At 40.7% G+C, this 72,089-nt stretch overlaps 1 protein-coding gene across 3 annotated transcripts; it reads right to left on the bottom strand.

Moving 5' to 3' along the window:
* Positions 1-55,821: 55,821 nt before the first annotated feature.
* Positions 55,822-69,864, bottom strand: tfap2a (transcription factor AP-2 alpha). 3 transcript variants are annotated; one of them, XM_072271543.1, is made up of 8 exons: positions 68,433-68,810; positions 67,736-67,810; positions 67,078-67,509; positions 64,552-64,603; positions 62,286-62,517; positions 61,504-61,622; positions 59,057-59,198; positions 55,822-57,342 (listed from the first exon to the last, which is right to left on the bottom strand). In XM_072271543.1, the coding sequence occupies exons 1-8, from the start codon at positions 68,592-68,594 to the stop codon at positions 57,051-57,053; spliced, it is 1,506 nt and encodes a 501-aa protein (XP_072127644.1). In that variant the 5' UTR covers positions 68,595-68,810; the 3' UTR covers positions 55,822-57,050. The 3 variants fall into 3 exon arrangements, with proteins under 3 accessions (XP_072127644.1, XP_072127822.1, XP_072127729.1); XM_072271721.1 differs by lacking the exons at positions 67,736-67,810; positions 68,433-68,810 and adding an exon at positions 69,805-69,864; XM_072271628.1 differs by lacking the exon at positions 67,736-67,810.
* Positions 69,865-72,089: the final 2,225 nt, after the last annotated feature.

Genomic DNA, 72,089 nt, shown 5'->3' with positions numbered 1-72,089 from the left:
AGGCAACATCCCTTGTAAATCTACTCTACACCCTTTGCATCCTTCCTGTAGTGAGGTGAACAGAACTGAGCACAGTACTCCAAGTGGCTCTCCTAATTTCATTCTTAAGCTCCTTCCTGCTAGCCATATAATCTTGTAGATCTCTATCATTCCTTAGTTTTTTGAACCTTCCCATCTTGCGGCTTGGATTATAAGTAGCCTTGGGGTTGAGTGTGGGCTGCTGGTTTCTCTTGTCAGGATTGCCTGGGAGCAACCTGCCCGTGGAAGGCTAGAGCGGCCTCTTGCCATCTTTAGGCCATGTTGAAGAACCGTTGCTTCATGGAGCCTTGCTGTTGGTAGTCGGAGTTGTCTCTGCGGTATGGATTCGGCTGTTTCCCAGGCCAGCTGAGTGGCTGCCAGCCACTCTGAGCTAGGTAGGGATCCGGCTGTTTCTGTAGCCAGCTGAGGTTGCTGGCCGTAACTGCGACTCAGAGCAACCCCAATGCAGAGATGGAACTGTCTGTCATTCTTCGGTGTTTGTCTTGTCTTATCCTTGCCTCTGTGGGGTAAGTCAGGCTGTTCTGCAGTTGTCCTGCGGGGAATCTGTCTTGTCTTGCCCTCACCTCCATGGGGTAAGTCAGGCCGTCCTGCTGTTGTCCTGCGGGGAATCTGTCTTGTCTTGCCCTCACCTCCATGGGGTAAGTCAGGCCGTTCTGCTGTTGCCCTGTTGGGGAATCTGTCTTGTCTTGTCCTCGCCTCCATTTGGTAAGTCAGGCCGTTCTGCCGTTGCCCTGCGGGGGGGCGGGGGGGTCCTGACCTGTCTTGTCTTGTCTTTGTCTCTGTTGGGTAAGTCCGGCCGTTCTGCCATTACCGGATGGATAGTCCTGTCCCAACTTGGTGTGGAGTTAAAGTTGAGTCCCGGTTTGTCCAAGTATAAGTCTTGGCTCTATGTTTATGTACTGTCCAGTCTTGTGTTAGTGTTGTATTAAAGAGTCCTGACTTTTCGAAAGATAAGTCCCAGCTCTATGTTGATGGACAGTTCCCAGTCTCCGAGCTCCAGCCTCCGAGTTATCAGCCTCAAGCCTCAAGAGCCAAGACTCCAGCCACGTCCTGTCCTGTAGCCATGTCATGTCCTTACCTAGTTCTGGGGTCCAAGCCCAAGGCAAGACCCAGGTCCTGGGTCCTTGTCCAGTCTTTGGCTCAGAGTCCAAGCCCAGGCTCCTAGTTCATAGTTCCTTGTCTGGGATCAAAGGGTATGGGGTGAATGCAGCAGAGTGGGGATGACTGGAAGAATTGGATCAGCCCATGATTGTCACGGGGAGCGGGGAGGGGCGTTAATGGCGGACCCAAATGCAAGACACAGACACTGAAGTACTGGGAACAGAACTTGACTAGAGTAGGGACGTAACAGGATACAGACAAGGAGCAGGAACAAGAACGCAGACTGGGCTGGTTTTCCTCATCCACTTTCATGTTAAAATCCCCAACGATTATCATGACATTGCCTTTCTGACATGCCCTTTCTATCTCCTGCTGTAATTTGTAATCAACATCCCGGCTGCTGTTTGGAGGCCTGTATACAACTGCCATTAGGGTCCTTTTACCCTTGCCATTTCTTAACTCAACCCATACAGACTCTACACCTTCCAATCCTATGTCATCTCTTTCCAATGATTTAATATTATTTCTTGTACACAGAGCCACACCAGCCCCTCTGTCTACTAACCTATCGTTCCGGTATACCGTATATCCTTGGGCATTCAGCTCCCAATGGCAGCCATCCTTTAGCTAAATTTCAGAGAATGCCAGAAGGTCATATTTACCAATCTGTTGCTGAATTTCAAGATTGTCCATTTTATTCCTTATGCTGCGTGCATTCAAATACAACACTCTCAGTCCAGTATCTGTTGCTTTCTGTTTTAACTGCACCATGCCTCTGTTGTCCTGTATCCACTGCCCTGCCACTAGCTTTGATTAAGCTTCATCTCCTGCCTATCCTTTCCATAATCCCTGTTGCATGCTGTCTTTTATTTAGTTCTGTCTTCCCCTTCCTCAGCCCTATCACTCCAGTTCCCATCCCCCTGCCAAATTAGTTTAAACCCTCCCTAACAGGTCTATTAAATGTGCCCACGAGGATATTGGACCCCTTTGGGCTCAGGTCATTCCCCTCAACCGCATCCAAAACGAGATAACGATTACTGAGGGGGATGGCCACAGGGGTGCCCTCTACTATCTGAGCTCTTTCCCTCGCTTCCCTGACAGTCACCCACTTATCGAACTCCTGCAGCGTCGGGATGTCTAACTCCCTGTAGCTCCTCGCTATCTCCTGTTCACTCTCCCTAATAAGCTGTAGGTCATCGAGCTGCAGCTCCAGATCCCTAACATGGTCCCTCAGAAACTGCATCTTGGTGCACTTGGCGCAGATGTGGCCATCTGGGAGACTGGAAGATTCCCAGGATTCCCACATCTGACACCCAGAGCAAATACTAACCCTACCAACATGCTTGCTATTCCTCAAAAAAAATATGCGAAGAAAAACCAAAAATGAAGTCAACTTACCCACTTACCTCGACGAAGCCTGAATGGGCAAAAGCCTCTCGGCACTGGCTTACTCCAGACAATGGCCACTCCGCTTATCCCTTCTGTACTTTTATTTAGTTCGTCGAGCTCAGTTGCTGCTGCTGATAGGCCCACACAATGGACTAACAGCCACGAAGCTCTCGTTTTTAATCACCTGAACATTTGCCATATTTCTGCCGTACATTTCCCTGAGAACATCTATTCCCAATTAATGCTTCCAAGTTGCTGCCTGATAGCTTCATATTTCCCCTTACTCCAATTAAACGCTTTCCTAGCATGTCTGTTCCTATCCCTCTCCAATTTTATGGTAAAGGAGGTAGAATTGTGATCTCTAGCTCCAAAATGTTCTACCACTGAGAGATCTGCCACCTGACCAGGTTCACTTCCCAATACCAGATCAAGTACAGCCTCTCCTCTTGTAGGCTTACCTACATATTGTGTCAGGAAACCTTCCTGAACACACCTAACAAACTCCAACCCATCTAAACCCCTGGTTCTAGGGAGATGCCAATCAATACTTAGGAAATTAAAATCTCCCACCACGACAACCCTGTTATTATTACACCTTTCCAGAATCTGTCTCCCTGTCCGCTCATTGATGCCCTGTTACTATTGGGTGGTCTATAAAAAACACCCAGTAGAGTTATTGACCCCTTCCTGTTCCTAACTTCCATCCACAGAGACTCAGTAGACAATCCCTCCATGACTTCCTTCTTTTCTGCAGCCGTGACACTATCTCTGATCAGCAGTGCCACGCCCCCACCTCGTTTGCCTCCCTCGCTGTCTTTTCTGAAACATCTAAAACCCGGCACTCTATAACCATTCCTGCCCCTGAGCCATCCAAGTCTCTGTAATGGCCACAACATCATAGCTCCAAGTACTGACCCACGCTCTAAGCTCATCCACTTTGTTCATGGTGCTTCTTGCATTTTCATACAATGTATTAAGAAAACCCATGTATTTCCAAAGAGCTGCAGCACAATCTCATTGTGTTATGCTACATAAAGCAACAAAGAAGACTCAAAATCCATTGATATCTCATTTATATTGACAGAGCAATAAATCAATGTAAAGGCTTTGATGAAAACCAGAAGGTTTTCTCTTTGTTACTGATCAAAAATCATTTTGAATTTGTTACATTTCTTGTTTGCTCTTTCCTCTCACCAATCTTTGCAAGGTAGCCATGAGCCAAATACAACAACATTCTGGTTGTTGACACCTGAAATCTTAACCTTTCCATCAAAAAATCTGGAACACTGAGGGAGTTCCATCTCCTCAGTGACAGTCAGGCTCTCCTGGTTATAAGAGCCCTCTTTCACTCCGAGGAATCCTTCAACTAACTTCTGAAAGGAAATGTCAGCTACCCATGGAAAATGATTCTTGGTTGCATGTAATGTGTATCTTATCATCATTCAACAGGAGATTCACAATGCTAGCAAATCAATACAGATCTGATATAAACGTACATGAGGATCTGATCACAGATCCCTTCAGGTCTGGGAATTACATTTATGATTCTGATTTTACACCCAAGATCTGTACAATAACCTTTACTACAGCATGTGTACTTTCCACGTCATCTATCTCAGTTACATAACTGCAGTGATGAAAGCCAATTTAACCAATATTTTGATTCATTTCATTCTTTGGGCTTCCAACCTCCATTCAGCATGTTGGATCTAAGCGTAATTATTTTGGTTTTTTTATGTTGTTCCCCTATTACTGAGGAGGGTTTTTCTTGGGGGAATGTCTTGCACATGTCCCTTGGGTTTTTAATCCCTTGAGTTAAATGGCTACCACAGTCTGAAATGCCTATTGTGTAGTCCATTGAGACAGTGCAGCAGGATATTTGATGACCTCAAGTACACGGAGTTGACTGAAGGAGGCCAGACAGGGGTGTATTGGAATAGTTGAGTCTTGAGGTTAGAAGAAAGCATGTGTGAGGACATTGACTGAGGACAGGACTAGAACTGGGTGACGTAACCAAGGCAAAAATAGACAGTCTTAGTGATATGTGGTCGGGCACTCACTTTGAGATCAGAAAATGTGCTAAGATTGTAAGTAGTCTAGTTAGTTTTTCACGGAGGTGTTACATTTCTTAACGTAGCCTGGGTTTGGCCAGCTGTCTTGCTCCAGCTGCCAAAGAGAACTTAAAATACCAGGAACCTAATTTACACCATTTGATAGTCATAGTCATAGTCATACTTTATTGATCACGGGTGAAATTGGTTTTCGTTACAGTTGCACCATAAATAATAAATAGTAATAGAACCATAAATAGTTAAAATATTGGCATAAGTATCAGTCTTCTCAATGGGATTGAAATGAACCTCATCACAGATATTTACTTTATGGATTAAGCAGCATAAATGCTATAATTCCTTGCCCTTCCAAACCCTTCGACCACTGTGCCCTGTGATATCATGGTAGACTTTGCACCTCGGACATACATGTATGTTTCTCTCTTCCCCTCTTCTGTCCCAAACACTTCACGTAAAAATACCCGGAATGAAGTGTTGACTGCACATAGCACTCTACTTCCAATACTGAGGAAAAATCCATAAGTAAATAAAGAGAAATGGTTTCCATTGGCTGATGCAGGGGTATGGTAACATAGTGGTTAAGTTATTGGCTTAGTAAAGAGTCCTGGATTAATGAATCAGAGTTCATATCCCAGCATGGAGTCTGGGAACTTGAATTCAAGTAATTAAATAAAGATGGAATTTTCTCTTTTTTAAAAATGTTTACCCCACCAGCAGTAACAATGAAACCAGATTTTAGTAGCAACCCATCTGGCTTACTCATGTGCATTCTGGAAGGAAATCAGCCTCCTGTACCCTGGTTGGCATAAATGTGGCTCCAAAGATCACTCAAACATATATAGAACATAGAACAGGAAAACTCAGTTCAGAACCTCCAGCCTACGATATTGTGCAGGCCATTTAACCTACCCTGAGATCAATCTAATACTTCCCTCACACATGTCCCTCCATTTTTTCATGCATGTGTTTATCTAAGAATCCCTTAAATGTCACTGATGTATCTGCCTCTACTATCACCCCTGGAAGAGTCTTCTATACATCCACCACTCTCTGTGTAAAAAACCCACCTCTTGACATCTCCCTAAATTTTCCTTCAATCACCTTAAAATAATGCACTCTCAAATTATTTATTTGCACCCAGTCTATCAATGCCTCTTATCATCTTATACACTTCTATCAAGTCACCTCTCATCTTACTTCAGTCCAAAGAGAAAAGTCTCATAAGGCACACTCTCTAATCCAGGCAACATCTTGGTAAATCTCCTCTGCACCATCCATAAAGCTTCACAAGAGTCCTATGATGAAGCAATCAGAAATGAACACAATGCTCCAAGTGTAGTCTAACCATAGTTTTACATAGCTGCAACATTACCTCATGGTTCTTGAACTTATATCCCCCAACTAATGAAGGCCAGTATATCATACACCTTCTTAATAACCTTATCAGTTTGAGGATGAATGGATGTGGACTCCAATATCCCTCTGTTCCTCCACACTACTAAGACTCCTGTTTTTAACCCTGTATTTTGCCTTCATTTTCGACCTTCAAATTTGTATCCCTTTACACTTCTCCAGATTGAACTCCATCTTCCACTTCTCAGCCCAGCTCTGCATCCTAAGAATGCCCCGCTGTAACCTGCAACAACCTTCTATACTAACCACAGCATCACCAACCTTTGCATCATCTGCAAACTTACTCACCTACAGTACCGTTCCATTTTCTCGTCCACGTCATCTATAAAAATCACAAAGAGGATCAGTCTCAGAACAGATTCTTGTGGAACACAACTAGTCACTAATCTCTGGGTAGAATAAACTCCATGTTCAACCAAACTCTGCCTTCTATGGCAGGCCAGTTCTGAATCCATGCAGCAAAATTTCCCTGGATTCCATGCCTCCTAAATTTCTCTACAAGCGTACCATGGAGAACTTTGTCAAATGCCTTACTAAAATCCATATCCACTCTCTCCCCTCATCAGTATGTTTTCTCTCTTCCTTGAAGAATTCAATCAAGCTCATGAGGTACAATCTGCCTATCGCAAAGCCATGTTGACCAACCCTAATTAGTGTACGCTTCTCCAAACGTTTGTAAATCTTGTCTCTAGGAATCCTTTCCAATAGCTTGCTCACCTCTGATGTAAGACTCACTGCTCTCGAATTCCAGGATTATCCCTATTACCTTTCTTGAACAACGGAATAACATTTGCAACCCTCCAATCTTCTGGTACTATACCTGACGAGAGAGAATGCAAAGATCATCACCAAAAATCTCTTCCTTTGCTATCCGTGGTAATCTGGGGAAATTCCCATCAAGCCCTGGGGACTTATCTATCCTAACGTTTTTTTAAAGTTCCAACACATCCTCTTTCTTAATATTGACATGTTCCAGCACATTAGCCTGCTCTACACGGTCCTCATATTCTTCAAGATCCCTCTCATTAGTGAATTCTGAAACAAAGCATTCATCAGGACCACCCTACCTCCTCTGCCTCTGAGCGTATATCTTCGACCTGAAATATTAACTCCCTATTTCCTTCCACAGATGCTGCCTGACCTGCTGAATATTTCCAACAAATTTTGCTTTTATTCAATGCCGCCAATGTGGTTGACTCTAAATTGCCATCTTAGGTGGGGCAGTTGGAGTTTGACAATTGGGAAAAATGTTCATAACCAGGGGGACTAAAATTCCAATGTCTGGTGAAGTAATTAACATGAAGAAAAGATTATCTTGACAATGAGGGTGGACTGAAATTCAATTGTAGACTTCAAGTCAAGTCAAGTCACTTTTTATTGTCACTTCAACCATAACTGCCGGTACAGTACACAGTAAAAACGAGACAACATTTTTCAGGACTATGGTGCTACATGAAACAATACAAAAACTACACTGAACTATGTAAAAACAACACAAAAACTACGCTAGACTACAGACCTACCCAGGACTGCATAAAGTGCACAAAACAGTGCAGGCATTACGATAAATAATAAACAAGACAATCAGCACAGTAGAGGGCAGTAGGTTGGTGTCAATCCAGACTCTGGGTATTGAGGAGTCTGATAGCTTGGGGGAAGAAGCTGGTACATAATCTGGTTGTGTGAGCCTGAATGCTTCAGTGCCTTTTGCCAGATGGCAGGAGGGAGAAGAGTTTGTATGAGAGGTATGTGGGTTCCTTCATAATCCTATTTGCTTTACGGATGCAGCGTGTGGTGTAAATGGCTGTAATGGCGGGAAGAGAGACCCTGATGATCTTCTCAGCTGACCTCACTATCCGCTGCAGGGTCTTGCGACCTAAGATGGTGCAATTTCCGAACCAGCCAGTGATGCAGCTGCTCAGGATGCTCTCAGTACAACCTCTGTAGAATGTGCTGAGGATGGGGGGTGGGAAATGGACTTTTCTCAGCCTTCGCAGAAAGTAGCGACACTGCTGGGCTTTCTTTGTTAGGGAGATGGTGTTGAGGGACCAGGTGAGATTCTCCGCCAGGTGAACACCAAGAAATTTGGTGCTCTTAACGATCTCTACGGAGGAGTCGTTGATGTTCAGTGGAGAGTGGTCGCTCTGTGTCCTCCCAAAGTTAACAACCATCTCTTTTGTTTTGTTCACATTCAGAGACAGGTTGTTGGCTCTGCACCAGTCCGTTAGCCACTGCACCTCCTCTCTGTATGCTGACTCATTGTTCTTGCTGATGAGACCCACCACCGTCGTGTCATCGGCGAACTTGATGATGTGGTTCGAGCTGTGTGTTGCAGCACAGTCGTGGGTCAGCAGAGTGAACAGCAGTGGACTGAGCACACAGCCCTGGGGGGGACCCCATGCTCAGTGTGATGGTGTTGGAGATGCTGCTTCCAATCCGGACTGACTGAGGTCTCCCAGTCAGGAAGTCTAGGATCCAGTTGCAGAGGGAGGTGTTCAGGCCCAGTAGGCTCAGCTTTCCAATCAGTTTCTGAGGAATGATTGTGTTGAATGCTGAAGTGAAGTCTATGAACGGCATTCGAACTTACGTGTCTTTTTTGTCCAGGTGGATTAGGGCTAGGAGGAGGGTGACGGCAATGGCATCATCTGTTGAACGGTTGGGACAGGATGCGAACTGCTGGGGGTCCAGTGAGGGGGGCAGCAGGGTCTTGATGTGCCTCGTGATGAGCCTCTCGAAACACTTCATGATGATAGATGTGAGTGCGACAGGACGGTAGTCGTTGAGGCAGGACACTGAAGACTTCTTCAGAAGAGAATAGAGAAACAGGTGAAGCATACAACATTCCACAGATCTGAGGTAAGAGTGGAGAAGAAAGACTACCTGGATTGTTCACTAAAGAAAGAATGGTGACTCTTTTTCTCTCAACTTGACATGCTAAATGTTTCCAGCGCTTTCTGTGTTTTTTATTATTCTTTGCAGGAGCTGGTTCAAACTCAACATGCTGGGATGGCTTGATCTTGGGCTGTGAAAGAAAAAATCAGACTTACATATGTAGGGTCTTTCTCAGCCTTGGGATGTGCCAAAGAGTTCACAGCCAAGGAATTGCCTTACATATTGCAGCCAGTGTTGGAGATCAAATATACCTAGCAACATCTCTCAATCAATAATCAGGTGAACAACCCGATTAACCCTTTCTGGGTCAGCACACCTCAAGATCTTTTCACTTCCTCGAAAGTGCTATGCAGCTTACTTGAGTGGTAAACACATCTTGGTTAATGTCTCTTTGGAAAAAAAACACAAAATTAGGCCCTCATAACCAATAGGTATTATCCACTCGGAATTTTTTTTAACAACATAGCATTAATTTAGTCTATTTTATTTCCAAAGAGATAGCAATTACTTCTTTGTATTTTGTATATTCTCCTTGCTGGTATCTATTGGTTTTACAAATCCCTGTTACTGCATCATTGCTCAGATTTACATCCGAAAATAATGAGGTATAGAATGGCATCGGTGGCATCCGTTAGTCTCACGAGACCATGGATCTGCGCCTGGAAAGTCTTCCTTCTCCTCTCCAGGGCACAAGCCTGGGCAAGGTTGTATGGAAGACCAGCAGTTGCCCATGCAGCAAGTCTCCCCTCTCCACGACATCCATGTTGTCCAAGGGAAGGGCAAGCGCCAATACAGCTTGGCACCAGTGTCGGCGCAGGAGTTGCCAGAACGAGGTTGAAGACAACACCGGACTGCCTTAGGGACTCCAGCTCCGGATTTGTCCTCAGGGTTTACTCCCAAAGCCTTTCCCGTGAGTGGGTATGGCCACAAGGCAGCAGAGGTTTGAAATCAAAGTTTTCCCTCTCTTAGACGGACTGCCTTCCCAGGCTGATGAGCTCCATCTACCCAAAAGAATGGCATAAGATATTAGTTAAAACATTTCAGTAATGTAAAATAATTTTAAAGTGAGGTGATTAATGATTAGCATCTCAAAGTTGCACAAAATCATGGCAGTTTATCACTTAAGAGAAAATGCAGTTGCATTTCACCAGTGCTATATCATAAGCACTAACCTTATGGAAGCTTCAGAGTGAATATAGTTCTTAACTTCTGTCAGAAATCAGTCTTTCATCCCATTCAGGCAATGTTTGATTGCAGGTATGTTGAGCTGAAAGGACAACATTTTTGAGCAACTTCCAGGGTAACCAGGAAACTATTGTGACAGTCTGTGACATCAAACACACTTCTTGAACCTGTTCTACTATGGATTTGGCATCACTGTGTTTGACTTAAATCCCCCTTTAGAACTCCTTTGCTGTCAGATGGGAAGATGCTGTGAGTGCTGTTGGCATTCCCTCTCAAGTGAGGGAGCTCTGAAGTGTTCTGTATTGAGTATTTAAATAATATTTGAGTACTATTGCAAATATATTGTTTGATTAAGCATTCTTTATTGTTTACATTATTCCTAATGAGTTATATGTACGAAGTATGTGAATGGCTTATGTATGCCATCCATCATCTGGCCATCATGTCATAAGTGCGCGCCTCACTACAAGTAAAAACTAAGAGTACATAAGTATCCCTGGTCCTGTTTTTCTTTCAATTAGTTTTATGTTTTGGAGTTACTCACCATAACAGTGGTGAAGAGTAAATTTTAAAACAAACCCAAGATAACTACCTACCTGTTGATGCACAGCGAGATATTCAAGTTAAAAAAAAAACACAGTATGTGGTTTCTTTGGAAAAGGAGAAAGGCAATGAGTTCAGAAAACTGGCAGGAAACAGCCAAAATTAATGGCTTCATAAACAGTGAGTACTAGGTGTTAATAAAAATGAATTTTTAAGAAGTAGATATGGCTGCCTATATTGGAAGATAAACACATTCAATTCCACAAGAAATAACTGGCTGAAGTATATTGAAGGAATTGAGCATTATTTTGAAGCAAATGAAATAGCCAATGAGAAATGAGCACCAGTTTTGCTGAGTGTAATAGGTGGAAAGACATACAATTTGCTGAGAAGTTTAACTACTCCAAGCAATCCAGCCGAAGTGAGCTTTGCTGATATTGTGAAAGTAATGCACAAACATTTGGAACCAAAACCATTGTTGATTGTAGAATGCTCTAGGTTTCATAAACAGAATCAAAGGAAGGAAAGTCCATTTTAGCTTACATGGCTAAATTGAAGAAATTGTCCGAGCATTGTCAGTTCAGTGATAGGCTTAATGATGCACTGAGAGATCATTTAGTTTGTGGAATCATACAAGAAAACATTCAAAAACAGCTCCTAGCTGAAACACAACTCACATTTAAAAGAGCAGTTGAATTTACTGTATCAATGGAAACAGCAGACAGAGACACAAGTGAGTGCCAGTCAAGAATGAAAGTGAGCATGAACAAAATTGCAACATCTAAAACAGAAGCCGGTCTGAATGAATAAATGGTATTACCATTGTGACAGGGGCTCACATACACCAAACCAAAGCAGATTTAAAGGTGAAGCTTGCAGAAAATGCAACAAAGGAGGAAACATACAAAGAGCACGTCAGGCAGACAAAAATAAATAGTGTGCACAGGGAAGAGGAAAAGATAAAAGTCAAGCTGCAGTTTCAAAAACAGCACTATTCTGCACACTGTTAATGAAAAAATTTGATAATGATGAGCGTCACACAGGACTGAATCACCTTGAGATTTACAATGTGAAAACAAACAAGAGACATTCAATGTGGTTTACACCAGAAATGAATGGCAAATTAATTAAAATAGAAATGGACACCAACTCAGCTGTTTCAGTCATTTCACAAAATGGGTTTGAATAGGATTTCAAAGAAAATTAATGTAAGCCTGCAGATATCCAACTAAGAACTTATACTGGAGAAAAGTAATTGGGAAGAGAAGATGGCGGTGCGACACAGCTCTCAGCGGCCACTCCGGTGGTAATGTCCGTTATTTATCAAGTAGGGTGCCATGCACAATCCTGATTTGATGGAGACGGATGTGAGATCACAGTGGAACATCTGGTGAAACTTCTGAAATGCCTACTTCGCTGCCGTTGCTACTGTGTGATCCAGAATCTCCGGAGGAGAAGGTCCTGAGTCCTTGGCTTTGCTTGTTTCTCGGTGGCTGGGGTGGGGTTGAAGCGCTCGGCAGAGGAAGGTGCTCAGAGAGGCTGTGTCAGAGGGGCTGGTTGGAAGCTCGAAGTTTTCAGACGGACTCAGAGTCCGCTGCGGTCAGGTGCTTCCAATGGTGCTGCATCGGCAAGTTGGCAGCGCTTAGAGGTTCATGGCGGGGAGAGTTCCTCCCTTCTGCCGCCTGCGTGAGATGATGAGTCTATCGGGACTTTGAGACTTTTTTTTACCATGCCCATGGTCTGCTCTTTATCAAATTATGGTATTGCTCTGCACTGTTGTAACTATATGTTATAATTATGTGGTTTTGTCAGTTTTAGTCTTGATTTGTCCAGTGTTTTCTTGTGATATCATTCTGGAGGAACGTTGTATCATTTTTTAATGCATGCAATTCTAAATGACAATAAACGAGGACTGAGTGTCCTCATAATCTAAAAAAAAATAACTGAAATACAACAGCCAACAAGTCACACTGGGCTTGCTTGTGGTAAAAGCACAAGGGCCAACATTGTGCGGATGTGATTGGCTGAGACTACAACTTAATTTGGGATCCATCCACTATTTGCATGCCACACTCCTCGCAATAGAGTCAACTGAAAGCAAATTTAAAAAGATACTGGATGATGCCACAGTGGTGTTCAAGGATGGCACTGGAAAACTCAAACATATCAAGGGTAAAATAGTGTAAATTAATGAAAATTCCACACCCAAGTTTTACAAAGCCCATTCAGTTCCACATACCATCCGTGATAAAGCAGCCAGTAAGCTAAATTGCCTAAGTGCTGAAGGAATTCTTTCCAAAACTGAGTGGAACCCATGGGCAAAGAAATGGTCCCAGTAATCAAGAAGAATGGGTTAGTCAGGATCTGTGGTGATTTTAAGGTCACCATCAACCCAGTACTGAAAGTAGATGGAAACACTTTGCCGAGGATAAAAGATATCTTTGCAAACTTTTCTGGAGGGAAACACTTCAGCAGAGTGGACTTGGCTGAGGCCTACCTATAGATGGAAATGGAAGAAGAGGAGGTGGTGGCTAAGTCCGTGTGTATATTTAAGGTCGAAGTTGACAGTTTCCTGATGAGTCAAGGCTTCGATGGATACGGTGAGAAGCGGCTGTGTGAGGTTGAGTGAGATCCAGGATCAGCCATGATGGAATAGCGGAGAAGACTTGATGGGTGGAATAGCCTAGTTCTTCTCCTATGTCTTATGCTCTTATGGTTTAAGAGTCCAAAGTGTTCTCACCAAAAGACACACAAAGGGCTTTATCACTATAATAGGCCTATTTTTGGAGTAGCATCTGCAGCTGCAATCTGACAGAAAGCTATGGACCAGGAGCTACAAGGCTGTTCAGGCACTCAGTGTTACCTAGATGACAGTGATGATGACAAGGAGTATCTCCAAAAATTCAAGACAGTGCTAAAAAGATTAGAAGGTTATTGTCTCAGAGCACAAAACAACATGTGTGAGTTCATTGAAAGAAGCATCATGTACTTTGGTCACACTATTGACGCACACAATTTACAAAAGTGTGCTGAGAAGATTCAAGCATTCGTGGATGTCCCAAGGCTAAAGCACGTGTCACACTGCAGTCCTTTTTAAGGTTTGTCAATTACTATAACAGTTTCAATAGACAATAGACAATAGGTGCAGGAGTAGGCCATTCGGCCCTTCGAGCCAGCACCACCATTCACTGTGATCATGGCTGATCATCCACAATCAGTATCCAGTTCCTGCCTTATCCCCAAAACCTTTAATTCCGCTATCTTTAAGAGCTCTATCCATCTCTTTCTTGAATGCATCCGGAGACTTGGTCTCCACAGCCTTCTGGGACAGAGCATTCCATATATCCACCACTCTCTGGGTGAAAAAGTTTTTCCTCAACTCCGTTCTAAATGGCCTACCCCTTATTCTTAAACTGTGGCCTCTGGTTCTGGACTCACCCATCAGCGGGAACATGCTTCCTGCCTGCAGCGTGTCCAATCCCTTAATAATCTTATATGTTTCAATAAGATCCCCTCTCAGCCTTCTAAATTCCAGTGTATACAAACCCAGTTGCTCCAATCTTTCAACATATGACAGTCCTGCCATCCCGGGAATTAACCTTGTGAACCTACTCTGCACTCCCTCAATACCAAGAATGTCCTTCCTCAAATTTGGAGACCAAAACTGCACACAGTACTCAAGGTGTGGTCTCACCAGGGCCCTGTACAGCTGCAGAAGGACCTCTTTGCTCTTATACTCAATTCCCCTTGTTATGAAGGCCAGCATGCCATTAGCTTTCTTCACTGCCTGCTGTACTTGCATGCTTGCTTTCAGTGACTGATGTACAAGAACACCTAGATCTTGTTGTACTTCCCCTATGGCCCTTGTGGCTACGGGGGGTCAGGGGGTATGGAGGGAAGGCTGGGGCAGGGTTCTGAGTTGGATGATCAGCCATGATCATAATAAATGGCGGTGCAGGCTCGAAGGGCCGAATGGCCTACTCCTGCACCTATTTTCTATGTTTCTATGTTTCTATGTTTTCCTAACTTGACTCCATTTAGATAATAATCTGCCTTCCTGTTCTTACCACCAAAGTGGATAACCTCACATTTATCCACATTAAACTGCATCTGCCCACTCACCCAGCTTGTCCAAGTCACCCTGCATTCTCATAACATCCTCTTTACATTTCACACTGTCACCCAGCTTTGTGTCATCGGCAAATTTCCTAATGTTACTTTTAATTCCCTCATCTAAATCATTTATATTGTAAACAGCTGCGGTCCCAGCACTGAACCCTGTGATACTCCACTGGTCACCACCTGCCATTCCAAAAGGGACCCGTTAGTCGCTACTGTCCGTTTTCTGTCAGCCAGCCAATTTTCAATCCATGTCCGTACTCTGTCCCCAATACCACGTGCCCTAATTTTGCCCACTAATCTCCTATCTGGGACTTTATCAAAGGCTTTCTGAAAGTCCAGGTACACTACATCTACTGGCTCGCCCCTCCCTTGTCCATTTTCATAGTTACATCCTCAAAAAATTCCAGAGATTAGTCGATTTCCCCTTCGCAAATCCATGCTGACTCGGACCGATCCTGTTACTGCTATCCAGATGTGTCATAATTTCATCTTTGATAATTGACTCCAGCATCTTTCCTACCAAACCTGGCTACTGTGATCTACCCATTGAATTCATTATTACAGATCAGGAAGAAATGGAAAAGAACGAAGCAGTGTAAGGTAGCTTTCCAAAAGGGAAAGGACATTCTCCAGACTGGATTATGATCCAGTGAAGCCTTGCCTGTAACACCTCACTTAATGGTATGATCATGCAGTCATGTCTGTTCTTCCTTTGATTAGTTCTTTTGATTTGCAGATGACACCAAGAATCGGGTGTAGTAGACAGTGAGGAAGGCTATCATGGCTTGCAGAGAGATCTGCATCAGCTAGGAAAATGGGCTGAAAAATTGCAGACGGAATTTAATGCAACCAAGTGCAAAGTTTTGCACTTTGGAGGGCCAACCGGGGTAGGTCTTACACAGTGAATGGTAGAGCATTGAGGAGTGTGGTAGAACGGAGGGATCTGGGAAATGCAGGTCCATAATTCTTTGAAAGGGTGTCACAAGTAGATAGGGTCGTAAAGGAGGCTTTTTGCACGTTGGTCTCATAAATCATTGTATTGAGTCCAGGAGATGGAATGTTATGTTGAAGTTGTATAAGATATTGGGGAGGGCTAATTTGGAGTATTGTGTGCAGCTTTGATCACCTACCTACAGGAAGGATGTAAACAAGGTTGAAAGAATTCAGAGAAAGTTTACAAGGATGTTGTCGGGTCTGAAGGACCTGAATTACAAGGAAAGATAGAATAGGTTAAGACTGTATTCTTTAGAACATAGAAGATTGACAGAAGATTTGATAGAGGTATACAAAATTATGAGGGGTATAGATAGGGTAAATGCAAGCAGGCTTTTTCCAATTAGATTGGATGGTACTATAACCAGAGGTCATGTCTTAAGGATGAAAGATGAGAAGTTTAAAGGGAACATGAGGGGAAACTTCTTTCTTTTCAAATCTTTTTATTATTATTATCCAAAATTAACAGGAGCACATCGAAGTAGGCAACACTTACAACGTCTCAAGAAAAAAAACATTGTTTTAAGGGTTGAAAAAATTTTGGTGACCAAAAAAAGAGGAAAAAAACCCTACTAAAGCAAAGAAAAGTGAGAAAAAAAAACCATTAGGTGTTCAACCCCAGAGCCATGCATCATACAAAAAGCTTCTAAAGATAAACATCAACCCACCAGCAAGAAAAAAAAGTACCAAAAATTTACAGTTAGCTCGTGGAGGAAATCTATCAATTAACTCAAATGATAGTAACGAGCAAATGAACCCCATCTTTTCTCAAAATCAAACATGGGTTCAAAGATTTGACTTCTAATTTTCTCCAAACTAAGGCATAGCATCACTTGAGAGAACCATTGTGACAAAATGGGAGCCGACGTATCCTTCCACTTCAACAAAATGGCCCTCCTAGCTATCAATGTAACAAATGCAATAACATATTGGTCAGACAAATAGATACCGCGGATATTTTGAGGAATTATTCTAAAAAGCACTGTTAATTTGTTAGATTGTAAATTAATTTTAAGTGCTTTAGAAATTGTAGAAAAAACTGACTTCCAGAACTGTTCCAGTGTAGAACAGGACCAAAACATGTGTGTCAGTGTAGCTGTCTCAGTTTTACATCTATCGCAATAACTATCAACATTAGGAAACATTTTAGACAATCTCTCCTTCGTCAACTAGTAACGATGTACAATTTTAAATCGAATCAGTGAATGACTAGCACAGATCGAAGAAGAGTTAACCAACTTCAGAATCCGCGTCCAGTCCTCCGTCATAAAAGTCAAATTAAGTTCCTTTTCCCAATCTTGTTTAATCTTAAATAAAGGACACTTATCCATTGTAATAGTAAAGTATAAATTCTTCCAGTGGAACTCTTCACGAGGGGAAACTTCATCACTCAGAGGGTGGTGAGACAGTGGATTGAGCTACAACACAAGTGGTGCTTGTGAGCTCAATTTCAACATTTAAGAGAAGCTTGGATAGACACATGGATAGTAGGGATATGGAGGGGCACTGGTCCTGATGCAGGTCAATGGGATTAGGCAGTTTAAATGGTTTTGGCATGGACTAGATGGACTGAAGGGCCTGTTTCTGTGCTGTACTGTATGACTATGTTCTGAAGTTACAAAACGTAACATGAGGCAGCTGACGAATAAAAAAGAAAAGCAGAGCGTTATAACTTCAGGATTAAGTAGATGACATTTTTTGTCATGGATGACTGCAAGCATGTCTGTGTCTCTTTAAAACAACAACAAAATTTGACCTGATTTCCTGCATTCCTGTGCCAACCAACTGGCGGGTGTGTTCAAAGACATTTTCAGTTTCTCATTACTACAGTCAGAAGTTCCCACCTGCTTCAAAAGGGCAACATACCAGTGCCCTAGAAGAGCAGCGTGAGCTGCCTTAACGAGTATCATCCAGTAGCACCCACATCTACAGTGATGAAATGCTTTGGGAGGTTGTTTATGGCTTAAATTAACTCTTGTCTCAGCAAAGACCTGGATCCACTGCAATTTGCCTATCACCACAATAGGTAAATGGCGAATGTTATTTTACTGGCTCTTCACTTGGCCTTGGATCACCTGGACAACAGTAATAACTATGTCCAGATGCTGTTTATTGACCAGAGCTCAGCATTTGACTTAATCATTCCTACAGTTCTGATTGAAAAGCTCCAAAACCTGGGCCTCTGGAAATCCTTCTGCAGCTGCATCCTCGACTTCTTAACCAGAAAACCACAGTCTGTGCAGATCAGAAATAAAGCCTCCACCTCGCTGACAATCAGCACTGGCACACCTCAGGGATGTGTGCTTAGCCCATTGCTCTACTCTCTTTACACCCATGACTGTGTGGTTAGGCACAGCTCAACTTCCATCTATAAACTTGCTGACGACACAACTATTGTTGGCAGAATTTCAGGTGGTGGCAAGAGGGCATATGGGAATGAGATGTATCAGCCAGTTGAGTAGTGTCACAGCAACAACCTTACACTCAATGTCAGTAAGACCAAACAACCGACCTGTGGATTTCACAAAGGGTAAAATGAGGGAACAAACACCTGTCCTCATAGAGGGATCAGAAGTGAAAGGAGTGAGCAATTTCTTGATCCTGGTTGTCAACATCTCTGAGGATGTATCCCAACATATCGATGCAACTACAAAGAAGGCATGGGAGTGGCTATATTTCATTTGGAGCTTGAGGAGATTTGGTATGTCACTAAAGACACTCACAAATTTCTACAGGTGCACCATGGACAGCATTCTAACTGGGTGCATTGCCGTCTCGTGCGGCGGAGGGCACTACTGCACAGGATCAAAATAAGCTGCAGAGAGTTGTAAACTTACCTCCATCATGGCCACTTAAGTCTGTAGTATCCAGGACATCTTCATGGAGCAATACCTCAAAAAGGCAGCATCCATCTTTAAGGACCCCTGACATGCCCTATTTTCATTGCTACCATCGGGAAGGAGGTACAGACTCAACAATTCAGGAGCAGCTTCTTCCCTTCTGCCATCTGATTTCTGAATGGACATTGAACCCACTACTTTTTTATTTTTATTTTTGCACTGCTTATTTAATTTAACTGTTGTATATATATATATATTTACTGAGAGTTACAGTTGTTTCTGTCTATTATTAAGTATTGCTTTGTACTGCTGATGCAAAGACAACCAATTTCACGATATATGCCAGTGATATTAAACCTGATTCTGAATCTGATTTCCAGGTCTATCCTGCTAACAATTCTCCCATACATGTTCATTTGTAGGTAGCGTTAACAGATGTCACTAATTTTTAGATAGGGTTAGGAATTGTGGATGGTTATGACAGAGGAGCCTTCATCAGCCTTTTCTCCATGTCACAGCCACAGCCTAACATTAGACCGGAATATAGAGCAGGTATTTGTAAGGTGCTTCAGAGCACAGCAGGAGGAGGGGTTGTTGTGGGGAGGTGGGGGGAGAGATTATCTGACCTAAGCATTGACAGTACTTCCCACTTCAACCCATTGGGCCCCAGGGAGGTTGCTCTGCTATTGCCTGCCTGAAGCAATTGAACCTCTTTATCACTCTAATCTGTTCATTGTAAACCCACAATTGCCACATGGTGGCTTCATATTCTAAGAACTAAAATATCCCAGTCTGAATAAAGAAAAGTGGTGTGTGAGCGCTCTTACAGCTAAACAAATGTTATCAATACAGTACTTTTCCAGGGACCACATTTTCTCCTTGGCCTTACTGTGGCTATTGCATTGTGCTTTAATGTGGTCATTTTAGGATTAGTTACTTCCCTTTGAAATGGATGAAACACTCCATCAGTTTGTTGGGAATGCAGTTCCTCTCCTTTGTTACACAGGTCCAGAACCAATCAGACTGGGAGGAGAAAAAAACTCCTGACTTATTTTAAAAACCTCCCCAAATTCCTCTCTCCAATGTCTCTTTTCTTCCATTTGCTTCCTGACCAAAACAAATTGTGTTTGTTTTCAGAAGCAAAGTTGATATGCAGCAGTAACCTAATGGGATTCTCCTTTAATGAATTGCAAGAAAAATAAACAGTATTTTTTTGGTGAAATAATTCCCCCTGTTCTGTACTAGGTGAAGGTATAACACTGTGAAGAAACAGAATTTGCTTCACACCCATGTAAAAATTACTAAAAAAAACTCAAGGTTTTTTTTTTCATTGGGGTGCCTGAACATTAGCTGGGGAGAATGCAGTTGATTTGAAAATTATAATTTCGACTGAAAGAATATTACCCCTTCTGTGTGTGAAAATTCAATTTTTTTTCATACTTTCCTTCCCAACTGAAAATAATATTGTGGTTGGAATATATGTGAGACGAGTAATTGTTCTTCAATGATGAAATAAATCATTGATGGGTGAAATTACACATGCTCATTTAGGCTGTAATGTGATTAGCAGATGATGGGATGTGGTTAATATATTGTCTCACAGCTCTGAGACTCCAAATCCTTGACACCAGAAATCCATCAACTACAACTGTCTTTAACTTTACAAACGTGATTGTCGATGACATAGAATCGGATGGCGAGGCCCCTTTTTGTTCCTACAGGACAAAGGCAGAAGGTGAAAGAGAAATGGATAAGAAGCTTTGGCAGAAAGTTAGCTGGGGAAAAAAAAATGCAAGCTGTTTCAGTGGCTGCAGCTGATTACCAGTCGTCTCAAAGCTACTCCATCTTCCGCACACTGGGTAAGTCCTTTATCATGGGCAGCACTGGTTTTGCCTGAAGCTATAGCTACCCTAAAGGTAAGTGCTTAGATGGCAGAGGGATTCTATCATCGAACTTCATAATAACACAGGGTTTGCCACAGCTGTGGTATGACGCTTTGTGATGGAGCAGCTAGCATTTAGATGAAATAGTGTCCTTCTTTGGTTTGAAATTATCATGTCTATTAATTTAGACAGACACTGGGTGCTGTATTTTTTTACCATATAATAATTGCTGTGGTGATTGTGGTGGGGGGTGGTGGTTGATGTATGAAGAGTCCTTCCCCATGCCTACTGATATCTCTCAGATGTAGATAACACCTACAAGCTGCCGTGAATGAAATCTTGGCATTACAAAATGTTACTGCGTGCTTCAGAGTTTATGATGCTGCTACAATTGTATGAATGCAGGAGATTTTTATAAATACCTGCCTGGATACAGGAATAATTGATTCAGGAATTAAAAGAGAAAATGTAGAGAAGCTCCCACAGCATTTGAGAAAAGTAAAGACAATTTAACTCTTTAAAAGCCTGTTGTAAACTGGGGCTGAGTGAGTGATATTTAGTATTATTCTCATAGCTTGTGTTTCTTGAGGATCTTCATTCAGCTCAATTGAGAAGGTCTCTTGGAGATAATTTATCGGTGCCCATAGTTAGAGCGGATTATCCAGCACAGATGGAGGCTATTCAGCCCATTGTGTAAATGCTGGCTTCCTGAAAGAGCTTTAGATTTCATTCTAATTATCTTTGCTGTTACTAATGTAATCTAACATATCAGATTTTCATTTATGGTGTTAAAAGGGCTTCAAACCTGTACTGAACACACTTTGGCCCCAAAAAGGTGCCATAAGGAAGATAGTGGGGAATATAGAAGCAAGGCCAAAGTGTCAATCTGGGTCTGAAGTTGGCTCAGTGGCAGGAAGTAAAGGGTCCCAGTTGAGAGCTGTTTCTGGTGACTGGAGTTCTGTAGAGTCAATGGTCATTGACGAGGTTCGTATAATTTCCATTAATGGTTAAGAGGTTAATGGAGGAGAAGGACAAAGATATTTGCAGGAGATGGTTTGGGTGATTGGAAAAACGATTGCAAATTGAATATAATCCAAAGAAAGTGAAAATGGGGATTTGAAAGAAGGCAAGAGAATACACAATAACTAGGAAGTTATTCATTATCGTGGGCGAACAAAGTGGCCTTGGAATCAAATAGCTGGTAGTTAATTGATAAATTGCTTTATTATTTTCACATGTATCAAGGTGTAGTGAAAAACCATACCTTGCATATCATGTCACGTATACAGATCATTTCATCACAAGAGAGGGTATGGAAGAGAGTTATGAGTGTTGCTGGGACTGTAAGATTATAGCTATCAGAAAAGACTGGATTAATTTCTCTGTAACAGAGAAGGCGAAGAGAAGAGTTCACTATGCATGAGGGGTCAATTTAAAGTTAAGTAGGAAGGAACTTAACAGAGGGGTCGCTTGATTACAAAGAGGAGAAAATCTGCAGATGCTGGAAATCCAAGCAACACACACAAAATGCTGGAGGAACTCCGCAGGCCAGGCAGCATCTATGGAAAAGAGTAGAGTCGATGTTTTGGGCCGTCAACCTTCATCAGGACTGGTGAAACAAAAGATGAGGAGTCAGAGTAAGAAGGTGGGGGGGGGAGCGGAGGAAGAAACACAAAGTGATAGGTGAAACCAGGTTGGGGGGGAGGAAGGATGAAGTAAAAAAGCTGAGGAGTGGATTGGTGAAAGAGAAACAGGGTTGGAGAAGAGGGAATCTGATAGGAAAGGACATAAGGCCACAGAAGAAAGAAAAGGGGGAGGAGAACCAGAGGGAGGTGATGGGCAGGTAAGAAGATAAGGTGAGAGAGGGAAATGGGATGGGGGAAGGGGGGAGGCACTACCAAAAGTTCAAAAATTGATGTTCATGCCATCAGGTTGGAGGCTACCCACTGCTCTCCACTCTCTCCGCACTAACCCTCACCTCGTCATTAAACCCACAGATAAGAGGGGTGCGGTAGTAGTCTGGCGGACTGATCTCTACCTTGCTGAGGCCCGGCGACAACTGTCTGACACCTCCTCTTACTTCCTCTCTAACAGGACCCTGATAAGGAGCACCAGACAATCGTCTCCCACACCATCACTGACCTTATTAATATTGGGGATCGCGCATCCACTGCCACCAACCTTGTAGTTCCCTTATCCCACACCTCCCTTTTCTACCTCCTATCCAAGATCCACAAATCTGCCTGTCCAGGTAGAACCATTGCTTCTGCTTGTTCCTGCCCCTCTGAACTTATATCTGCATACCTCAACTCCGTTTTATCTCCCCTGGTTTGGTCCCTTCCTACCTACCTCCAAGACACTTCACATGCTCTTGATCTTTTCAATGATTTCAAGTTCCCTGACCCCAATCATCTCATTTTCACTATGGATCTCCAGACCCTATGCACCTCCATCATCCACCAGGAAGGCCTCAAAGCTGTCCATCAGACCACCACTCTCCTTTGTCTAGCGGAATGCCCTCACTCTCAATAATTTCTCCTTTGGCTTTTCCCACTTCCTTCAAACAAAAGGTGTAGCCATGGGCACTCACATGGACCCCAGCTATGCCTGCCTGTTTGTTGGTTATGTGGAACAGTCTGTGCTCCAAACCTACACTGGTGTCACTTACTAACTTTTCCTACGCCACATCAATAACTGCATTAGTACTGCTTCCTTCACCCATGTGGAGCTTGTCGACTTCGTCAACTTCGCCTCCAGCTTCCACCCTGCATTCAAATTTAGCTGATCCATTTCCAGCACCTCACTCCCCTTTCTTGGTCTCTCTGTCTCTATCTCTGGAGACAACTTATCTACTGGTGTCTATTATAAACCTACTGACTTTCACAGCTACCTGGACTATACATCTTCCTACATTATTACATGTAAAAATGCCATCCCCTTCTCTCAATTCCTCAGCCTCCGTCACATCTGCTCTCAGGATGGAGCTCTTCATTCCAGAGCTAAAGAGGTGTCCTCCTTCTTCAAAGAAAGGGGCTTCCTGCCTCCACCATCTTCGCTGCCCTCAACTATATCTCTTCTGTTTCGCTCACATCTGCCCTCACCCGTCCTCCCACCACCCTACCAGGGATAGGGTTCATCTTGTCCTCACCTACCACCCCACCAACCTCCATGTCAAACACATAATTCTCTGTAACTTCCAACATCTCCAACGGGATCCCACGATCAATCATATCTTTCTGTCCCCGCCACTTTCCACAGGGATCACTCCCTACTTGACTCCTCGTCCATCCATCCCTCCCCACTGATCTCCCTCTTGGCACTTATCCTTGCAAGCAGAACAAGTGCTACACCTTCCCGTACACCTCCTCCCTCACCACCATTCAGGGCCCCAAACAGTCCGTCCAGGTGAGGCGACACTTCACATGTGAGTCGGCTGGGGTGATATACTGTGTTCGGTGCCACCAGTGTAGCAGTGAGACCCGGCATAGACTGGGAGACTGCATTGCTGAGCACCTACCCTCCACCCACTAGAAAATGCGGGATCTCCAGTAACCAGCCATTTTAATTCCACTTCCCACTCCCATTCCGACATGTCAGTTCATGGCCTCCTCTACTGTCGCGATGAGGGCACACCCAGGTTGGAGGAGCAACACCCTATATATCATCTGGGTAGCCTCCAACCTGATGGCATGAACATCAATTTCCTGATCTTCCGGTAATGACCCCCCTCCTTCACCATTCCCCATTCCATTTCCCTTCCTCACCTCATCTTCTTCCCTGCCCATCACCTCCCCCTGGTGCTCCTCCCCCTTTTTTTTCATCCATGTCATTTTGTCTTCTCCTGTCAGATTCCACCATCTCCAGCCTGTATCTCTTTCACCAATCAACTTCCCAGCTCTTTATACCCCCCACCCCTGTCCCTCCACCCCCCTCCCCGGTTTCACCTATCACCTTGTGTTTCTTCTTCCCCTCACCCTCCCCCACCTTTTTACTCTGACTCCTCATCTTTTCTTCTCCAGTCCTGATGAAGGGTTTTGGCCCGAACCGTCGACTGTTTACTCTTTCCAATGGATGCTGCCTGGCCTGCTGAGTTACTCCAGCATTTTGTGTGTGTAGCTTGAGGTATAGTTTGAAAAGAATTGGTAAAAAGGAGGGAGGTGAAGAAAAATATTTTCACCCAGAGGTGTTCGTGGTTAGAACTCAATGTCTGAATCATTGGTGGAGGCAGAAATTCTCTGACCTTTAAAAATTCCTCGGTAGTGTACAATGTACTCGATGTGACCTGCAGGTCTACAGACCTAATGCAAAAATATTAGATCAAGTCATATTACATTACTTCAACTGGCATGGATACGATGGGCCCAATGGCCTCCATCTTTATCTGATTTCATAGCTGCTGCCACCTGATCTTCCTTTCATCCACTGCCAAGGAGCAACACTTATTATCGATCCTTTATTTCTCTTGAACAGGCTGGGACTGGAGTCATACATAGCCCAAGGCCAGGATGGCAGATTTCCTTCCTTGAAGCACTTGGATGCAACAGAAGTTCTCCAATGGCAATACAGTCTTTTCATGGTTGCAATTGCTAGCTTTTTAATTCATATTTATTTAATTAGCTCATTTTAAATTCTTCAACTGTCATGGTGGGATTTGAACTTACAACTCTTAGACAACAGCTCTATTGATGACAAAGTCTGGCCTTGCTAGTATGCAAGATAGTCTGCTGATGGTTATGTGAATAGTGCCTATCTTGCTTGTTATACTGTTAGAGAACCATACACCACATAATCAGGCCCTTCTGTCCATATTGTCAACGCCAACCATCCATACTAATCCCATCTAACTTTCTCAGCCAATAGATAGATTGTCTGCTGTAAAGTTAATTTGGTAATTTCATAAATTAGTTTATTACTGTCACATGTACAGAGGTATTGATAAATTGGTTTAATATTGTCACATTCAAAAACTTGTCTTGCATACTGCCATACATATCAGTTCATTACAACAATATATTGAAGCAATAGTAAGTGGAACAGTAACAGAGTTCAGAATAAAGTGTCACAGTACAGGGATTGTGCAGCACAGGCAGACAATAAGGTGCAAAGTCACAAAGCAGATTGTTAAGGAGTCATAGGGTTATACAGCACAGTAATAGACCCTTCGGCCTACATGTTCATGCCATCCTTTTTGCCCACTAATCCCATTTATACTAATCCTATTGTCCACATTAGAATATTCTATGCTTTGCCTCTATAACAATTCTATACCTCGTTATCATATCTGATTCCAACACCTCCTCTGGCATTGCATTCTAGATATCGGTCACTCTCTGGTAACTTTCCTCTCAGAACCCCCTTAAATCTCCTTCTGCTCACCTTAAGTCTATGCTATCTCCTTCATGGTGGCAATATCATGGGAAAATCATTCTGGCAAACTGACCTATCTATGCCTCTCATAATCTTATGTATTTCTATAAGATTATATAGCTTGTTTTGCTCCGAGGAAGACAAGCTCAGCCTATTCATACTATAGAAAGGATGGGTTTATGCTGGAGAGAGTACAGCGGTTCACCAGAATGTTGCCAGGAATGGAGGACTTCAGTGATGGAGAAACATTGGATGGGCTGAGCTTGTTTTCCATGGAGCAAAGGAGGCTGCTCTACCATCTCTACAATGAGGCACAATCAATTCAACTCTTCTGCCAGTGGCTTTCCCTCCACATCTTGCATTCTAACATCTCCATAACACGTTGTTTCCAGCTCTGGTTTCAGCCTTCCCAGTTCAATCCTAGCTGCAATCTTAGGTATGTGCAATCTATTCACACCTCTCCCAATGGTATTCCTTCATATATTCTTTTATCTGCTCAGATCATCCCTTTACCTCCACTAATGCTGCTTAATTTGCCAAGTTCTTCTATCCATTTTCATTTTGCTCTGGATTTCTGCATCTGCACTCTCTTGTGTCTCACAGCCTAGGGGTTATGATTCTAGGCTAACAACTCAAAGGTCAGGAATTCAAGACAAGCTAATTTTATTTACCAATAGGATGTAGATATCTCTGGCATGGCCAAAAGTTATTGTTCTGTGCCCCCGCGACCCCCCCGCAAAAAGTTTGCTTCTTGAAATACTCTAGTTCTTGTGGTGAAAGTGCTCCCATTGTTGGTGCTAAGTTCTAGGAGACACAGGAAATGCTGGAATCTGGAGCAAGAAACAAGCTGTTGGAGGAATCAGAGTCAGGCAGCATCCGTGGAGGAAAATGAACCATCAGTGCTTCAAGTGAGGTCCTTCATCTAGACTGGATGAATAGAGGGGAGATGAAGAGGTGATGAGGAGGAGCGGGGCAAGACTGGAAAGCGAATGGTGGATTCAGATGAGGAAGGTTAGGGAGATGGAGTCAAGAGGGGGAGGGAAGGGTGAAGATAGCTTCAGAAGTTGGCAAGTGGTAAGTGAAGGCAACTAAGGAATTATGGAATCGAACAAGAAAGGAATGTAAAGAACCAGATAAGAATGTGGTTTGTCTCTGAGGCATGGGATGTTGTAGCAATAACAGATACATAGTTGAGAGAAGGGCAGCATTGCCTTATGAGGATAAGTTGAGCAAGTTAGAGCTTTCTTGTTAGGAGCGAAGGAGGTAGAGCGGCAATTGATGGAGGTCTATAAATCATAGATCAAGTGGATGTCTGGGGACTTTTTGCCAGGGCAGAAATGGTTAATGTGAGGGGACATAATTAAGGTGATTGGAGGAAAGTACAGAGAGAATGTTAGAGATGAGCTTGTTAACACAGAGAGTCATGGAATGCCCTGCCAGGAGTGGTTGTAGAGGCAGATACATTGGGGGTATTTAAGAAGCTCTTAGATAGATGTATGGATGATAGAAAAATAGAGGGCTAGTAAGAGGAACAGGTTAGCTTGATGTTAGAGAAGATTAAAAGGTTGGCTCACTATCATGGGCTAAAGGGCCTGGACTGTGCTGTGGTTCTCTATGTTCTATGTTCAACATCACCTCAGTATTCCAGGGTACAGGTGCTACAGGCATGACAGATGTACAGGGAAGAAGGAGGGAGTATAGCCTTTTTGATAAGGGAGGGTGTAACAGCAGATATGTTTGGAGGTCTTCCAGTCAGGCCGTATGGGTAGAACCTAGAAGCAAGAAGGGGAGGGTCATTCTAGTGAGGCTGTATTATAGATGCCCCAAAAGTGAGCGAGAACTTGAGCAGCAAATGTGGAGAAAAATTACTCATAGTTGAAGAATTACGGGGCTGTATTAAGTGGGAGATTTTAATTTCCCCTGTATTGACCAGCACACCCAAGCTGATAAGGGCCTTGAAATATATCCAGCAAAGTTTCCTGACTCAGTACAGAGGAACCATTTCAGGAGGGTGCAATATTGGAGTTCCTCTTAAGAAACAAGACAGGACAAATAACTGAAGTGGAAATAGGGGTCCCTTTGTCTCCAATGACCATAGTACTATTATGTGATGGAAAAGAATAGCACTGGCCCACAGGAGAGGATGCCAGGGTTAATTTTGGGGGAATTTGACAAGATCAAGCCGAGGTTAATTAGTTGAGTCTGTCTGAAGGGAAAGGAATGAACAGCAAGTGGGAGGCCTTTAAGAATGTGATAACAAGTGTCCAGAAGCAGCATGTTCCTGTTGGGGTGAAAATTAAACCTTGCAATTTAATCCAAGGAACATTGGCAGATAAGAGATATTAAGGTTCTGATCAAGAAAAAAGAAGGAAGCATACATTGGGTTTAGGAGATTGGAACTGAGCAAATCCCTTGATGACTATAAAAATAAATTACTCTTCAAAGGGAAATTGGGAAGGCAAAGAGTGGTATGAGATGGAAATGGCAGGAAATGTTAAGGAAATTCCCAAGATGTTCTAAGTTATAATAAGAGTAACAGGGTGGTTAGAGAGGGAGTTGGTCCCCTTGGAGTTCAGCAGGGCTGTCCATGCCTTGAGTCACAGGAGATGGCTGGAATTTTTAACAAATATTTCTCCTTGGTGCTTACTGAGGAAAACATAATGGTTACTAAAGAAATAAGAGAAACAAGTTGAGATGCTTTGGAGGACATTTGTATTACCAGAAGAAGGTAATTTCAGTCTTACACTGCATTAAAATGGATAAATACCCAGGCCCTGACAAAATGCATCCTCAGACTTTGTAGGAGGTAAGAAATGAAATTGCAAAGGCCTTTGTGGAGATATTTGCTTCATTTTTAACCACTGGTGATGTTCCCAAGGTGACTAGTTATATTCCATTGTCTAAAAATGGTAGCAAAGACAAGCCAAGTAACTACAGGCTAGTCAGCATGATATCACTAGTGGGGAAGTTATGGAGGGAATTTTAAAGGACAGGATTTACCAGCATTTAGGTAGAAATATCTTGATTAGGAGGAGTCTGCATGGCTTTGTGCATGGGAAGTCATGTTTATCAAGTCTTTTAAAGTTTTGAAGAGGTAACCAAAAAGGTAGATGAGGTAGGGCAGTGTATGTTATGTATCTGTAATTTAGCAAGGCCTTTTACAAGGTCCAACGTGATAGGGTGGTCTGGAAGTTTGGATCCCATGTAATCCAGGGAGAGCTAGTAAGGTGGATTCAAAACCAGCTCAGGGGGAGGAAACCAGCTCAGAATGGAGGCTGGTGCTAAACCCTTGCTTTACATTATGCCTAGAAATGACTTAGGAGGAAATGTATGAGGCCTGATCAGCAAGTTTGTGAATGGCCCAAAATTAGGACATGTTGTTGAGAGTGAAGAAGTTTATCAAGGAGTGGCAAAGAGATTTTAATACAGTAACTGTGAGGTGCTGCATTTTGCAAAGTCAATCCAGTGTAGGACTAATACTATGAATGCTAGGGCACAAGAGACTGTAATGGAATAGAGGGACCTAGGAGTACAAATCAATAGTTCATTGAAAGCAGCGTCACAGGTAGGCAGGGTGGTGAGCACGCAGGACTTCATCATTCAGCGTACTAAGTATGGGAGTTGGGACATAATGTTGCCGTTACATAAGTTGCAAAAGTGAAGCCACCCCTCGAGTACTGCACGGTATATTGTTTTGGATACGCTATTTTAGAAAAGACATGGTTAAACAGGAAAGAAAGCAGAACAAATGTGTGAAGATATGTCATGACTAAAGGCATCAGTTACAGGGAGAGTTTGGCCAGGGTAGGTCTTTATTCCTCATAAAACCTCAGCATTACATCCTTGCTTTTATTTTCCATTTAAAGTCTAGGATGTAAAACCAAGGCTTTATAAGGCAGTGCTCAGACAACATTTGGAGTATTGTGAGCAGTTTTGGGCCCCATTTCTAAGGAAGGATGAAGAAGGTCCAGAGGAGGTTTACAAGAATCATCCTGGGATGAAAGGGCTAATGTTTGAGAAGCATTTAGTGGCTCTGGGCCTGCATTCGCTGGAGTTTCATAGAATGAGGTGGATTTCATTGAAACCTACCAAATATTAAAAAGCCGAGATAGAGTGGATGTGCAGTGGATATTACAAATTGTGGGACAGTCTAGAACCAAAGGGCACAGACTCAGAGTGAAAGGGTGTCCCTTTGGAACAGAGATGAGGAGGAATTTCTTTATCAGAGGGTAGTGAATCTATCGAATTTAATGCCACAGACAGCTATATAAGCCAAGGTTAATAGGTTCTTGATTAGTAAAGGGTGTCAATGGTTATGGGGAGAAGGCAGAAGAATTAGGTTGAGAGGGAAAATAAAAATATATCAGTCATGATTGAAAGGAAGAGCAGAGTAGTTGGGTCAAATGACTTAATTCTGCTCCTATGCTTTATGGTTTTATAGACCTATAAGTGCCTTGCACATATACTCAGTGGCCATTTTATTAGGTACAGAAGTGGAAACCAGAGTGGGCTTCTGCTGCTGTCACCCGTCCACTTCAAGGTTCAACATGTTGTGCATTCAAGATGTTCTTCTGCACACCACAGTCGTAACGTGTGGTTATTTGAGTAACTTCCTGTCAGCTTGAACTAGTCTGGTTATTCTCCTCTGATCTCCCTCATTAACAAGTAGCTTTCACCCACAGAACTGCCACTCACTGGATTTTTTTTTTGTTTTTCACACCATTCTCTGTAAACTCTGGAGACCGTTGTTTGCGAAGATCCCAGGAGATGAGCAGTTTCTGAGATACTCAAACTATCCCATCAGGTACAAACAATCATTCCATGGCCAAAGTCACTTAGATTCCTATTCTGATGTTTGGTCTGAACAACAACGGACTCTCTTGACCGTGTCTGCATGCTTTTGTGCATTGAGTTGCTGCCACCTGATTGGCTGATTAGATATTTGCTTTAATGAGCAGGTGTACCTAATAAAATGGCCACTGTTTGTGAGACTGGTGAGATGGGTGTGGATTTGCCGGATGGTGAGGGGCTGCAGGCATCTACTGCTGAGTGGTAACAGGACATTTCCTAGTCTCTCCTCTTCCCCAAGCCTGGGTCTGCAACATTCAAGGTCTGGGTCAAACCCAGCAGAGCTGACAACACTGAGCAAACTCACTTACCCATTGTCAGTGAGGCTGCACTTCCTGTGCCTACTTGCTCTACCATCACAACTACTTGTGTGATCCACTCCCACCCATTGTACTTGTTCGTTTCCAACTTACGAGCAGCTCTTGTGAATGGAACCCTATGGACTTCATGCAGATGAAATTCGATGAACTATAAAGAAAATTATTGTTTCAAAGTCAGGATCGTTTGTTGTCATATGCACACATACAGGTACAATGAAAAATTTACTTACAACAGCATCACACATATGACATCATATAAGCAGCATCCACAAGAAAAACATAAATTATACATAATTTATATACATTTTTTACAAGAAAGAACACAATTTGGACAAAAAATGTAAGTCCTTGGCAACACGGAGAAGTTAAAGTGCTGCGATACTGAGGTAGTGATTAAGACTGATCAGTTCAGTTCAAGGATGAAATAGTTGAGGACAAGTAACTGTTCTTGAACCTGATGGTGAGGGACTTCAGCTTCTGTGCTTCCTTCCCAATGGAAGATGGTGAGAAGATAGCATGCCTTGGGTGGTGAGGATCATTGATGTTAGATGTTGCTTTCTTGAGGCACCCCATGAAGATGCTTTTGTTGGTAAGGAGAGTTGTGTCCATGATGTATTGGACTAAGTCCACTACTCCTTGCAGCTTCTTACATTCTTTCACATCTGAATTGCCACGCCAGACCATGATGCAACCAGTCAGGACATTTTCAACAGTATATCTGTGGAAGCTTGTTTCGAATATTCAATGACATGCCGAACCTCCTTAAACTACTAAGAAAGTAGAGACGCTGTTACACCATCCTTGTGGCTGCATGTTTGTGCTGGTGGGAGTGCTCAGAGGTGAGAAGGAAGGAGGTAAAAGGGTTATGGTTGGAGAGAGGGTGAATAGAGGCGAGAGGAGTGGTAGAGGAGTGAACCCAGCCTTTGTAACATTGCAAGGGGTATGAGAAAGGGGAAGTTGTATCTTATGGTGGAGGAATCTGAAACTATAGTGAATGATTCACTGGATGTGGAGGCTAGTGGACCGCCAGAGGAAAAGGGGACCTTTTGCTATTTCGAGACAGCAGGAGCAGGAGTAAGAGCTGACTTGTCCTCTGGGCAGTTGGAAAAGTGAAAGTAGGGGAAACATTCTTAAATATGCATGTAAGTTTGTCTGAATTTTCTGCAAGATTGCTGTTTTCTTATCCATATAATTTAGTTTTGGCAAGGAAAAAATATGATCTGTCTGCAGTCATAGTTCCAGGGAAAGACGTATAATCTTGCATCAAAATGTGTTGAATGAAATCCCATGGTCATTTGTAGCCAGTGGGAGTGTAGGCCCATGAGTTAGGCCAAAGCGCTGTCAACCACCTCCAACCTCTGAACCAACTCTTCATTGCAAGAATGTGAGTTAGAAAACTCATCCTCAAATTCTTCTATCAACACCATCTTGAAGAAATGATAAAAGTTGCACAAAATCAATCTGCTACATAACCCATGATATAATGGTTGTGGGAGAGACTATGAGAAAGAAAGATTCATGCAAATAAGAAAAAGAACAGTCCATTGCTATCAATGTTCATGAGGGTTGGGTAAAGAAATCCCATTTAAAGCAAAACATTGAGAAACCTGATTAATCTTGAGTCATGTTTCATTTTGTTATTCATTATTGACACACAATGAAAGTGAAGCAGGACTGATGGGAGTTTGGGCAAAGGTGATATAATTGTCAAACTGGAGTCCAGGGTTCACTTACATTGTCATCGTAAAGTGGAGGAGAGGATCTCCTGTCTGTTGGAAAAGCAGCTCTGTATTTAATCTATTACAAAAGAGAAGCTTTTCTACAACTGGTGAGACAAAAAAAAACTGCAAGGCTGAAAACCCAAAGTAATGCTGAAGTACTCAGCAGGCCAGGCAGCATATCTGGAAAAAAAACACTTCAAACTGACAATCTTTCATCAGAATTGTTTTTTCATCTCTCCAGATGCTAAGTATCTCCATTATTTACCTGCACTTTTACCTGTTGTTAGTGCTCCAATATCAGTATATATGCACACCAACACTCTCTGTAGCTCCCTCTACTACACACACTGTCTAATCCACACTCACATGCACAGAAGTACAAATTGTCTCTCTTTCTTTCACACACACAAACACTCTTTCAAACAAACACGAACACAGACATGCAATCTCGTCCACACACACACCCACACCCACAGAGTCTCATATACATTCACACGCTCTCTCTGTCTCATTCATATTTACATACATACAAACACACACTCCCATCACAAGGTGGGTAGATGGAGCTCATCAGACTGGGAAGGCAGTCCATCTAAGAGAGGGAAAACTCTGATTTCAAACCTCCGCTGCCTTGCAGCCATACCCACTCATGGGAAAGGCTTTGGGAGTAAACCCTGAGGACAAATTCGGAGCTGGAGTCCCTAAGGCAGTCCGACATGGCCTTCAACCTCGTCCTGGCAACTCCTGCGACTACACTGGTGCCAAGCTGTATCGGCCTTTGCCCTTCCTTTGGACAAGATCGGTGTCGTGGAGAGTGGAGACTTGCTGCGTGGGCAACTGCCAGTCTTCCATACAACCTTGCCCAGGCCTGCGCCCTGGAGAATCCAGGCACGGATCCATGGTCTCGAGAGACTAACAGATGTCACCACACACACACTCATACACGCACTCAGTCTCATACACAAACATAAGCACAAACCCTCGTATTGTCTCATATACACCCATAGAGATTCATATGCACACACAAACACACACATTCTCTTTCCTACTATCTCATGCACACTCTCTCTGTTTCATATACACTTAAACGCAGTCACAGCTTGCTTCTAATATGTTATTCTAGTGTGCTAATAATGATCCACAAAGTCTGACAACAGGTCATCTTTCCACACAGGTAACCAAAATCTTGCTTAAAGAAGGTAGATTTGGGGGATTGTCTTTAAAGAGAGGAAGAGAGTTTTAGAACCAGGGAGTTTTAGGAAGAGAATTCTGGAGCTTTGGGTCTGGGCTCCTGAAGACATAGTTGTCAAAGGTGAAGTGATTAAAATCAGAAAAGTAAAAGAAATGAGACATGAAGGACAAGGGGTTCACAGAGGACTTCAGATCTAAGTGCTCCTGGCTTTAATTTGTATGTCCTTATACAAGAACACTAACTCAGGAGGGCAACATTCTTCAAAAGTCTATTCTGCCATTCAATATGACTCTGCCTTATGTGTATCCTTAACTCCATCCTCCAATCTTGGCTCCATTTCCTGCAATACCCTTGAGCAAAGAGTTCTATTTCAGAGCTCAGATGACATTTATGAATCACACAAGCTTTCCTTTAATTGTTCATGATGTTATCTCCCACACAGGTGTCCAAAATTCTAGAAATGCTTAATTTGCACTTTAGCAGTGGTAAGCACTGGCTTGTAATGACTATTTATGATGTCATCTTCTGCAGCTGAGACTCTGATTACACAGCTAAAAAGAGTACATTATCTGGCAAGTATCCAAGAACTGGAAATAGAGTGTAGGCATGGTAGGGAATGAGTTAAACACCTCCTTCTGCATCATCAGTGAACTGCCCAAAGTCTGCCAACATTTGTAAAAGGACAGAACAAGCTCCAGTTGGTTAGAAAGAAAATCACAACATATGGGAGAGACCACAGCACAGTTTTATAATCAGACTTCATACTAAAATAAAACTACATTTCCCATGCGGCACCAAGCTTACAATATGCATGTTCTGGCATGACTTCCATTAAGAGATAAACTTAGATCTGGCTTGTGACTTGTAAGCCGTCATGTCATAAATTACATTTCAGAGAAACAAGTTTGCATAAGGGTGAGGCATGCCTGAGTAAGATTATCAAAAGAACACAATCAAATGACAGCAGATCTTTACTTAGTTTAATGTGGGTCAATAGACTTTCTTTTGGAAAAAGAATTTCCTTTGCTACTTTGGATATTTAGCTCAAAGACGACATGATGACATAACACGGCAAATGTTTTCAGCCAAAGGAAGGTCCCATTCGTTGGAGGCAACCTGTGCACAGATCAAGGGAGTGCATCTTCACATCACCTTTTCAGTGGGAAACTCTGTTGTTTCTGAGCAGGAAGATAGCAAGTTCAAATCCTTCTCCAGAGATATGAGCAAAATTGCTCAGGCTGATACACTACTGCAATATCATGTGTGAGTGCTACAGGTTCAGCCTTCTGAATGAGATGTTAAACTGAGGCTTCATCTGTGCTCTCAGGTGTATAAAGCATTTCATGTGACTACTTCACAAAACTGCAGGGGAGTTAACTCATGCCTTGGCCAATGTTTATCCCTCAAGCAAAATTTCTCCAGCAGATTATCAATTTATTGTCACAGTTCTGTTTTTGGGAGCTTCTTGTATGCAAATTGATTGTAATGCTCTCTGCTTTAAAACAGTGACCACACTTCTCACTGTAAGAACACTCTGGGACATTCTGAAAGGAATAAAGGTGTTACACAAATCTGTTTATTTATTTTAATTAGAATGATTCATTGCAATATAGCAGAGAATAGGCCTTTCTGGCCCTTTGAACAATGCTGCCCAGCAGTCTCCTCATTTAATTCTAACCTAATCACTGGATAGTTTACAATGACCAATTATCCTACCAACCGGTACATCTTTGGACTGTGGGAGGAAACCAAACCACCCAGAGGAATCCCACACCGTCACAGGAAATGGAGAGTGGAATATTCTTAATACACTGTTTAAGAAATAAAAACAGGAGCTGGCTTTTGATTCCTTAAGCCTACTCTGCCATTCAATAAGTTCATGGTTGATCTATAGTTTATTAACATGAAAAAAAATCTATTAATCTTTGTTTTAAATATACTCAGTGACCGAGCCCTCTTTGGTAGGGAATTCCAAAGATTCTCATTCCTTTGGGTGATGAATTTTCTTCTCTATTTCTGAGCTGGTTGATCAATCCTTGCATTTTAGATTGTGAGTCCTGTCTGGAGAAACATCATCTCTGCATCCACCCTGTTGAGCCCTTAAGAATTCTGTACTTTTCTCGTTTTTTGTAATTTATTTTTTGTTGAAGTTCATCATCAAATAAACATTTCCCTAAGATGTATTTCAGATACTGTACATACATATATTGTAAAATCATATTTGTCACAAATCTCCACATAATATTTATCTGAGGTATACACTTATAGAAAGGAGAGGAAAGAAAGAACAATCGAAAGAAGAAAACTATGTACAGAGTAGGGAGTGATTTTTTTTTACAACATATTCATTGACTTGTGAGAATAAAATCAGGCCTATGAGGTGTTATGTAGTTAAACCATTTTTCCAGTCTGAATAAAATTGTTCCAACTTATGATTAACAGATGCTGTTATCTTCTCCATTTTGTAAATGTCCATTGTAATTTCCATCCATACATTTAAAGTTGGGCTCTCCCGTGGTAACCATTTCCTGGTAAGGTCTTTTTACCAGCCACCAGCAGTACATTCATTAAATATTTAAATCTTTTCAACTATTCTTGAGGTATATACCTAAAATATATAGTCTTATTCTCTAAGGGTATTTCACATTTAAAGATGTCTTGTAGGGCATTATGTATCCCACTCCAATAGTCTTTGATAACGGGGCATTCCCAGAAAATATGATAATGGTCTGCATTTTGATTTCCACAATTTCTCCAGCAAACAGGGGGGTTACGATCAAAATGGGATTTCTGAGAGGGTGTAATTCTGTACTTTTCAATGAGATTATATCATTTTGGGTTCTGTTGAAGCAACACAGGACAACAATGCCCAATCTAAATTTTATCTCTCTATACTACCCACAGTCTTTCTTCCCAGTGTTTAAGATGAGAGTGGAGAGATTTGTTGGGATCCTGAGGGACAACTTCTTCACGCAGAGGATGATGCGTACATAGAGCAAGTCACCAGGCAAAATGGTTGAGGCAGGTACAGGAACGACATTTAAAATATATTTGGTCAGGCACACAGGCACATGAAGAGGAAAGGCTTATGTAGATATGGGTGAAACACAGGCAAGTGATTAAATGGGCTTCTTGGCCAGCAAGGACTAAGGGCCCTCTTTTCGAACTATATGATTCAACAACTCTATAGTCATTTAAGAATAAGATGAAATGACCACTTCGCACTCAGCACTCAGAAGGAAGGGAAGCCTCTGAATATAAGAAAGGATATCCAAGCACAATCAATTGCAAAAGTATTGTTAATTCTGTCAGATACTTGAGCTTGAACCTACCTTTTATTGATAATTTTCCAACAATCTCTTTCTAAATATTGTTAAGAAGCCCCATAATTTTGGTTTACCAATAATTTGCACTGTTTACATCCCATGGTCAATCATAATTCATGGTAACTTGCTCATCAAATAACATACCTTTTAATGCAATTATGCATTTATATTTTCTTGCCCATTTGCTTGGCTCTTGCTAACTCAATCCCAAGCAGCTAGCTTAATTGGTATCACAGGTCATGCCTGATACCTCCATGCATTGTAATGGTTCTATCAAGCTAAGATCCAGTCATGATGAGGATTTGGTTATAAGCAACAAGTGCATGATGAGATTTTTTATTCAGTCCTGGGTAAAACAGCCAATATTATCAAAGACCCCACCCACCTCAGATATTCTCTCTCCACCAACCACACCACCCACCCCCACATCAAGCAGAAGTTACAAAAGCCTGAAAGCACATCTCATTAAGCTCAAGGACATTTGTAGCACACTGTTTTAAGGCTATTAAATGGTCCTCTTGTAGTATAAGATCGACTTCACCTCAAAATCTACTTTGTTATGGTCTTCAACCTTCCTGTCTGCCAGCACTGCATTTTCACATTATTCTTCATTCTGTTGTTGTTTTCCCTCGTACCACTGCAATGCACTGTTGTAATGAGATGATTGATATGGATGGCATGCAAAACAAATTTTTTCACTGGACCTGGATGCCTGTGACAATACTTCATTAATTTACTTATTTAACAATTACAGATTGAGATATCTAAACTTAATTCAATCTCAATGGGAACTTACTGTTTAATTCATGTGGGCTTATCAATAAGCAGGTTTAAAATGACATTTTAAAATATAGTAATGCTCTACTTTGCCACTGTGTGAAAGACAATTCTATTGATTTGGCACTACATTGTTATAAACAACAGGAAGATATTTGGCCACATTGCAATGATTCTTATCCAGTATTCCATTGTGTTGGAAACCACTGTCTTTTTTTAATAATACTTTTTATAAGATTTGAACTCTTTAACAAACTCATGTAGCTTTCACACTCACTGGCAGAAAGCGGTATAGCAGCTAAACTAACAATTTATCACCATTTCTCATCTTTCATCAGTTAAGTATTAGCACATTATACCCATGTGATGTAATTGCTTTAATAATGTAATTTATCAACTAATTTATCTCTATCTGAGGAATTTCTCTTATCAAAAAAATGATGGATTTTTCAGAAGCACCACCTTTATTTTTCTGTCTATACACTTCTTCACGTTGTTGCCCAATTGTTTATTTGGTTTGCTTAGTATTTGTATGTTCATTAATACTCTAAAATAAACTGAAATCTTAGAATTAAGACCACTTGACATTCTTGGCTCCTGAAAGAACCCCAAGGATCAGAAATTAAACAGAGATCCAACATTGCAGAGCCATTGGCTACATCACGCCTGTAGGTCAACAGATTCCCAATTCCTGAGATCCACTGGAGAGCAGATGATGGTCTCTTCTGTGCCACTAAATAAACTCATCTGACGCAGCCCCTTTCACTGGAATGGGACAATCAATCTGCATTGAAAAGTCAAATAAAGCTAAATGATTTGTTTCATTTATTCTTAAATGAATGTCAATGTTTTGATTAATTTACATGAGGTGAGTCACAGACTCCAAGAGATATACACCATTGAAATAGGCCCTTTGGCCCATCGGGTCCATGGTGACTATCGACCACCTAATCCTACATTAATTCCATCTGCAGTACTATTCTCCTCATATTCTCATCAGCCCCTCCCACCCCCCATGTTAGTGGTTAGCACAATGTCTTGCAGTACTAGCAACCCAGGTTTAATTCCCACCACTGTCTGTAAGGAGCCTGTACATTCTCCCCGTGACCATGTGGGTTTCCTCTGGGTGCTCCAGTTTCCCCCCACATTCCAAAGACATACCGGTTGGTAGATTAATTGGTCAATGTAAATTGTCCTGTGATTAGGCTAGGGTTAAATCAGGGGTTGCTGGGCAGTGCGGCTCAAAGGGCCGGAGCAGCCCACTCCACACTGTGTCTCAAAAAATAAATAAAATGGGGAGAATGCACACTCCACATAGACAGCACCGGAGGTCAGGGTTGAATCCCAGTCCCAGGAGCTGTGAGGCAATGTCTCTACTAGCTATGTCACTGTGCCCACTTGTTTTGAATCAATATGTTATGTTTCTTAATTCTTATGTTTGTGTATTTTAGTGGTTTCTAATCAACAGCCACAATGGAGAAAGAAGGAATTCTCAGAAGAACACCAGCACGTCCCCAGGTATAGCCTTCAATTCTAATTGAAGACCACTCCCATCCACAGTCAGCTGTACCATGATGCCTCCAGAATACTGGGAGCCTCACCACCATAAAAGCTTAGTGTGGCCTCTAGAGACATGCCAACCCCATGGGTCAGGTAAGATATGATCGGCCCATTCTTTTGTCTCTCAAAACAAACTATAGAACTCCCAGATTAAGTTATCTCGATCAAATATTCAAGATACTTAAGAGGAATTCGATACTCTCTCTTCAATTATGGATCAGTGAAATAATTTTGGCCAGTCTCAACTTGCTGCAGGACCTTTGCGACTCGTTGAAGGGAAAAGTAAAGGTGATTGGGGATAACCTGGCATAGAACAGTACAGCACAGGAACAGGCCTGTCATCCCATGGTGTCTGTGCTGAACATAATGCCAAGTTAAACTAAATCTGCTCTACCGGTATATGATCCATATCCGTCTGTGCCTTCTATATTTATATGCTTGTCTAAAGGCCTCGAGCATCGCTTCCACCACTACCCCTGGTATCCTGTTCCAGGCACCTACCAGCCTGTGTAAAAACCTTGCTCCACACATCTCCTCTAAACTTTCCCCCTCACCTTAAATGCATGTACTCCAGTACTTGACATTTCTACACTGGCAAAAAGATTTTGATTGACTAACAGGAAACTAGAGCATCTTAACACCTAAGTTCTGACTATCTATGCCTCTCATAATTTTATACACTTATATCACAACTCCCCTCAGCCTTTGATACTTCAGAGAAAGCAACCCATTTGTCCAGACTCTCCCTGTAGCTTATACCTCTCCAATCTAGGCAGAACCTGGTAAACCTCTTCTGCGCCCTCTCCAAAGCCTCTACATCTTTCCAGTAATGAGGCAACCAGAATTGAACAAAACACTCTCAAGTGTAGGTACATTGAGGAAATATCACATGAGACATTAAGATTAAGCATCAGAGAAGGTCATTGAGTTCATCGTTCCTGGACATCCTCAAGGATGTTCTTCTGAGACTGATGATCTGGTATTTATTCTCCATCCAGCATGATGACATGGCCTGGGAATGCTAGCTGTTGACATGGGCCCGTCAAAATAGCCAGTGAGTGTATCCTTGTCCAGCATTGATATCACTCGTTCAGATAGACACACAAAAAAGGTACATATAAGATTTATTGAGGAAATAAACAATGACATTTAAGTCCTTTAGGTCACTTCTTGTGGGAGAAAAAGAAAATAAAAAATGTTTCAGCATTCACAGAGAACTGAAAGGATTCAAAGCTGGATTTATATTCCAATTTGGAACTTTCACTTTTCCAGAAAAGTGACATTTGGATTCAAATAACTTTCAGCAATGGAGAATTAGCTGCTTGCATCTCGTATACTAACAGAGAAAATAAATGCCAAGTCTTGATGGTTCTGTGACAGGCCAGAAATTTCCCAGGTGTATTTCTTTTTCTCAGGACTATAAAAGGTGAGATAGGGAGGGAAGTGAAGATGAAAGGAAGAAAAGGAATGAAGGAAGTGTAGTAGGAAGGAGGGAAGTGTGGAAGGAACTGTGACAGAAAGGAAAGAAAGAAAGATCTCATAGATTTTCAAGTGAAATAAATCCTTTGAGAAAGAATGGTTATCTTGTGGATTGAAGTGAGGTGGTTAAAAAGCTGTAGCTGCCTGCATGAAAATCTGCAAGTATCCCCTTGATGCAAGTGAATGGAAGCAACACTCAGTAAGAATATGTTTTATTGCTGAAATATCCACTGGCTGGATCATATATGAAGATTAGCTGCAAGAATAGTGTAGTGGGGAGCTGATGGTACTATATTCCACCAAGTAACTCCACCTTCAAGAAAATCAGGGGATGGGAGCAAAATTAGAATACCTTTATACCCAAGTTCTGGCTATGCCAACCGAACCTCAAATCCTACATCTGAATCTGAATGGATCCAAATTGAACAGAAATCTCAATTTTGAAGTTATTTCTGTTTCTGTCTGATTCAAATCAAAGGCAGTATGGGATTAAAGTTTGGATTATAGTAATATCGAAAACTTTTATTTCATAATGTTTTGAAAAATAGCCTATGATAATTCATAGTAGGCAAATTAAATTCTTTTAAATTGCCTAATTTTACATTCAAGTCAATTATATTTGCTAGAAATGTTAACTAAAAGCAGATAATAATGCAAATATCCAAAGAGTCAGGCAGCATCTGTGGTGAAAGAAACAAAGTTAACACTTGTGGTCCATGACCATTCATCAGAACTGAGCTGAACAATTGACCTGTATCATGTCCCATCAAGCTCACTGCTTGCATTCACTGTGCTTCTTTACTTTTGTGCCTGCAAGTTCCACTGTCCTTAAGGTCATATTTTGTCCGTCACACAAAAGAGTTTGCAAGTTGCAATGGGGTCTTAGACAGTGTAGACATGAAGCTCTACCTTCAGAAGACCACTGAAAGGGAAACTGGGGCAATGGTTCTGTTCCAATCAAAGTCTCTGGTACACTTGTAAAAAAAATAAATGTTTAGAAACAATTAAAGAAGATATAATTACATTTTTTAAAAAAGTTACTTTAATTAAATTGCATCAAAGTACTTGCAAATCAATAAAGTATTTAGTTAAAATAAAATAATATTTTAAACTGCTTATTTACCCATTCTTCAAGCAGAGAATCCTAAACCACTACCTGCATATTTTAGCTCCTTCTGTTTCTCTTCAATTATATTTGTATCCATTTAGAATCAACTGTGTCGTTCAATTGGATATAAGTCTTGGGTAGAAGGATGCAAAGAACACAGTGATTGTGTTTATAGCGATAATCTTGTACTGACTCATCATTTAAAATGTGCTGTGTTGATGAATAGTGATGTATTTCTTAAGAAGTAATAGCCAGATTCATTAGCTGTGTTTTTTTCTATGGCAAGAACTGGACATTTCACAGTAGAAAAGCCACATCAAAATAACTGCATCATATTTTGTGATCCATCAGACGTAATATCAATGCTTTCATCAGTTAGTTGGAATGCACGTACTGTGTGCCTGTCATAAGTACACATTTTGTACAGCTAGATTAAACCTACATGTTGTGTATCTGTGTTGTAGGTGCACTTAGTTTATCTATGTATATATAAGTGCATATTAAATATACATTCTAAATCTGTGATAAACATACATACTGTATAAATGTGTTAAATGCAAATGACTATTACATAATGTTGGTACATTGGGGTTTGCATTGATAATTAAATTTGACTGCTTTTAGAGGAACATGTATCCTTAACATTAAGTGGATAAGCATTTATATTTGTGCACTCAGAACTTCATGTTATATATATTTATTAGATGATTATGGGTGGGGTTCAATTCATGTTCCTTCTTGACCCCTATTGTGCATGTCATATTGGTAAAACTCCTATTTACTTGCATTTGCTTTGTGAGGACTTGCCTTCCAGTGTGTCAAGCAGACATAAAATGTTGCTGCTTAAATTGAAACTGTATTCAGCGTTGTGGACAGAAATCTAGGTTATTGCCTTCAAGGGTCAGTTCATTCAAACCTAAATATAGGTTCGTGCTGGTGAAGAGAATGGAGCTGAAATGTAGTTACCGACTAATACACTGCAATCACATACAACTGTCCCCTTTAACACTTTACAAATTATATCTATACAGTACAAACACATCCTAAATTAATGTGGGAAATCTATATTACTTAACTTTCCTTTTTGTTTCCAGTATCGTCAATGTTTAACCACAAACTTCCAAATAAAAACATAAAATGCTTTCATTTCTAATTCCCTCTATCAGATTGCAGATATGCTCTAATCTAAAGGGGAAAAAATTAGGAGGCATCTGGAGACACTGTTGGATAAACCATCACCGTCCTGTCACCCAATCCATTACCACTGTACTCCACCATCTTTTCTATATTAACATAATTATTTTGAAACTGTAAATATATTTGTGTGGTCTTAAGCCATCAACATTTATTTAATTCTAGACTAGCTCATCGCATAGCGGTTGTTCAATGTTAAAGCAGACATAGACTGTTCAAAATGTTAACAATAAATACAAAATTTAGCAATCTGGTCTCTGGATGAAAACAGCAATGCAAAACTCATTCAATTCTTCAATATTAAGTATTTCAAAATTCCATTTCAGTGTTGCTAAAAATTTCATTTACCTACAACAGATAACGATTGTGATATTGTGTTTATCATGTGTATGAAATTATGTCATTTTACAGATATATAACTAAGTTTTTCTTAAAGATAAACAAATTGAAATAACAAAAAAATCTGTTAACTCCTTTTCACATTTTTGGTTGCCTTTCATTTTTATTTCTCTTATGCAGTATATAAAGGACTATTTTTTCATAATATTTGGAGTAATTATTCATATTTGGAGATGTTTCTTTGTGTGAATGAAAGCGACAGTGAGAATAAATAAACAATAAATAGGAATAAATAAGGAATTTAAGAGACATGCAAGAACAAAAAGGCAATATATTAAACTGCAAGAAGGAAACTGGATAATTATTTGATTGGCAGAATAAGAAAAATGAGAAGGCTTGAAAGAAATATATTAAGTTTTTTTTAATAGGAGGAGATGAGAAAGAGAATCAATTTTATCAAATTAAAAAGAGCTGCAAATCGACACAGCTACCAGGAACCTCTTTCAGTCAGCCCATCTGAAGTTGTTGTTGAAAGTTCTCTGTCTGGATTCATCCATTTGCCAAACTGTTATGCATTTGATGGAGAACCATGAAGCCTTTTTAAACGCTCACATCATTTACAAGGGTCCAGGTTTTCATTAAAAAGGAGAGGCAAGCATCAAAGCCCCTGATTTAAATGGCGTGTGCCTCAGCGATTTGAGTGAGCGAATGACAAAGCTGAGAGAAAAAATGTTCACTCGAGCAATTATTTCTCCATGGTGAATTTGTATTAGTTTGCTGGAAAGAAGCATATGTTTGGCCTGGGGCAAGACTCCCCCCCCACCCCCCCGGCTGCGGCAGAGTGATCAGACTGAGAGAGGAGACACAGACCTGGGACTGCAGGCACATAACAATCCTGGGTCCAGTACCAGCCGTAGCTTCTGAGTTGTATTTAGAACCTGTCACTGTTGAATTATCAGAATTATATTCCTTGTGTCAAGTTATAAACGGCAAATAAAAAATAAAAATATTACTTGCATTCCAAGTTGCTGAATTAGGTCTCTTTGTAAGTTGAGTCCGAGGACTTGTCTTGAATTTGTCTCACATTCTGTGTATCTTTAAATGTCTCAGAATACTGACAGTCCAATGAAGATTTAATCAAAATAGTGCCTTCAACTATTTAATCATAATGCCTTCAACTAATCTGCTTCTGTTTCAGATAAATGCATTAAACTGTGGGGATTTTGAAACTGGACTATTGTGGACCTAGAATAACAAAGATACTTAATTATTAAAAATTGGTGGACCAATCACTTGGAAGAAAATTGCAACAACAATGGATGGTATGCCTTTATTCACTTAACTTAGCTTCAGGCTTACACTAAACACAGGAAATGACTTCCACAACACTAAAATACTTTGCAAATTCAGTATCTAGATCTAGTCCTTTTATTCAGCCAGAATAGAGGTACAGAGAGAATGGAAGTCCCTTTAAATCTTAAATGATTGTGCAACATTTTCTGAAATAATATCAGCAAACAGTGTAGAATGGTATACATGGGCCCTGCTTAAAGAATATTTAGAGAAAAAATACTGGAGCGTGGTATTTTAAACTAGAGATGAAGCAAGAAATTAAAATAAAGCTTCTCTGAAGATGCCAGTGCTTCAGAAAATAGACGGCATTATTTACAGAAACAGTCAAATTGCTCAATTCCAGTAAATAGAAAAGAATTTGATCTCTCTGAGTGTTTACATGCCATCCTGTTCCAGAAATAGAATAAATATCAACTGATATCAAGTTACTACATGGCACATGTGTTGCACTGGATGAAAGGGCCATAAAATTAGTGGAAGCTCATATTTGCCTGTTTTCAAGACCTTGATGTAAATCATTTGATTTGCAACAAGGGTAAATCTGGTGGTAGTTGATGGGCATGGTTTTACACGACAGTCACAATAGAGCAAGCCAGCCTTCATCACTGAGTTTGTTCATGTAATTTGAAGCAATTAAAGATATAACATCAGTTGTGTTCCATTTCCAAACCAGAACAGGTCCTTAATCCGAAGAAATATGAAAAGGATATTTTGGAACCAGAAATAAGTTGACACGTAAGCACTTGAAAGAAGAAATAAAATTTGAATGGAACATTATGTGTGGACTATGATTCCAAAGAAATAATGTGAAAAATATGGAACTGAGATGTCAAGGATTAGGATCAAATGTTCAAAATGGAAAAATATGAAAATCTCCATGAGGAATGCGGAAAAACACACAAGAGACAAGGAGAGAAATCAAAATGCTTGCAGCAGGGCAAATAAGTAAAACAACATGGAGACAGTGATTGGGAATTTAAGTATTATGATTGGGCATAAGGGAAAGGAGACCTATAATCATTACATAAGAACAGAAAGAAATACCATCATCTCATGGGTATTAGATATTCAGGCAATAGAAGAAGGCATTTTGTCCACAACTTGAGGTGAATCTTATCATCCAATTCTCCTCAAAGTTAAATTGACGTTATTAGAATCATACATTTATGTCCCAAATTGAAATACAATATATAAAATCTCCTATGATTTCTTTTTTTTTAAATGCCTTTTTCAGGAGAAGTATATTAGAATATATTGCTGACATCTCTGAAGCTTGTTTCTGAAAAGACAAACCAAGGATACAGTTTGAAACAAAACTAGCAATGGACAAAGGGTAGTGATTTTGCAATTAAGCCAAAACTCAATGAAAAATTAAACATTGAAAATCATGACAGGAGCCCTAATTAGCTGTGCAATAAAGGATTTACAAATGTTTGTCCACTGTCAGATTACACAAGATACACAATCAGTGGCCACTTTATTAGGCACGGGAGTGAACCTAATACTATGGCTGCAGGATTGGACCCTGTGTGGTCTTCTGCTGCTGTAGCCAATCCACTTCAAGTTTCAATGTGCTGTGCATTCGAATAGGCTCTTTTACACACCACTGTTATAATACGGGGTTATTTGAGCTAATGTCATCTTCCTGTCAGCTTGAACCAGTTTTGGCCATTCTCCTCTGACCTCTCTCATAAACAAGGTGTTTTCACCCACGGAGCTGCCACTCACTGGATTTTTTTTTTGTTCTTCACACCCTAGAGGCTGTTGTGCGTGAAAATATCCCGAGATCAGCAGATTCTGAAATACTCAAACTATCCCATCTGGTACCAATAATCATTCCATGGTCAAAGTCACTTAGGTCACATTTCTTCCTCATTCTAATGTTTGGTATGAGCAACAACTGAACTTCTTGACCATGTCTGCATGCTTTTATGCATTGAGTTACTGTGATGTGATTGGATGATTAGATATATGCATTTGCAAGCAGGTGTACATGTATATCTAATAAAATGGCCACTGTGTATTTTACTGAATCTGAAAAAAATGTCTGTTGAGTAAATTCTTCTATAAGTTTCTTTTTTGCTCTTCTTCTTCTTGATGCTTAAGTAACATGAATTTCTATCAGCTAACCACTACTTCTTGATTTACGTTACCTTTGCCTCCTGTCCTCATTAACCTGGGTGGTGATTTCCTGCATAATGGGTTTCTCATTGCTTGCCATTGGAAAGACAAGCAAACAGACACATAAAGGCGGATAGAATTTGGTATTTTCTAAACAGAAAATGGACTTGCTTTTCTATCTGTCCTTTCAGGTCCCTTTAATGACCTTCCAAAATCTTTTGCAGATAACACTGTTGTAATGCAACATATGAGGCAGCAGATTTGTGTGCAGAAGACTCTCAGAAATACCAAAATGGAAATGACCAAATAATCTGTTGTTGTCATGGTAACTGAGCTGCACATTTTGGATGGGACACTTGAGTTGATATCCTGCTCTTCAAAAACTATAAGGATCTTTATTCCTCCTTGTGTGAGTCTGCTCAAGAGTGTAGAGCATTGCAGTCCATTGCACTGTATGAATTTCTGAACGGCCCCTTGATGTAAACATATACAGGAGTGAGTGCTCAGAATAGATTTTATTGATGTAATAAACTATTGATAGGAAGAGAATCGATGAGATTGTGGGGAGAATAAAATAAAGGGATTAATGCTCATTATTGGTTGTTGGTCAGCTTGAACTTGCCGGGCAAAATAACCCTTGATATTGGTGTATCTTTCTCTGATTCTAACATGGCACAAGGGTCTGTTACACTGTGAGAAATGTTCTCACAGTTACTTCTTGGAGACAAAATATTGTTGATAATGGGAAATTCATTCAATTCTATAAAGAGAGACTAGGTGAAATTTCTTCCCTGAGAGGACTGATGCAGCTCAGAAGAGAGTGGTTGTGGAAATTTCTTTAGAACCTGAAACATAAAGCAGTACAGCACAGTACAAGCCCTTCAGCCCGTGATGTTGCTTGACCAATATAAAGCTACTCCATAATCAATTTAACTCTTTCCTCCTACACAGCACATAACCCTCCATTTTTCTTATATCTGTGTGCCTAAGAGTCACTGAAATATCCCTTTAATGAAATAATGGATACTTATTAAAAACAAGGAAGAGTACAAGGTCGGGGGGGGGGGGAATATATTATTGCGCACATAAAGTCATAAGATTTCTGTTTGCAATGAAACAGTGATGAACATGTGAAGAAGTTCAAATAAACAGGTCATTCACTCTTGCACTGGCATTATTTACATTCAATCTGCCTTTGTGGCAAACATTTCACAGAATCTAAGAATACTTGCAAATTCTGGAAGAGTTATAATAACTGAAACTAAGGGTCAAGGATCTGAAACGCTAATTTTTCCTCTTTCCATAGATGCTACCTGACCAGCATGTTCTGTCTTTATTTCCAGCTTAAGCAGGTTCATTTTTAATTGTCATATTATTGTAAGCCTTGCATTGGTAACAGAAAAGTCAGACTCAGCAAGCGAGGCTAATGATACAAATTTCTCAAAAGATTCCACAGAAGTTGTACAAAATTGTTAGTGGCAGTTGGTGGAGCTGTTTTATACTTCAAAATAATTGAGTCAAACTCATTCCAAAATGCTGGGCATAACTCTCCCAGCTCTTGTTCTAAACAGGTGCTGAGAGAGTACTGAATTGTAAGAAATCATGTCCATCAAATGAGATGTAAACCAAAGTCTTCCCTATTTACTCAGGAGAAAGTAAAAGATTCCCAAGCCCCAGTAACTTGGACACTATTTATCTCTCAACAAACACAATGAAACAGATAACCAGGTTGATCTTTATGGAAGATTTGTCTGTGCAAATTTGAAGCAAGCTTTCTTACTGCAACAGTGCTTACACATTAGAAGGCACTGAAGTCCTTTGGGCAAGTTTTTCCTTAAGACTTATTGCATATGGCAATCAATATATTCCAAGTGATACTTCTGTGTTTGCATTGTGACGAAGCTTATAGCTGGCAAAAAGCCATGATTGGCTCAGTTGGCAGGGCTCTTCTGTATGAGTCAGAAGACCATAGTGTCACAGTAATTGGTTTGAAAAGCATGCCTGATGCTTGTGTCCAGCATTAATGGAACAATTAACCCAGAACATAATTATTCCTCAGAGTAGAAATGTTAATTTCAATAAAAAAACTGAAGAGTTATCCCTGTCTCCTTATCTCCTTGCCAATATGTATCACTCAATAAACAGCACAAAAACAGATTGTCTGGTCATCATCACATTCCTGTTTGTGGGAGCTTGCTGTGCCTAAATTAGCTGCTACCCTTCTTACATTACAACAGAGACTATACTTCAAGGGGCCTTCAGCTGCTATAACAGTCCTCTGAGAAATTAAATCATTTTTCACCAACATTAAATTTGCATTGTAAATGCAAACAATAGATACTTTTGAGTCAATCCAGTTCATATTCTGAAGAACATGAGTCATTAAGGAAAGGTCTAGGATTCAGCAGCTGCAGTGGTGTGAGAATACTTCCATTGATAAAAGTATTGGCTTGGCTCAATAACAGGAGTCAGATTCAGGTGCTGAGATCGAAGTACTATTCCTAAGGGTGAATGAATGCCATAGGTTGGCAGCTGGTAATACGTAGGACACATGTCACTAACAGAAGTCTTCAGATCAGGGGCTCTTTAGAGAAGAGCAAGGCTTTCCCCACTGTCTAAGACAAGAATCTTTTCTTGGCCAACACTAAAATAGATTCAGCAGTTGTCCGGGATCATAGCCATAAAGTAAAAACTCAAAACTTTTACTGGCAGCACACAAACACTTGTTGGACAAATTGTGCCTGGTGTCATATTAGTGACAGGATTCAGTGGAAGAATGCCTACAGGAAGAATGCAAGTCAGGTACATCATGACCTCAATCAGTATGGAAAGCACTGAGCTCTAACCAGTGTCCATCCTTAACCTAGCAATGCTAAACAGTCATGAATCATATCAATACTACTTACAGATTGGTTATTGACAGATTCCTGCTCAAACTTGGCACAATGCTATACTACATCCGCATTCGACAGATGTTGTTGAATTACACAAGTTCCCAGAACAGGTGTGATGAAAATATATTTCTGTATCTACCTCCACAGATCCTGCCTGACATACTAAGTATTTTCCAGAATTCTCTGTTTTTATTCTGTTGGGAGAAGTACGCTAGGTTTGAAATAATTCTTTTTTTGCTTTCATAACTTCTGCATAAACAGCTGCTCTGATTCGCATTCTGTTCGGAACAAAACTTAGCTGGAAGACTAGCCATCAGGCTGCTGGATCAGGACAATCCGAAATAATGAGAATGAGACAAAGCACTCTCAGCACGAGGTCATTTCACATACTCAATTTACTCACAGAAAAATTCCCTGATGCAGACCACTGCGAGGAGCAATGTGAGATGCCCACATTCACTACCAATCTTCCACCAGCTGCAGCCAGATCTGAAGTATCAGAGCAGGACAGGGACTGCATTGCCAAATGTTGTCAAGGTAACTATGCTTTATTTATATTGCTTTATTGGTGATGCATGGCAGCTCCACATTGAAAGTAAGAGGGATTTCATTCCCTCAACATATGATTATAGGCCAAATGTTATCTACAGATAAAATGGCTGATGACTTTGGTAAATATACAAACGGACAGCAAGCATACAAAGAAAGGCTATACCTAGCAGCAAACTGACCCCACTGGAGGAGCCCTCTGCTACTCAGCATCAAGTCAGATTGTGGTCTGCTGCATGTACCTCCACTTTGCCCTTTGCTGTATGATGACACAAATGAGCAAGAAGAGGACAAGGATAAGGTGAAGAAGTGAGGAGGCAACATGGACTCTGCTTTGCTCACACATTCTATTTCAGTCTGTGTAGTAACTCCATTTTCAATACCCCATTTGTCATGCTGTACCTTGCCCCTGCCACTGACTATCATTACATCCACCTTATTCTAACACAAGGAACCAGTACAAGTTCAACATTCCAAACTAAATGTCAATGAGATTGTATTGCACACCATAGTGTCACTGATTGACCCAATTCTCCAATACAGAACTACTTCAATGCCCATAGTATTGCTGTTTCCATGAAGTAGACAACAGGTGGCCCTGGTGGACAACCTCAAACAACTGCAGCCTTCGAAGACCTGGTGTGGACTGCATCCACCTCTACATTGTCTATACTGACCCAAAACAGACAACAGCAAGGGTAGGAATGAACGTCAAGCTCTTTGCTAAGTACACTCCTGGCCTTCTCCTGCTTCCAGGCATCACGCCAGTTTCCCAAGACTTTTGCTATATATCGTTTCTGCAGTGGATTTAATGAAGTTTTTGTCTGAATTCTTATTTGAGTTATCTTAACCCCGTGAGTGTCACTATCCTTCTGTAAGTTAGTCTCTACACTTGCTGAACCTTGGTCTGATTGGCTGCAGCGTCTCAATATGTGCCAAACATAACTGTGTAATTGTCTAAATTAGAAGTCACTGCCTGAGCTAATATTTAAGATCAGGTAACTGCGCCTTCAACAGTCTACTCCTCTTGCATGCTGAAGTACTTTCACACTCTCATTTTTCAGGATTTCCAAAGAGTTGCCGATCACTTGGTGGTTACCATTAAAAAGCCAGCACAGATTATTCATTAAAAATTAAATTACTTCAGACTCCAATGCACATATCCCCACTTGCTTTGAAAATGGCACATTTTTAAGCATGTACACTGACCAGGTCTCTGTTAGTTATGTATTTACCTCAAAGTGCTGATGTTAATTGACATTTTAAGAGACTGTTCTGGATGAGACCATGTTGGAATCCCAGAAGTCAGTCCCAGGTGAGGGAAAGAGTACATCTACATGAAGGCCTGAGCAAAAATTCAACCATCGGAGGAACTCTCTTGTAGAGGGAGGTATGCAGTCAACAGGTTGAATGGAGACTGAAAACTTGAGACCTTCTTCAATTGATGGAGTGTTCTCCAGGTCCTTTTGTGTTTTTGTTTGGGGGAGTGGGGGGATTAATGGTCTTTTTTTTTAATTTGGAAGATTGAATGGGGGAATGAGAATAGGAAAGAACTTAATATTGAGTAACGGTCACTCTACTCCTGACATTGGTTAGATACTGAGCCAAGTTCCCTCTGCTAAGCCATGAGGAGAGGTTCGGAGTTTCTAGATCATCTGGGAACACAAATTAAACCATCCACTCTATACAGTGTGTGCATTGGATATTTGCTATCTATGTCCTTATTTGTGGATTAGATCAACAGAATGAGACTGGAATGTGTAAGTTCAAGATACTCTGAGGCTTCACTTGACCATTGACAGAGTGTAGGATTCATTCTGGTGTTTGAAATCACCAGTAGCAAGACATTCCCCTTCCACTTTTAACATTGACCAAAGAATCCAGGCCAGTTTTAAGAGGGCAGAGTGCACATATCTCACTACTCAGGGAAGTGGTGACTCAGGTGATTAAAAAATGGGCCTGAATTATTTACTAGCAGCGATCTGAATAGAACACAAATCCATAACCTCTGCAAAAGATTATTAAGCTGAATCAAGAGTCAGAAATAGTTAACCGCGAATTGTCTAAACGAAGTTTACATTAGCACTAACATGGGTGACTGAATCGCATCACCTGTTGCAAGTAAAACGCACCAACCTGTATCCAGAGCCTACAAATCAACAGACAATAAAAACCTCAAACCGCAACTCCAGAACCTCAACACACCACAGTCAGTATTGCCAGAAATACATGGCATACTGCATTTAAACTAGAACACGCACGCCACCGATTGTCGCTTGAATGAGTGTAATTGGGAATATAGTAGAATAGATACACGGCGGGAAGAAAGGAAAAATGCTCCGTGCAGGTGCAACAAGCAATCAAATATAGCTTTGGCAGTTTTTCACTCTATCGGCTATCTAATTCCAACCCGCATAAACAGCCGTATTATTAGATAATAAGAAAACTAAACTGCGTTAAGGTTACATCACAAATCAGTCAGCGTCTGTAAAGTGACAACCAAGTTATTAATTCAGATACTTAATCCTTAATCAAATCTGAAAATTTAATGTATTATCTCGTACATCACAGCATCGGACTGACCAAATCGTTAAATGGACGATTATTCTTATGTTTTTAAAACAGGGGAAACTGATTAAGTGCGGGGACAGACACTACAGCGCCACGCCTCTTTGGATTAGCTATTGCCCCAGGTCACTGTAACTCGGGATTATTTGTTATAGATCACACGAGTCAATCGCTCACTCTAGGCAGCTGGACACTAGAAAATATTTCATTACTTGAAGTATCGAATTAGCTCCCATGCCTTTTATGTTCACTGTTGCCAGCGAGAGTCTAGCTCAGATTTATTTTAATCAATTATAAATAATTGGGAACTTTGCTTCAACCTGTTCTCTCTACTTCTCTACACTTTGTCGTTTATTATCTGCAATGGAGGAGCGGGGTGTGATTAAACTAGAAAGGGTTAATGACCCAGAAAGTGGGAGAGCTGAAAATCGTTGGTTCCGAAAAGCCCTGGGGTTCATAACTATTTCGCTACTGTTGCCTCTACTTCTCCCTACAGTCAACAAATCTTTCCCGACAAACCAATCCTTAAAAATTTCAGCATCACTGATTTTTGCTAAAACTGCTCTTTAAACAAAAAATGATTTCAGAAACGATATTGTTGCTGTTCAGACTGCCTTACGACTATTTGATTTTTGGATAGCACAAGGGTGAGGTCCCTATTTAATGGTTAAACGCCTTTATATTTTTTAATTCAGGTACAATAACAACCGGCCTCTTTGGGGAAGGTAGACTGGGTATGTAATAAATGATTTAGCATGAAATATTTAATTGGAACGAAGCAGATGTCGATTCCAGTCTTCTAAACCTGATTATACCTCAGACATGTTAGGCAAGCATTAATGATTGATAATGGCGCTAATTAACCCTAACCCTCCCCGTAAACACACGCAGTATTGTTAGATAACAGCGGACAGTAAGTTTTTTCACAGTCAGGAAGCCGTGCACAAATTTCTGCCAGAGAGACACAGCAAATCATCCCACTAGGAGAACCCATTAGCAAATCGCAGTTCTTATCAGAAGTAATTCCTCGCAGGAAAACTCTGACTAGAAGTCCACGAGAGAGGGGAAAGGCAGGGAGATAAATGGTTCCTTACTTTAAGAATCATCTTGTTTCAGTATATTTCGTGAGACAGTGCAGCAAATAATATCATTTATGAAATATTCCCAAAAATGACTAAACAAGATCCATCTTTAAAAACAAACTATTGCTACAAGACAAAATGGATTGATTAGACTTCGGGTTCTACGAGGCGTTCACCATTAATATTAATGTCTCGCGATTGAGACGCGATTACATGCATATGAATCAACAACATAAAAAGACGTACTCAACGTGACAAAATTCTGCTTCATAATCTTTGCTTTCTAACTTTTTAAAAACTTTTAATGCGTTTGTAAGATTAAACTGAACGGTTTGGACATGCATATCATTTCATTAAAATATCATTGCCGTTGCAATCAATTCCGAGATGTTCATTTTGCAAACCCGCTATTTAAAACTAAGATATACTTCCCAGGTATTTACACCTTTGACGTTGGGATCGGTATTTAATAAATGCACTTTGATATTTCTTTAAGTGGTTTCTTCACACCCCCCGCCCCCCCCCCCGTATAAACAGCAGACTTGAAATAATGTTTATGAATGCCATTGTGCCTGAGGTAAGTACTATATCCCACACACATTCTGAGACCCGGCCAGAAAAAAAACAGCTCTGATAGACAACGTTTCACCTCACCTGCTAACATTGCGCATTTCATTTGTGTCAAATACGCGCGCGCGCGCGCGCGCGCACACACACACACACACACACACACACACACACATACACACGCAGATTAGAATTTCCGTGTATACCATAAAACTGAATTGCATTTGACAAAGAATTTAACGTTGCAGTCAACAAGAACCAAACGTCCTTATTATAAACTATATATTTAACTTCTCTTATCTCACAGATTTATCCTATGTCTTAGCCGAGAATTTATTGTGTGTATGGCACGCACATTACTTTATTCACGAATCATCAAGCCTGTAAAAATGCAATATAAAAAGGGTAATGTCGCTTCCAACCTTATTGTTTTAAATCTATTGGTTGCACTGTACTACAGCAATGAAAAATACCTCACACATTGGATCTGGAGGGTGGGAGGGAGGTTGGTAGGAAGATCGACTTATTAAAGCAGACAGTAAACAATATGCAGTATTCCTCAGCATGTCTCCCTGGAAATCCGCTAGGAAATATTAAAATGATTATCATTATCTTAAAAAATCGCTGTCATTGAGAAAATAGAGTGTTAAGAGTCAAACAGCAGATCGACATTTTATAACCGCAGTATCATGAAAATCTGCGAGGTTTATTTAGTGACTTGTCACATCATTAGGTACATTATTTCAGGGCAGCGAAAACCAGGGCAATACACTCCCCCACCCCTCCGTCCCACCCTCAACCCGCCTCCGCCCCCACCAATCCACGATCCTCACCCCCCACACACCCTCCCAATCCAACGCCGCTACCTTTTTATCATTTATTTTGATTACGACTCAATAAACTACCAAAGCAAGCCTGTTCAACTCTAACTTGAAGTTCAAGTTTTTTTTTATTATACTTGAGGGAAACAATGGGTTCAGCTGCTTATTGCGGGGGAGCAATTGCCAAGGGAGAGTTAAACCCAATTACTGCAAGCCATACAGAAAGGCTGCAGGAAAATACTGCCAAGTAAAAATACGCCTGGGCAAAACAGAGCCACTGAATAAAAAAAAATCGACATAAAGCGTATCAAATATTTATTTATCTGGGTAACAAAGGACTATGATACATCGACAGGCATGTAAACTATTGCCAACACAACTCTATATAATACAGCTAAAAACTGTTTCCAATTTAGCCACCGGTCATACAAGATATCAGCTCGTCCCAAATGCTGTCAGTTCAACAATAAAATACTGAACCGTTCTATAGACAATATCAGTTTATTGCTCTGCTTTTTTTTCAGTAGGGAAAGAAGACATGGTGTCAGATAATTCCTTTGTCACAACACATGGGATATTTTAAAACACAAAAAAACATCACAGATGCTTTTTTTAAAAAAAAAGGTACTCTTAAATTTGAATTCCTGTGGTATTATAAACTATTCGATGTTTGTCATATAAAACTCGCTTCTTTCCCCCCTCCCTTCCCCCCTTCTTGGATTTTGTTCAACTGTTTATCGCCACAACATGCTACAGAGGGCTAAAATGTGTTTTCCCAGGGTTTCCCCAATATTTTTCTAAGTACCATAAAATCACGGAAAGATCTACTGTATGTGATGAAGATTAAAACCCACTTACAGGAGGTAAACGATATCACCAGATAAATAAAATAAAGGCTTAAACAGACGCACCATATTTACAATTCCCATTAAATTACGCATAAATAAATATATACATACATGAACATCGTTTCCCTTACTATACCGTGAACTGCAAGTTCCAATAGTTGTTTAAATTGACTGATACCTAGGCTTAGAGGATTTCTTTTTGTCAACAAGGATGGTAATGACAGAAGAACTGCTCCAGTTTACTTACAATACTGATAAAATATGCTTTCGTTACCTTCTTTAAATGATTGTGACTACAATCTTTAAAATCTTAAACAACGGGGTATGTCAATCAAGATGCAGTCCGATGAAGGTTTAACTCGGTAAAAAGTTTTAGAAACTTCTTGTCTTTTCTCCCTTCCTCTCTTAATAAACAGTTCAAAATTCTTCATCGTCTTCTCTGCTCGCTAAGGCTCCGAGTTCCGGGTTGAGAGGGAAACAGTCACACCTATATGACAACTTTTAAATGTTTTGTTTCTTTAGGAAATTGCAGTTTGCTATCCAACTACTTTCTGTGTTTCTCGTCTTTGTCTCCGCTTTTACTGGGATTTTCACCCGTGTGGTTGTTGGGAGTATTGTTCATGTACATTTTGTCCATGGCTTTCAGTGCTTCGGTGAGATAGTTCTGTAAGGCAGTTATAGCAGCGCACAGAGCCGGACTCCCGAAGCCGTGTGTGATTAAACTGAAGTGGGTCAGGCAGCTCTGAATACCAGGTTCCAAGATCGGGGCAGGTCGTGAGTTCCCCAAAGGAGATCGGTCTTGTGTCAGCAAGTCTGTAAACTCTTTGCAGATTTGTCTGAAATTTAAGATAACAGGTTGTAATGTTCATGCTGTATTATCTATTCGGGAGAGCGGATGAGCGGGGGATTGGTAAGGCAACAACTTCTATTCAGCACATTTTAGAATCATGTTCGAATTCCTTTCCAAGCGCTTCGCCCTTCCTCATGTGACAACTCTGGAAAAGGTAGGGATTTAACAAATGGACTAACATAAAGACGGCTTCTGATTGAAAATCCACTACCACGGAATTTATGTTTGCCCTAGATAATAATGGACAGCTTCACAGGACGGATTCGTTCAGGTTTACCTGTAGCAGACACTACTGCCTGCTCTACTTGATGGACCCATGGCCGATTATTGTTTTCAATATGTTTGTCAACATTTTAAATTGAACCCGATTACTCCAATTAATTATTTGTATATCGTTATAAACTCCTGATACGTTTGAAACAACGGCAAGAAAATCGAAGAGCACATTTGGCATAAGTTATCAATACTTCCAGCGTTTTACTGCATATAAACTAAATTTCTGAAGTTAAAATTAAAGGTTTTATTATACAATGCATTCTAATACATGGAATATACTTGAAGTTTAGAATGCTAATAAATCAAAGCAAATATCTGACCATTCAGTGTTCACTCTGAAGTTTGAACTGATCATTGTTTCCTCCTTGAGTTTCTGAATATATAGTGTGTACTCATGTGTAAAATACTGTTAAATGACAAATTGATAACAAAAAAATTCAAATTAACATAATGGAATGCAGAGGGCAGTAACAACTATATTGTCCTCCAGCGCTATTGTCTTAGAAAAATCAGATTAATTAATGTGAATGAAATCATCACTGTAATGCATATAGCTCAAGTCATGCATCGTGTGCGTGCGCGCCTATGCTTAGTCCTCTGTGTGCGCGAGCACGTGTATACATGTCTGAATGAGGGTGTATATTGGATTAGGTCTGCTAATTTAGACCAATGTTTGGTATCCTATATCGCTTAATATGCTGAATCTATTTTCAAAGGCTCTTTGGAACTAGGTAAAATATACTTCTGCGCCTGAAGTGGAAAGATCTCAAACCTTCTGAAAGAATGCTTACTTCACTGGGAGTGTAACCATCGATACAAATTGCTCCACCAACCTCCCAGTGCCTATACACCGCAATGCCCTTCGGTGACATTTCAAATTCTTAATTAAAGGCTAGAAAACAAGCCTGAAAATTTCCTCCAACATTTCAGCACGGATAATTTACTTTTCACACGTGCCTTTTCATCCAAGCAGTTCGGCTGTACACAATTGCTAAATAATACTTATTAGCCGCTGAGAAAATATTACGGGCTTAAATAACTCCGTCTGATATGTGACTTCACAAAATTACGGTGCTTCATGTGCTCGAACAGTGAAAGCATCGGATGCCGAGTGAGCCGGCGCTGCTCCTGATAGCAGGAGGTCTTAAAATGAATACTGAGGATAACACCACAAGCAAACCAGGTGTGAGGGTTATCGACTACTGATCCACACTCTACTCCTAAACCTTTTTCTATGCACTTGTCAGAACCCAAGTGGGTATATTCAGAATATTCATATGTCCGAGTTTAAACCCATCCAAACCCAAGAGTTCTTGCAAACTATATACACGAAACTTAATGGAGACCAGAACATGCATGCGGGGAAGAGGGAGAGTGAAGAAAAAAAGAACTCAGTTGAAGTTTTCATTAAGAAAAGGACTCACTTTGTTGCCAGTAACATGTTTTTGCGCGTCACTTGTTCGTTGGGATCGGAGTGTTGTCGGTTGACGTACTCGGCTATTGCTTTGGCTGGGAACTCTGTTTCGCAAACGTAGCCAAAATCACGGGCAAGGTGCACGGCTTCACCTGGGCATGGAAGTGAATGACATGTCCACAATGTAGGTCGATCCTTCAAATCCATTTTTTAATATGGCAATTGACTCTAATGATGGCAGACTGATATAACATGCAAACTGATGACAGTGACCGTTCTCCAAATTTTAATAGAATTGTTTTACAAATTACGTGTAAAGTGCTTCAAAGCCGATTTTATGATCCCGTAAAATGCAGCAGACTCTTTACTTGCATTATTGAAATTTGGTTGGAGCTACGTATTAAAACGATTAAATTTAATGGCAGGACTTAGATAAAGAAGACTCATGTTGTTTGCAGATTTGTTTAAAATGATCATTTTATCCTGAGTACAATGCCGCACAAGAATCCACGATCTCTTTAAATATTTAGATTTCATTGCACGATAACTAACATTTCTACACTACAGTGCAGCCTCTCTTCAGCAGCTTAATGTAAGGAATAGTTCAGAACTATTGTCATTTGTCGCAAACTAAATATTTGAAGCATACAATAAAAAAACTTGGAAAGCTTCTGTGAGTCATTTAACGACATTATGAGGAGCTAAATGGTGAACTGGATAGGATATCAAATACATTGACAATATCTCTTTTGTTGTCATACATTCAGTGGCAGGCTATGTCCCTGTCTATGCAACATCCTCTTGCACATAAGCCTGCGTTCCATAAACCCAACGCAACTGAACAACAAAACATATTATAGTTATGCAGGGCAGAAATGCCGTGTGTGATGTTTCACGTTGGCTCATAAACATTACAGCGGGATAGTTCTCCTGACCCAGACTGACTTTTAGACAGTACTTTGTGCAAAGATGGGTCGTGTGTGGATATGTTTGAACTTCTGTCAATTGTGGAGAAAAAAAAAACTGCCTGTGGGTGAACTGTAGTTTAACTACGCTTAAAAATATAGGAGCAGTTTATTGGCCAGGTAGAAATATAACAAATCCGTTTGTTTAAAAGGAAGCATGACTCAAATCAAATGCACGTGCCATACGATGTAATACACCATAAATAATCAGCATTCCGGACGATTTACCATGTTTTTATCATCACAATTATTCCATACGATGATAAAATAAAATACGGTTCCCCACGATTGCAGACTAAACACTTTGGAATAAGAATAACTCCTTGCAAAAAAAACATATTTCTCAGTTTCCCTTAAACAGTTCGGTACATTACTTTCTAGAACCCTGTCTTTTTGTTGATTTCAAAGCCTTTGGTTTTAATTTCCTGAACCAGTTGGGTTTTACTGCAGGGCTTCCTGCTATTAGCCAGCACCGGAAGGACGCATGCGCCAATTAGTGCTTCAAAGGCAGAGTCCAGTAACTCGTTTCCATAAAATGGAACAGATCATAAACAATAACAACAGACACAGTCCAACAGCCTGGCCCTTAGAAATCCAACTGGTCACACATTCATCAGCAAAGCATCTACGCGTGAATCCATTCCTGGCTAATTATAACCCAGAACGATAATCAGATTAATGATTTTCTTTAAGAACCTCTCTCCATACTATCCTGACACACTGGGCTATTGTAACCATTTTACAACCTAGACCTTGGACACAATGAACATCAATTATAGGCAGATACACCAACGCTTTTCATTCCTAGGTCTGTTTTTATACGTGCATCCAACAAGGGAAATCCTAAATAAGTCACAAGCATAAGAGGTTTCTGAGCATAAGTCACAAGGTTTAGACTTATTCCCTACCAAATAATGCATTGGGATAAACCTTTGATTATCTCACTCTCCAAACCAGGTAAATTAAAATATTTTCTGTGGTGCACCTTCTTTTGTAGCTGAACACTCCTGGAGACAATAATAAGGCGTAAGGGTCTATCATTAACACTTCATTCGCGTGATATTACTTCAGACATTAGTCCTAAAAGCACAAAGGCAATCCATCCAGGCACCACCTTCTCTACACTCCCGACCCGAAGGAAAAAAAAAGCGATTTGCAATCTTCCTACACTCCCTCAACACACCGACCACATCCTCTAACCACATCTGGTGATGTCAGGCCTCTCTTCTAATAACTCGGGCGGAAACTTACTGTATACATCTAAGAAAATCGTTGCAATGTTCAGTGCTAAAAGCGGACTCTTGTTACTCTCCCTTCTTTACTGCCGGCACTTTGAAGGGTTAACATCAGGCAATAACTGCTGTATGTCGGTGCGGATTACATAAGGACACGTGGTCCCACAAAAACAAAATTTCCCGCTCCCTCCAGAAACATCCCAAGTTAACTCTGTGACTTTTATCTTAAATAAGGAAATGCAATGAAATTCACTTACCCTCAACAAGTGATGTTAGTAGCGTTACATTTGCAGCTTTGCGTCTACCGGCTGGTAAATTTAATCCAATTTTGTCTAATTTTTCTCTTAATGACCGTCCTCCGTTTTTAGATTTTGCTCTATTTTAAAAAGAGAAGCTCCTGGTTAAATTGCTACCGCAAACCCATCCTGCAACTAAAGTCTTTTTACATGGACAGACTTACAATAAAAAAAATTGAAATATGCTCACTTGGGAATTACAAAGCAGTTTTCAAACAAATCTGTGATTCCACTGTGCAGTAAAGATCACTGTTCTCTTTAATGCAAACCTTTGATATCTTAAAACAACTTCAACTGCACTTTTTTAAAAAATGATTTGTTAACACCTTTATCCATTAGCGTGTCCATCTCGTGTTATCTAGAGTATGAAACGGCTACAGTAAATTCTATGCAAAGTTTAATATCGTCATTATACGTAACACTTAAAATGTGTGCAAAGTTCTTCACTGAAGGGTGTTTTGGCCTTCATTTATTTCAGTAAAGAGTGACTGCTTTTCAAACTATCGATGAGTGTGACAGGGCATTCGTGTCCGTATGCAGATACAAAATAAGGCAATATACTTTACAAGCAACCAGATATGATCGTGGTTGTGGGAATTAAAATAACAAAAGGGGAAAACAAAGAACAGCAACATAGATGAAGTATTTTAACTGTGAAAAAAGATGTTATTTTCCCTGTTATGTGTGCAGCATTATGTTTTCAGTAAGTTGAACAGTTTAGGAAGATGCCCCATAGCCCTCACCTCCTAAGCACTCCTCCCAGTAACGAGGCATTGAGACACTCAGGCGGAGAGAGGCGTCTCTGCACTTCCGCCACCGTCACCTTGTACTTTGATGTTGAACTGAGGAGGGAGAGGCGACCCGGAACTGAACAGAACACCTCGTTTGGGTTCGCAACCCCGCCAAAGAGTCCGTCCTTATTGACTGAGATCGAGGTGACAACCCCACTGTGTGACTTCGATAGGGACATGGGACCTGAAAGAAAAGCATCATTCAGATCAATAACACAGCCCATGGCAAGCACTGCATAAACTAAGGAAAAGGTGACTTTACAACTCTCCGCAGTGTTGGTCCCCACTAACCCTACATACAACTCCAACCTCTGTTTAAGCATGTCTGCACTGCTGCGGATTAGATCTTATATAGGAGCCTATCAGGCCTTTGTCTTATTCATCGGACACACTGTCATTAGAAGCAGCATCGGCAGTGCACGTTAATACAATGTCGTCTGAGCTGAATTGTACTTGTAGATTGTATATTTTAAGACAAACATAAAATGAAACCTGATCATTTGTGCATTCAGACCAAATTGAAGTGAACCACGTCTTTATTATATGCATACCCTTTCCAAAGTTAGCTGGCTAACTGCATTTTGCTGCCAAGGCCAATTTCCAAACGTGTCAATATCACAGTAAAGTCATTTCCATTGTATAATAGAAAAAATGCTCCTGTGATTCAACACAACATAAATAGATTCCTTGTTTGGCAAGTCAAGAATGAACTCATATTCTAATATGTCTATGTCACACGTTTAAATCGCTAACACTGTTTTAAATTGTGTTCCATCCTTATTTGTGTTTAGTTGTTTGTTAAATTAATTTCGAGGCATTTATTTTGCAACAATATAACAAAGACCAGCTAGTTGTTATTATACTCTTTCATCCTAATAGCATTTCAATTCCGTTCCACTCCGCATCTGGACTTACATCCTACAACACTCAGCACGGGAGGAATTATTGCTTCTGTCGCAAAATGGGCCGACACATACCGGAACACCAACACGTCAACTCCTAACCTCAATTTATCAGCTCATTGCAACAACAACAACAACAAGAAGAAAAAAAAGATGTAATTGGCAAGAAATTAATGTGGCCGTTTCCGCGAAACAACCTGCATTCAGCCAATGGACCGTTATAACCGTCCGGAAGAGAAATGAAGAATTGTGGAATTCTGATCACTAGGGCCGAATTGGACTAAACAATGCAAGCATCCATCGAATTTCCCCCTCACTTTAGAGAACGAACCACTGCAGCAAAATTATTCATTTTTATTATTGACCGACTAAAATGTAGACTACAGGTCCACAGCGCTTTTGCACTACCACCCCCCCCCCCACACACACACACTAAAAAAAAAGCACCTTTGCAACGCAATCAACTACACTGCTTAGGGCTCTCTTTATGCCACTGGAAATCTACTCTAGATCTTTGAAGGCGTCGAGTTCCTAGTTCCGGATAGATCACTTGTGACATTAATAGCTCTGGGGAGGCTAACAGAGACAATAGGAGTTAAACGAACTCTTGAGATTACTAATAAAAGAGCCAATTATCATGTCGACGTGGAAAGAGCATCTCTTAAGATTTATCCCTTGCACATGTAATTTGACGTGACAAAACCTGGAGAAGCAGAAAGATGAAACTTAAACCATTTAATCGTAAACTGCAGTTTTACGAATTAATGTGTACTCGCGCACTATTCTATGCATCCCCAGTTTGGATCAAATCATTCCGAGAACAACATCTCTTTAAGCATCTTAGCAAAGGAAGCAGGCAGCTCTTTATGGAGGCTCAGCTCAAAATGCATACTACCCAAGTAAAGATCCACAAAAATATATACCAATCCAAATCCAAACGCACATGACTAACCAGACCCTCAAAAGTATGTAACGCCAATCGACAGTATAATTGCTTCTGCAAATTCGAGCATTTGATTTGATTTATATGCTCCCTAATTCATCTGCTCATTAAAGGAGCACAACTGTAAATAATTCCTTAAATCTACACCAACGTGCAGAGACTGGGCAGAATTATTTTTCTGTGAGCGGTCCCGCTGCACCAAAATTTAAACAGCCAAGGGTTATGTAGCAACCCATCGTATCCGTATCTCTCCTAATTGTCTCCATCCCCCGATCTCCCATTAATTGCTGCATACAAAACGCCAATAAAGCAGTTGGCCTCTGCCAATGTCTACAAAAACGCCGGATTTGAAAGAAAAGTAAATAGAACTTGCCTTTTTTAATAACGGTGTGGTCCTGGATGTTAATACCTTGATCATCAACATGCTGAAACGGAATTATTAAAATAACATTACCATAAACTTATGGAAATAAAGACGGTAGACAGCCTCTACCACGGCAAGAACTGCATGAAACTGAGTTACGTTAGAAGTTGTTAAAATCCACCCAGTGCCTGGCACATTCCTTTGAATAAATATGATAATGCGTGCATTAACCACAGCGTGATAATTCTCGTTTCCTGTTCAATTCATCATTTTAATTTTCGTTGTAGTATTTTTAAGGGTTTGGCAAAAGACTAGATTCCTGAGAATCGTTTATTTGATAATTTTCCCTTTATAAGGTAAAATCTGCGTGCGTGTGTGTGTGTGTGTGTGTGTGTGTGTGTGTGTATCTGTGTGTGGGGGGGGAGGGGTTGGGGGTATACATCGATCCACTGCCCAACCCCAGTAGTTTTCCCCACCAGAAATGCATTTGTCCTCAGCTTTTATTAGTTATGGGGACCATTAAGTGAGAGCAAATCTGCTCATTTCAACATTGACATGCAGTACAGTGTCGAAATATGTTTGCCAATTTGACACGAATTCTACCGAGACTGAGCGATTGGCAATCTTCGCACAACAGCCAGTTCATTTACAAATACCAGTCATTTCCAAATCGCCGCTGCAATGTCAGGAACGGACCCAGCGTCATTCATTCAGCTTTGATTTTCGCCCTTTGTTATTTATTATTGCAACCTCCATCTACAGCTTCCCACTACATTATCTCCCGGCTTCTCATTATGTTTTGTTTTTCTCTCAAACTGCGGTTCAATCAGACATACGCAATTGTTTTTCTATTTAAGCGGGTTTAGTTTTAACCCAGTTCCTAAAACCAACGCCGGAACTCTGTTTCTATTAAACATTCATCTAACAGCATGACTCGACCGTCTGAGATACTGTGCTTTTTTTTCTGGGAAAAAAATCTAAGAACCGTTTTGCTTAAAAGGTTTATAATCCAGGAGTCGATATACTTTAAAAGGTTTAGAAAAGAATATATTTCTCCGTTAATCGTGGCTAAAGGCGCTAATCGCTGGCCTTGCTACAATAATGTACAAAACCGTATTACTTTGACAGTCTGAAGAATTGACATCAGAGTGTTATAGAAGCTTCATTATAATAATTACACTCCAAAACATGTGCCCCCTCCCCTTATACCAATGCAATACAAATGCTGGGCAATATTTCACCGTAGTGAAGACTTTTTAATTCCTATTTCACACAAACACAGTCACATCAAAATAAGCTGAACCATTTAGACTTTTTTTTAACCGATTTCCCTCTTTTTTTTAGCAACGCATTATGATTTTATCGTTAAATGTTCTCCTAGAGTAAGGACACCGCATATCATTCAGTTAAAGCCGTATTTTATGCTTGTTTACAGCAGATTTTTGTTTGTGTGTATGCGCGCGCGTATGTGTGTTAAAGAGCCAGTCACATTTAAGCAAAGTATGGCCGCAGGTATTAAGTGGAATGTTGAACAGCTTTCAATCGTACTAAGCATTCATAATGAGTATTTGTTTGGAAGTGAATGCATGATGGTTTCTTGCTTATGAATATTTTACGAGAGCTTTGAGATCTGCATTTTTGTAAAACGAAATTAAAAGTAGTGTTTCGAAACACAACATTGCCTCAAACTAAGCCGACCGGCAGAGCGGTTGGTTTTCATTTTAACCGTCTTTTGTTTGCAAGATAAGCAATATCTACTTATAAATATTTCAGATTATCATTGAAGGTAGAAATTCAAATTGTGAAATAACCAATAAATTCAATTTCCTTCTCCACTGAATAATGGTCAATTTTATACAATGCAAGCATATGCCATTTGTATTTTACATGCACCACAATAATAACTCCACAGTAAGCAAAGGAAATGAAATTAGCTCTAGTAAATCAGTGCAAGTAATAAAACGTCCCTTTTTCTCGGGAGAAGGGAAATTAAAGCATCAGAAAGATTTAAAAATATACATTTCTCAACTATGAGGCAGACCAGAAAGTACAGATTGAAATAAATCTTTACTGCCAAGTTGAAAGATTGAATAAGGCACACAGTACTTGTGCTCTGGTGGGAGCTAATTGTTTACAAATTGCAAACAAAAGTTGAAACGGGAACGTTCAATTTAATTAAATGAAGAACATAAATATCTATTTAAGCTATTGAAAATAATAATCCATTTTTATTTAATGCCTAGTAGCAAATGTGTTATGGAGTAGTTGTTACTGGATTTTTGTTGAATTTATGCTGACTTATATCTGGAAATAAATCGGTTATCCAAATAATTGAAATTCTAAATAAGAACAATTTTTCGCCAACGCAAATTTTATATAACTGTGTTTGTGTGTGGTGGTGGGGTGGGGTGGGGGGGTTAACGCCCTCTCAGATTTGAAAATATATCATTAAACAGCAGGGGGGAGGGGGGAGAAATTGAGAGGGGTCTGAAATAAAATATACAATAAAACTCCCATGGGTTGCAAAGAAGTTACCTGCACATCCTCGATGGCGTGTCCGATGCTGTGGATGGGTAATGAATCTCCAAGGCCGGAATCGAGTCCGTGGGTGCTATGTAGCAGGACCTCAGGCCGCCTGTAGTCCCTCCGTGGGTCCAAGCCAGCCAGCTGCGGCAGAGCGCGGTGCTGGTGCAGGATACCGGCTTCTTGGTTCTGTCTCTGCGGCCAGGTCGGGTGCTGCGGCTGCGGCTGCGGGTGCAGAGGGTTGAGCGAGTAGGGGTCGTTCACATGGGAATAAGGGTCCTGCGATTGCGGGTAGATGGGTTGGTACGGTGGAGGGAAGTAAGGTGGCTGGAAATCCGTGTTAGGGGTGTGAGACAGCGGCGGGGCGGTCGGATACGGAGACTGGCTGACTGTCCCTAACTGGGGCAAACGTGGAGTCCCATTACTGGTTCCATCATGTCGATCCTGCAACGAAATCAGACATTAACAAGGCATTAAAATAATTTAAAAATTATGGCTCGATATGCACATTCGTTCTGTTTGCATCTTTGCTATCACAAGTTTTAACCGTAACATGAATACGTGGTAAGTGGGGGGCGAATTCCGCAAAATATTATTCCACAGGGTTCAAAATCAAAAGTGCTACCATATGGGGGTTGCTTAAATCTAGTGGCATCTCACTGTAACTCACCATAGCCGAGAAACTGTGCACTAACATCTGCGGACAGTCTGATCTGAGCTCGTCAGGGGGAAAAAAGAGAGAGACCTAGAGTGGAAAATTGGAAAAAAACAGTCCAGTACTATACAACTACAACACGAGCACAACGCCGGGAAGTCACATGCAGGAACAAGGGAGCGGAATCCATCAGCACTTGAAAAATGTCTTCATTGGGAATAACACACATATAAAAAAAATCACATTTGTGTCTAGTTTCAGGGCGTCACGTCGATAGATTTTTTTTTCAAACTTTTCCCTTCTCTCCTCCACTAACGAGGAGCAGCGGTTTCAAGTCCGCACATAATAGCAAATATTCATGACTATTAATATTACACGAATACTTAATAAGGGAAGAATGGTCGGAAATCAAGCGTGAAGCGAGGAAGCAACTGAACGCTGTGTCTGTTATAAATGACGTCCATTGAATAAAGATTCAGTGTATCTAATCAGAGAGAGAGAGAAGAGGGGGACACACCGGTGGGTCTGACGAATCACAGTGAAGAGGAGAACATTTTAAAGTGATCGAGGATATGCGAAAGTGAGAGAGAGAGAGAGAGAAAGAGAGAGAGAGAGAGAGAGAAAGGGGGAAAGGGATGGAGACAGAGAGACAGAGAAAGAAAGGAACAAGCAGGAGAGAGAAAGAGAGAGTGACACGAGAAGGAATTTGCACCTCGTTTTCGTGTGAAAATCCAGAGAATGCTAAAGGCATGTCGGCGGGCACTCGTTTCCTGACTAGCGAGAGGCTACCCGGGCTCTCAGCTCTCTTCCTTTTGAGATCTTTTCCTGGAGATGCGTTCTGCCCTGATCTTGGGTCATTAGTAGCCTGGTCCATCGTACAATGGGTTAAAAGTTAAGAGACAGAGGGAGCGACAGAGACACTATGGAGTCTCCGGAGCCCTCATTCGCTTCCACGCACTTCTATGCAGTCTGCTCCCTACAGCGATCCTGAAAAACACCACTTTTGTCTAAACTCAGCTCGAAGCCACTTCCAAATAAACGGATTTCAGCTTTGATCCTTAACTCTCTTCGCCGGAAGATCACGCCGATCCTTCATACTTTTCGCCGCTTTCTTTTTTTACTTTTAAAAAAGCCTTCAGTTCCATGGAGAGGGTGGGGGGGGGGGGGAGTGAAACTCAAGGACTGTCTAGTTCAGCTCCTGGAATGAGCTGTCTTCCAGCCTAGCTCCGTAAACCCGTTGGACCGGCTGCACAACTACAAAAACCAACTCCCCAAATAATACCTAGCAAACTACAGATCAACTTTCTCAATCCGGGTATAGCCGCGGCCTTTAGCCATTACCACCTTACTGTCTGGTGCCGCTTTCACACACAAATACATACACACACACACACACACACACACACACACACACACACACACACATTTACGCAAATCCTTTAATCATAACGGCAACATGGGTTCGTTGTGTGCAGATTTCAATGTTTTCACTGGGCGGTATGGGGCGGAGAGAAAGGAAAGAACGTTTACTAACAAATGCAGACAGATGGAAATTTTACTACAGAAGTTTACTACAAAAACATGCACTGAATTCAGCTACGTCAGAATTCGCTATATTGCTTTATGGCAGTAGTGTGATCAGTTTAACATTGTTAATGTGTAATGATATTTCTACATCGAAACGGTCGTTTTCTATCTGTCCTTTTACATATTTTATTTTAAATATATACAAATGAAAGTTTGCAGCCAGATTTATCAGGCAGAGATATTTCAGAATTTTTTTTAAATCTAATGATCAGATTTGTTAAACCTCGTTTTGTTTTTCTTGTTTTGTTTACAAACGGGAGCTACTGACACACGACATGAATGCACAGAAAGTCCGAGGTTGCAATATAAAGCCGAATGTGTGAATGCATCGATTTCTTTTTGTTTTCGCTGCATCTATTTATGTTAAATTCTTTATTGCTTAAAGAAATCCTTTGCAATATTTGAATTACATTGGATGTGATTTCTAGATGTTTGTTCCATTGGCAGTGCATTGACAATTGCATTTTATTTTTTAAAGCTAATATAAAATTTCTTACCTCACACTCTTCATATTTGATATTGTCCGCTAATTTCCACAGCATTCTCATGGATTGGTGTAAAAGTGGCTGGCTGGGTGAATCAGAAAGCGGACAGTCCTGTATAGAGAGTGTGTGTCGGTTTAGAGCTCTGTATGTGCTCTGAGATCTCCCTCTAATGGTCGATCGAGTTCGCCTCTCGGCTCTTTAGTAACTCGCTAATAACAGCCCAATTAGCATATGAACGCCAGCCAACACTCATGCAACCGCATTACTGCTCCAATGGACACAGGTACAGAGCTTTGCCCTGTCGACTGGTACTGGACGTCAGCATAAATACATAGTGAGCTGCACTGCACTTTCGATATGTACATCGAACCATTTTTTTAATATTGAATTGGGATTCCAAATTGTTAAATCCTAACTTATGGGCCATTGTGTCAATGCGCAGAAACTCTTTCTCCAATAGATAAACCGACGATGATTCAGCAGTACTTTATACGATAATACTTTCCCAAGTGACTCATAATCTCAATGAAACACGGGGAGGGCTGTTAATTATCTAAAGTACTATGTTTTATTCTTTATAAGAATAACTAACCGCGATTAAATGCATTTTAAATGTTCGCCAAGTTAAATGATACCCAAATGATTAGTAATAACTAAGTATTTTCAAGCAACTCTTAATGTCAAACACCTTTATTCACCAAGCACCCAACTATATTTCGTGTTGTGATATAATAAATAAAAATTTAACATTTACCCATTTTACAGTGGGTGTGTTTAAATAGATTACGCGCTGATGGCAATTTCATTACCCTTGCTATTCTTTACACCATCTCCCGGGGAAAGTTTAGATGGAGTAGGTAAAGAAAATCTTGTTTTTATCACTATACAATTTATTTCTAGGAGACTTCAGCCTATTAGGACGGCGGAATGAAGTGGTGCTAAAATGTATTGCTAATCAGATGCTTTCAGTGGCTGTCTTCCGTCGCAAGCTATAAACAGTGGGTCTGCTCAGAAGAACTTCATTCGAAATTCACCTCTCTTTGATTTTTTTTCCAAGCTTTAAATAACAAGCGAGTAAAGTATAGTTTTACCACCAATTGATGTGGAAATCAGGCTGCTATGTAGTTATTTAAGGCCACGCATAAGCAGAGACTTAAAAGCAAATTATTTCGAACCAGCGCCGTCTTCCAAATCGTTTCGCTGTTTTACGCACAAGTTATTATCATAATAAATAGCTAATTGACTTTGAATTATGAATTGAGACGCAAGGTCTTTCTTGCAAGATGACAAAGTGTGTAACGATAAGACCCAGCACAGGTAATCTGTGTGGCCAGATTTAGGCGTCGTTTTTAGTTAATCTTCATTACCATTTTTAGTGGAGCTCCGGGATAAAGATGTCATCAAGACCTATTGTCTTTAATTAGAAGACCTGAAATATCAACCGCCGCAAGATACCACGCTCCAAAAGGCCAAATCCTTTGATACCCGATGAAAAATAATTTCCACCCTCGTCTTGTGCGAGAATCACAGTGAGCAATGCGACTAAAGCGAGGTAAATCAGAATCGGAATCAGGTTCTGCCGTTTGCTTATATATATATATATATATATGTATATATATATTCTATATAATCACTTGTCTATGGGGCTAATATAATTCATTCACACGCTCTCTGTCCACCTACTGTTACCCTTTCCTCATACTTTCGTTTCTCAGAGCCACTTAGTTTTCAAATTTTAGAAAGTTTTTTTTAACTGCTCGGATCCAGTAGTTCAGTATTTATTCAGGACCCGACGTTTGCATTATACGTTTGTATTTTTTTACATTAGGTCGAGAGGAAATACAATGTTCTGAATTAAAATTGATACCTATTAGATATAATTAATGGTCAAAGCAATATCAGGCAGTGCAATTTTATCTATGACTGTTAATTTAAAGAATGTATAATTACCTGTTACTTTTTGCTTAAACAATATATTTTTATATGGTATTAATTTATTATAAAGTCGTTTAAGTCTGATTGTATTAACTTTTTTGCCGAAAAACTCATTAGAAATTACTTATGTGGCTTATTTGTTATAACATTAACCTCTGATTGACTAGTATATCAAATTGCAATGAATAATAGCCCAGATGAAACAACTCGAAATGAATAATTTGGTTCTCCATTCTGTGAAGTATTTGAGAGTTTAAAAAACTGTGTAATTCACTCGAACCGCCCTTCCCCCTCCCCTCCCAATTTGCCGTCATTGTAATTAAATGGGAATCTATGCATTTAACCATAAGGAGGCGCGGGTC

Source organism: Mobula birostris, chromosome 1, assembly GCF_030028105.1.
Source record: "Mobula birostris isolate sMobBir1 chromosome 1, sMobBir1.hap1, whole genome shotgun sequence".
NCBI lineage: Eukaryota > Metazoa > Chordata > Chondrichthyes > Myliobatiformes > Myliobatidae > Mobula > Mobula birostris.
Note: the sequence above shows the minus strand (reverse complement) of the source record. Positions and strands in the feature narration are given on the sequence as shown.

Excerpts from the sequence above, each read along its gene's own strand:
- tfap2a (XM_072271543.1), bottom strand. The coding sequence starts at position 68,594 with ATGGACCAGGCTACTAATGACCCAAGATCAGGGCAGAACGCATCTCCA. Across the intron at positions 61,623-62,285 it reads CTGGGAGGAGTGCTTAGGAG|AGCAAAATCTAAAAACGGAG; the intron begins GTGAGGGCTATG and ends TTTTTAAAATAG. Across the intron at positions 59,199-61,503 it reads ACTAACATCACTTGTTGAGG|GTGAAGCCGTGCACCTTGCC; the intron begins GTAAGTGAATTT and ends TTCCATGCCCAG.